At 33.6% G+C, this 60,948-nt stretch overlaps 1 pseudogene; it reads left to right on the forward strand.

Annotated features, from left to right (window-relative positions):
• Nucleotides 1–20,113: 20,113 nt before the first annotated feature.
• Nucleotides 20,114–43,653, forward strand: LOC123205420 (annotated as a pseudogene).
• Nucleotides 43,654–60,948: the final 17,295 nt, after the last annotated feature.

Raw genomic sequence — 60,948 nt, forward strand, 5'->3', positions numbered from 1 at the left:
CGCGCCCTGGTGCGTGCGTGCGTGCGCGCGCGCTGGCGCCCCCGCACCCCTTACTAAAATCACGCACCCCGTTCCCGCACCCGCACACACGCAGCGCCAGCGCGCGCCCGCACGCATGCAACGCCAGCGCGAGCGCCAGCACGCACGCAGCGCCAGCGCGCGCTCGCACACAAGCAACGCCAGCGCGCGCCCTCACCCTTTTAATATTAATATTAATATTATAATATTGATATTATATTATATATTAATATATTATATTATATTATATTATATTAATATATAATATTATATTATTATATAATATATTAATATATATTTCACACAGTGAGTTGCCGCACAGTTCCACGCACCCTTTCAGCAAATGCCGCCCCCTTTCAGAAAATGCCGCACCCTTTCAAAAATTTTTGCACCCTTTCACGCACCCGCCACGCTTGCCGCACCAGCGCTAGGGCGCCCGCACGCACGCACCCGAACGCACGCACCCGCACCCGTTACCAAATCCACGCACCCCTTGCCAAATTCACTGCAACCTGTTTTTGTAAAAAAAAAATTTAATCTATTTTATAAAAATAGATTATATTATAAATATATATTAGTTAATATATTATTTTATAAAAATAAAATTTTTATAAATTTTTCATTACAAATAATTTAAAGAGAAACTATCATTTTTTATATATCCATTATTTTTTATAGATAAAAATAAATTATTTTTTAAATATTAATCCCTTTTTTAATTTATAAATTTTATTTATTTCAGATAATTTAATCTTAATCTAATATTAATGATTTTCGTGATAGGAATCGATTAATCGGGGAAAGTCACGCGTTGAATTTGAAAAATTAGATTAGGGATATTTTTGGAATAGAAAAGATGATTTGCTTAGAAAGGTAAAACAGAGTATTTGTTGCCGAAAAAGGTTTAGGCGGAAATCCGCTTGCCTATTTTAATTAATATCCCATTTTACAGCCTAGTGGCAATAGTCAAATGTTAAATCACTTGTTTGTTTGTTTGTTTTTAATAATTTAAATTCAAAACTAGAATCCAGTCAGCTTTAATCGTTAGAATTGATTATTGAATCTACACTTTAGTAACTCAACTAAATTAAATCTTTATAGCATGAATACTACTACGCATTTCAATTTTATTCGGGTTCAGATTACTTGAACCAAATTGCACAATTCAAAGTTTGTGGGTTTGTTTCAAGGATTTTTTGACATTGTTATCCTAATTAGTTTAAATTTAAATCTAGTTTTTTCAAAACAAAACTTGGGTGGGAAATTGTTTTTTATATTACATAGTTCAAACTAAAGGCAAAAATCCATGACTTTTCAAAACAAATCTTCTTGGCAAATGAAACAAGTTTCCACAACAAATACATAAAATTCTCACCAAAAATAGAAGTGCGTTCATGGGCTAAAAGGTAACTTTTCAGAACTCCAATTCTGATCTCCACCATTTAGAATAAAGATAAATGAGTCTTGAATATACTCTTAAAATTTTAGCACAATCCGACCATGAATTGACCTTGATCAAAGTTGTTGATTAAACCTAGGCAGATTACTCTTACCCAGAAAAATCTACATTTTTTTTTTCTTTATTTGTTATTGTAAAAACCAATTTTGCCACCCGTTTGTTGCCCTAAACTTTTGGTTTTTAATCTCATTAATTGGTTGTCAAGATTACCAATTTAACCTTCCTCCAAGTGAGCAAACGAAAAAAAAATCCTTGCTTGGGCTTCACTTTTAATAAGTGAACTTTGGATCATCTTCCACATGGAAGGAAACCCAACCCAACGTAAACAACTTAAATTGAAAGAAGTGATGGCAGGATGGGCTCAAAAGACCAACACTTCATGTTAAAGGCCAAAGGACTTATTCCTACCCCAAAATTGTTGTTTTCTCAAGTTTTCATCATTTAACTTTAAAATACTCTTTTATCCACCCATAGACAGTTAAAATTAACCAAATTCTTTAGTTTTAAAATTTTATATTATTCCTTCCTAAACCCTAAAGAAAAAATAATTTCCCTATAGGTCAAGTTTTAAAAAATTATGTTTTCCCTTAGGTTCTATACTTCAATATTTGACCACTCCTTCCAACATCATCCTAATGATCTCTCTCTTCCAATAGTTTCTCTTCCTCTGATGGTCTCCTTTAGTGTCATTTCTCTCTCTGATGGCGTGCAATGCTTGTCTGGGAAGACAATCGTCTTCCCAGAAGAAGATGAGTGATCTAGGAAGAAGAAGATGACTTGTCTTCTTCTAAGAAGATGATTTCGTTGATCTCGTCTTTGTCTAAAAAGATAATCGTCTTTCTCTAAGAAGATGATCATCTTTCCTCTAAGGGAAATAATTGGAAGAAAAGAAACTATCGGGAGAGAGAGATCGCTGGCAATGGTGCCTGAGGGAATAGCCAAATATTGAAGTATAAACCCTTTTTATTCGGCTCACCAAGTAACAACAACTGAAAGGAAAAATGAGAATGTAGATCTTGCAAGCAAATGAAGAAGAGCTACAATTGTTCACTTAAATTCATTGAGAATGAAGAAAAGATTTTTAACTTTTTTTTTTGCAAGATTTTTTAGCGTGGTGGCAATACTCAAATGTTGAATTTTTTGTTTATTTGTTTGTTTATTTTTAATCATTTATATTCATTCGTTAGAACTAATTATTGAATTCATATTTTAATAACTCAACTAATTTAAGTCTTTCTAGCATGAATAATATTACACATTTCAGTTTAATTTGGGTTCAGTTTACTTGAACCAAATCACACAATTCAAGCTTGTAGGTTTGTTTCAAGGATTTTTTTAATATCTCTATTGATTATCAAATAATAAGTTCAATTTATTTTTTTGGGAAAATAATTAAAATAGACACCGAATTTGCTACCTAAACCTTTTTTGGCAAGATTTATCAAGTTTTACCTTTTTTAAGCAAATAGTATTTTTCATTCCAAAAATACCCATTCATCCTATTTCTTTCTATTAACTGCAAATTAAGCTTAATTTTTTTATAATGGATAAGATTTATAGATTAAAAATAGATTAATTTTTAATATAATAATTGATATTTATATACCTTTATACTTTTACAAAATGATGAACATAACTAAGACATATGTGTGGGTTGTGCCGGGTGAGAAAGGGTGCACATCTTTTCGAAACGATGCAAAAATGAGTGAAAGGGTGAGCATTTTTTCAAAATGGTGCATTTTTTCGAACGAATACGAAAATATGTGAAAGTGGGCAAATGAGTATGTCAAAGTGTAAAAAGGTGCATGAAAGTATGAAGAGGTGTGTGAAAATGTAAAAGGGAGTGTAAATGTCTGAAGGGGTGCGTGAAAATGTGAAAAGGTGTGTGAAAGTCTGAAGGGGTACATGAAAATATGAATGGGTGTGTCAAACTATGAGAAGGTGCATCAAACTGTGTAGGGGTGCATGAAATTGTAAAAGGGTGCGTCAACCTCTGAAGGGGTGCATGAAATCTTAAAAAGTGCGTCAACTTTTGAAGGGGTGCGTCAACGCTAAAGGGTGAGTGAAAAGGTGTGGCATGCTTGAAAGGGTGTGGCGTAACCTTATCTTGTTGGCTTTCTAATTTGATTTATTTTTCAGCCATAAGTTTGGCTACATTATTCTTTTTAACTTTGAAAACTTTGATATGCATGGCACGTGGAATATTATGGTCAACTCACAATTTATTGGTTGTATCCTTAATTATCAACTTTTTGATAAAGATCCAGGAGTTGATTGTATCATTATTCAATGGCGTAATCCTAATAATATGATAGAATTTTATCAATTATGTGTCAAGGTCAATGTTTTAACAATTGAATTGGCCCTTTAGAGGTTGGCACACCCTTTTAAGATTTCACGCACCTTTTTTACAATTTTACGCATCCCTTCAGAGTTGACGTACCCTTTTACGATTTCATGCACCTCTTTTTAGTTTGACATACCCCTTCACATTTTCGCACACCCTTTTAAACTTTCACACACCCTTGCCACATTTCGCACATTTTCGCATCTGTTTCGGAAAAACGCACCGTTTCGAGAAAACACCCCTCCTTTCACTTATTTTCGCACTATTTTAGTTATATTCATCATTTTGTAAAGGTATAAAGATATATAAATATCAATTATGACATCGAAAATTAATCTATTTTTTATCTGTAAATCTTATTTATTACAGAAAAATTAAACTTAATCTGTATACTTTGAAATATAAGAGTTTAATCTGTGAAAATTACTATAAACGAAAAGAAATAGGATAAAGGGTATTTTTTGAATGAAAAATACCATTTGCTTAAAAAGGTAAAACTTGAGAAATCTTGTCAAAAAAGGTTTAGGCAGCAAATTCGGTGTCTATTTTAATTAATTTCCCTATTTTTTTTTATATAATTCAAACTAGTTTAAATTTAAATCTAGTTTTTTAAAATTCAGAAAGTAAGAAGCTGTCATTTTAAAAAAACTCGGGTAGGAAAAAGTTTTTTCAGCCTAAATAATATAATGAAGCTCCACTTATATGTTCACCACTTATTTTGAATCTAATACATGCTTAAATTATTGATGTGAATATGTTACATAATTAATTTTTGATATTTTTTGTTACTTTATTTAGTAGATAAGAATAGTATTGCACAAGGACTCTAAATTGACCTTGAGAGAATGTGGCTGAAATGGGTCTAATAAAAAATTGTCATACTTATTACATCGTCATTAAAACATAAAATAAATTGATAATATTTAGATATATGAACATATATAAATATAATATTATATAATTGATAAAGATAAAATAATATTTAATTATATTATAACATATTTCGATATAATATTGGACATATAATACTATTGTTTAATATAATTTTTAAATTCAAGATCCAATTATTCACATTTAAAGGAAAAAAGAAAAAGGCAATTTGAAAAAATTGGTATCTCTCGGTCCAACAATATATTTGATTCGTATTTCAATATAATAATATATACATAATGTTATTAGTTGGATATTTAATATTCAAATTTAATCCAAAATTATGCAATTTATTTGTATGCTGGCATCCCAAACAAGTTATGTCATAATAGGTGCCAGCTGTCGACAATTTGTTAAAAATGTGTACAATTTCCACATGTACCTTGTGGAAGCCTTTAATTAGAGTTCTTCTTCAAACATGATTTGTCTTGTCCCACAACGTGTCACGTGTCCCTTCTTTAAACCTATAACTAACGGACTTCTTGTGTTTCATTGGATTCGGTAAATTTAATGTTAATATGCAAAATAAAATAAAAAATTAGAAAATAAAATTAAGTGGAGTGAATTTTATAGGTGTATAACCTTTACGATTTTAAGAATTTATTTATTTATTAATATTAGTTTAAAAAAGATAAACTTTCGATGAATTTAAACATCAAATGTATTTAACATGATGAAATTAAAGAGAAATTGTAATGTTTTTATTTTATTATTATTATGATTTTAAGTTATTGTGTGATTATAGTTTAAAAAAAGTTTATAGCTGATCAAGTAATTTGTATTATAATTTGAGTTTTTTTTTCCTATTATAATTTTGGCCAAAGGAGTTTTTCCCACCTAAGGTTTAGTTTATTTCTACTCTTACTCACTAAATTTAAAAAATCTAAATATCAACTCATTAATTGTTAAAATTAATAAAATCTATTAAATTTAAAGATAAAAAGGTTATTTAACCAATAATATTAAAAAATAAATTTTTTTATTATTTTTCTCATTAGTTTATAAAGATAATAATTTTCTCTCACCAAAAAGTTTGAAAAGTTATATTTTCCCCTTTAAAGTTTTAATCTTTTTTTTCTTTTTCTAGCGAGACTCTTTTCGACCCATCTTCTTTATTTGCCACCAATAACCCTAATCAAAGATAAACGAAAAGGTGATGAATCGATGGACGACCGAACACATCCACAAATCAATGAATGAAGCACAAAAAGATATCCACAGATGAATTGCAAAACTTTTTCAATGAAGGCCAATGACAAACGAATTGGCTACAATTCAATAGGATTGAGGGATGGAAGCATGATGAGAAGACGAATCAACACTTCCATCTTTGAATCAGACTAAATCATGATTGAATTATCTTCTCCTTTATCTCACGATTCGACTGGATTTAGAGAGGATAGTAAGGGAAAAAATTGCAAACCCTAGTAAGGGAAAATGTAACTTTTCAAACTTTTAAGTGGGGAGAAATTATTAGTTTTTTAAAATAAAAGAGGAAATGAGATAAAATTTTATTTTTTAATATTATTATTAAATGATGTTTTTACCTTTAGATTTAACAAATTTGGTTAACTTTAATAGTTAACAGGTGAGTATTTGAATTTTCAAAACTCAACGGATGTGAGTTTGAAAATGAATTAAACCTTTGGTGGGAATAAGTTTTTTGACAATAATTTTTTCCAATTTATTTTATGCTTTGAAATATCAAATATCTCCCTATTTTACTTTCCAAACCCTATTTTAAACATGTGATAATTCTTCAAATTTGAAAAGGAGTAAGGCCAACAAGTAAACAAAAGATTAACAAGTAGAAAAGGCCGAAGGACTAATTCACACCCCAATTATGTTGTTTTTCCAAGTTTTTATCCCTTAATTTTGAAAATCTTATTTACCTACCCATTAGCAGTTAAGTCTGTTAGTTTTAAGAGTAAAATCATCATTTCATATGTAATATTAAAAATAAACTTAAATTTTATTTTCTTTCTCCCCTAAATCCTAAAAACTAACCATTTATACCTAGACCAAGTTTTAAAAAAAAAGACATTCCCCCCTATGGTTTAGTTTTCAAATTTCGGTGCCATCACCGGTGGCCTCTCCCTCCTGAAACTTTCTCTCCCTCTGGCGATCTCTCTCCTCTCATTTGGACGTCCTACCAGCTTTGATTGAAGTTGAGAAGATAAAGCTCTTCATCTTCATAAACAAAAATGAAGCTCTTCATTTTCTTAGATGAAGACAAAGATCTCATCTTTGTCTAAGAAGACGAAGAGTTTCATCTTCTTTGCTTCAACTGACGTTAGCCGAATGTCCGGTGAGAGAAGAGAAATCGTCAAAAGGAGAAGAAGAGTTGGAAGGGAGAGGTTGTCGATGATGATGCCAAAGTTTCAAAACTAAACCCTATGGGGGGAAATGTTATTTTTTAAAATTTAGCCTAGGGGTGAAATGATTAGTTTTTAGGATTTATGAGAGAAAATGAAGATAAATTTAAGGGGTTAGAGTTTTGTTAACTTTAACTAGTCATAGATGGGTCAATGAGAATTTTAAAATTAAGAGACAAATACTTAGGAAAACAATATACTTTGTGTGGGAATAAGGCCTTTGGCCAATAGAAAAAGGGAATGAGTCCCAAGGAATAGTCTTTGTACAATATGACCAAGTCGGTATTTTGAGTGACCAATAAAGAATCAAAATAAAATTCAACATTTAATTTCAACTAAGAACATTACGATCCATTATAATCTCAAATTTATACTTTAATCACTGATCAAGATATCAAAGTGTGTTAATGCCCATTTAGTTGAGTTTATCCATTAGTTAAAAAGGTTTCTTAAAAGTCAAGAGCTTTTTTCTTTTTTTTTTTAGCAAATTTGTTTTAAATTTGTCGAAGCCCTATGTTTCACAAGAGGACATAACAATTAGACTCAAAATTATTATACTAAATAAGTCCAAATAAGTCAAAGTTTTATAAATGTAGCAGAGACTCAGGCTTAGAGTTTTTCTTTGAAAATTTTAATACTCCACTAGTTTTACTGACACTTAAAATCTTGGGAAATTAATTAAAATAAACAAAAATATTTCCGTTTATATGTTTTTAGGCCAACCATCATACTTTTTACCTTTATAAGCAAACCCATATTTTTATTACAATAATACCCCTTTCTCATATCACTTAACTAATATACTTTCGTAGTTTTCATCTTATTTTCACTATCATCTCTTTTCTCAATGCTCTTCTTCTGCCAACACTCCAACGACAACACATTTTAGCTATTTTCTTTGTCATTCATCATCATCATGTAGCAAGTAAGTTTTTTTTTAACTTTCCTTTATATAAATAGCAACCTGTATTAAAAAATTGTGAAGCTAATAACTTTTCTAGAGATAAAAAATTAAAAATTTTAATGATGATCTCTAAGTGCTTGAATCTTTTATAAATGCTTATATTATTTGTACATTTAATACTTTTGGTGCCCCTATCTAAGTAAAAATAATTATTGATGTATTTTTCTGGTAAATTGTGGGGTTTGTGCAGTTTGTGTTTACGTGATTTGAGTTTGTGTGGTTTGCATTTGCGTGGTTTGTGTTTGTGTGGTTTGCGTTTGAGTGGTTTGTATTTGTGTGGCTACTTAATTATTCAAAATTTTGTATGTGCAGGAAAAGTAGGAAAGCTAATATATTTGCTTAGATATGATGGACATTGGGTTAACAGAGCTGATAACAATTTAAAATATGTTGGTGGAGTTCAAACATTTGTATCAATTATTAAAAAAATAAATTATTTGTAGAAACAGTGTGTTCTTGTTTGTGCATTAATCAAAATTGCAATATTATAAAAATTTATTTGCAAAATCCGACTACCTACCATGATGTACTATATTTGTTAAAGGATGATTTTGATATTCAGATTATGATGAGGTTATCAAAGACACATAAAAGAGATTTTTTATTTCTTACAGTATTTACAGGGCCTACAGAAGTCAGAACTAATTGTAATAACAACGAATTGAATCGCAGTCAAGAGTTAAATCATTTGAAGCCATGGATAATGCGATTAACTCTTTGGATAACATAAATAGTGAGACATAACCAAAAAATATGCTCGAAGGTAATGGTGTTGAGGTTAGGGTATATGATGAAATAGGCAGGCAGCAAGACCCTTTGTAGGGTACACTAGAGAGATGTCATAAGATGGGTATTATTTCAATAGATAATTTCCAATCGAATGAAGTAGAATATAGTGGTTATAATGATTGGAATGATGATGTTAGCGATAACGAGGGTGATGATGGAAGTGGCAATGACAATAATGGTGATAATGAATGTGATGATGATGGTTAAAACAGAGGTGATAACTGGGGTGGTCCAAGTGGATTAGCTAGGGGAAGTTCATTTTATAACACTCCAACAATGCATGGTAGGCCCATTTCTATTAATGTACAAGTTTCAAATCCTTGTTTTGGTGGTCTAGGTCTTTACAAAGATATAGAAAATAAGGGTTTTGCATTACATTCAGCTCCACTACGAGATGGGAGAATCAAAGTGAACGATCAATTTACATGTAAACAGGTGTTAATAGATATGATGTATAAGGATGCTTTGGAAAAAAAGTTATTAGTTCAAGATGACAAGTTCAAACAAAAAAAGATGAGATATCAAATGTGCACACGCGTAATGTAAATAGAAGGTAAGAGAAGTTAAATTACAAAACACAAACATTTTTGTCTTACAAAAGTTGGAAACTCACACTTGCCCTCGAGATGTCATAATGTCGCACTATAGACAGGCAAGTAAATGGGCACTTGGAAAAATATTGCAGTTTGTATTTACCACTGCTAACCGTATCTATAGTCTGAAAGACATCACAACGGACGTTGTAGATAAGTACAAAATAGATATCTCATATACTTAAGCTTAACATACAAAGAATTGGGCGTTGAATGAGATTAAAAGTTCTCCTGAGGAGTTATTCAGATAATTACCGGTATATTATTACAATTTGGAATGAAAAAACCCCGACACTATTATACACATTGACACTGATATGGATAATTGGTTTCATTTGCTCTTTATAGCTTTATGTTGCTCAATTAGAGCATTTTGAGAATATTGTCCCCCTGTCTTTTGTATTGATGAATATTTTTTAAAAGGACGATATTGGGGTACACTGTTTGTTGTTGTGGGTAAAGATAGAAACAACCAAATTTATCTTTTGGCATTTGGTATGGGGGAAAAAGAAGAAATAATGACTTGGACCCCTTTTTTTGGAGTATTACATGGGTGTATAGATGATCATCTGGATTTGGCCGTAATTTCATATAGACACATGCTATCATTCACTTCATTTAAGAAGTGTTCCCAAATGCACACCACGGTTGGTGCAATAATAATATAAAAGGTAATGCGGGCAACATGTATAAACAAACAAAGTATATAGATGGGTTGTTTTGGAGAGCAGTGAAAGCTTATCGAATATTAGATTTTAAGGAGGCAATACACATGATTAATGATGAAAATCCATCATAGGAGCTTATTTACAGGGTACAGACTATCGACGTTAGACTCGTCCTTATTTCCCAAGTCTCTGATATAATATAATGGCTTGGCATGACACATACAAAAATTACTGATTATGATGCTACTTGAGTTTTTGCATTCCACCATGCAAAAATGTTTTTACTCTCAACGCAATATGGCAAGTTCGTATGATTTTCCTATTTTCATGCATGATGTTGATTGTACACTTATAATATTTTTTTGATCATGTAAAGGCGTCTAGTAATCAACTCACTATGTGGGTAGAGGAGAAAATAGTAGGTTATATTTTTAAATCAGCTAACATGATTGTCAAACCAATTACTGTGCATAGATATGAAGTGTACGATATAGGCCAATTGGTCACTAGAGTGAATCTATGTGCGAAGGAGTGCAGTTCTAAGAAATTTCAATTGTCATATATTTTATGTATACACGTTGTAGCCATAGCTAAGTTCCAAAATATTTATGATTGTTATCAATGGGTGAGCAAATACTATTCAACAGAATATTGGCAAACGGTATATAAAGAGAGTGTTGAACCATTCGAAGATCCTTCTAAATAGGTATATCCAAAGGATCTTCCTACGGTCCTTCTACCTCCAATGCAATATCGACTTTCAGGTTGATCATCAGAACACAGCAGGAGACCATCGCAGGGGGAGGATGTTAACCTATTTGTAGTTAGTGTCACAAGCATAGACATACTCGGATTACTTGTATGAACCCCTTATCCGAGATAAGTAGAGGACAAGGGACATCACGTGCTAGTCTTCCATAGCCTTTCAGGTATCAAATTGTTATACATTATATTTGCAATTATGGTGTTTTTAAACTATCATGTTTTATTTGTGTTGTTGCAAGTCTTCAAGGTGTACGAGGTTGGGTGAATTTGTTATCTAACATTGTTGCGAGGTGTTGAACTGTGACAAATTTAATTTATTTTTTTGTATTATAAACTTGTTAAACATTAAATAGTTATTGTACTGTATTTTAACATTTTAAAAAAATTTTAGCATAGTCTCTCCTATATTATTTCTATTATCCATATCTTCTTTCTGTTTACATTTTATCCAAAAATACACTCTAATATATATAAATATATATATTCAATCCACTTAAACTTCATTCCAAAGCATGAATAATATGAAACAATAAAATAATAACATAATAATCAACAAAATAATATACACTGACCATTCACCATGCAGCAGAAAAATTAATAAATATATATCAACCATGAAACAATATCAATCTTTGCGTCCGCGAGCAAAAATCTTAGACAAGATCATCCTGTACAAATGAATAGTGTCAAAGGTTGTATAGTCAAATGGGCGCTCAGTGGCTAAGTACCTTGTCATCATAAGTGTAAAGACTCCACAATCACTTGAGGTTGTGCCCTACTATGGAATATCGGTACATCGCACAAGCGTGAACGACTCCATGTTAGGGTCATCACCCTTAACCTCCCAGTAACTGGTAGCACTAATAATAGATAGAAGGTGTTGATAACACGCCATTATCTCAATGAACCTATCCGTGGAAGTTATGAAGTTAACTGAAGAGTCATATACAGTCAAAGTCCACGCTTTAAGGTCAATTTCACACACGCCCAATGTTGACAATCGTAATTGATAGGAATGTGTACCTGTAAAAACAATAATGAAAAGTTAGTATAAAATAATTATAATTGAAAATGTGTTATCAATTATATAATTTTGAACATATTTACTACTTTGTTAACTTTCACCCATGAGATGTATCCTATATCTCTTGCCCGATCTGACAACTATAGACTTATTCCTTCAATAGGATCTAGTAATAGTCGAGGCCATTGAAGGTTTTTATGGACAGTCGTATCTCGATCCTATAAAATACGTGGTAGATAACTATCCCAAAATGTATTAACACATGTCCAATTAGTAGTGGGGTACGAATAGCGTAACATAACTAAGTAATTATCTATATGCTAAAAATACAATAAAAACATAGATTATAATTACATTGTTTATAATAACGACACTGCATAAATATAATATATGTTGATAACTTAGTCACCTCATCCGTTAGCCATTTGTTGTCTATGCAAATCTCATCCTACCAATCAAACTTCTTGCAAAGGTCATGCAAATAAATTAATGATGTGTCATTACTGTTAACGTTATCATACCATTGCCCAAAATCGATATTCGTTCATTGTCTCATAGGATCAGTAAATGAGTTAAGTAGTGCTTGCCCCTTCTTGATAATTCTGCCCTATAATGTCTTTCAAGTACTCGATCGAGGCTTTATTGGTGTCTCTACAAGTCTACACTCAGTGACCACCTCATAATCATCACGTGGACATATATCATCATCTTGGGCCACCTCAATAATGACCTCAGTCAACTCATCCTATGTTATCATGAAAGATTATTATTATTATCATTGTTGCATTTTAAATATTAAACATATGTGTTATTTTTATTTACACTAACCTTATGTCTAGGGTAGGATAAAACATATGTTGCATCTCTACAACCTTTGTTTCAATTGATGTTTGTCTCTCTTCAAATTGTCTAAAACATTGCTCTACTATTTCCATGAACCCATGTAACATTTTCTCAAAACGAACATTTTTGGTAGTAGAAATGGATCCAGTATGTGTGGCATCAAGAGATCCTCTAGTAGACTAGCACAGGGACATTGATGATCGATATGTGGACCGATGCTTAAACCTAGTAACCAGTGGTGTAGTCCATCTAGACATGACTAGACTGTGTACAGGTGTGCTTTGACATGCATGGTAAAGAGATTGGATTGCACTACTTGATTGAATAGGGTTACAGTCATCATCAGATTCTTCTGTGTACCACATGTAATCCACAACCTCTCTATACCACACTAATTGCTTCTCCTCAATAGATGGAATCAATACAGGAGTGACAACATCCTAATAAATGTTTCAATAAATGTATCAATTTTTACGATATAACAAATTTACTTACATTTTTATGTTAAAATTAAATTAACGTACCTAAGAAGCCCCGAATATGTTATTAACAAGATCCCACCCTGGTCGCTTAAGTGACTCCCATTTCAACATGCGAAGGGTTGTATCTTTAGACTTGTAAGCTGTGAAACCCCCCAAGTTATTGAAAGTTTCATATATCCATAGTTGCATCCCATAAAAAAAAAATTTGTGAGATGAATAACATAAGCAATCCAAAAAAGTAAAAGTAATATAAATTTAATTTAATCTCATATTTATTTCTAAGGTTACCTGAAATGCAACTGTAAATCCCATTAATACATAAGTTTGCACTAAAATATCTAGATCATATGTTTGATGCTTATTCATAACTTCTTCATACCGTTTTTCCACTACTCAGCTCATTGATTCTGCTGTCAACTTTCAAACCATAGTCCCCCATGAAAATCTATTAAAACTGTCGCAATCATCTACTAACTGCAATATATGTTCTGATACCACTTTTCAATTATCTACTCTCAATAATCTATAATGTATCAGATATAATACAATTATTTTGACAACATTTTCATCATTGTTTCTCTATGCCTTAGACATTAAACTTTTATTGACATCACCATGAGTCACATATTTACCATGTAGAAAGTACTTGTTTCTAAAATTCAATGAATCTGTTGTTATGTATTCAGTTATATTCGCTTCTCTACTAAACCTCAATCTAGTAATTATAGCAAACTCAATCAGACTAAATCTACAATCGACCTCATTTAATCTAAAGCAAAACACCTTTCCCAACTCACCCTTATTCACTTGCCGAACTAATACACCATGTAATAGGGTCGAACTATATCTATGTACTTCAAGATTTTAAAAAAGTCTGAAATATGTTTGCCTAAACAATATCTTCTTCTCTGAACTTGATTTTGTTTTTATATGTTTCATCATATTTTTATGACTATGAATATTGATCGTAACTCTAAAATCATGAGCATCATTAAATTGTCTCTCCCCCACTTGAGCATTAATTGGAAATTTCTACAAAAACATATTTAAAATGAAACGTTATGAGTTTCATTCAATAAAGTTTAAATTTAAACAACTACAAAGCAAATATCACATTTTGTGAACAGTGTCATTGCACGACATTACGTAATGCGTGATTATGCAATTGCGTGATTTTGCATGATTGCATGACATTACATAATTAGCGCAGTTGGTGGGATATTACAAGGTTGGAGCTAGTGCAATAACGTGGTTGGCGTTGGAGCAGAAGTGTGGTTAACGCTTGGAGTGGATAACGTGGTTGGCGTTTGGCACGGTTGGCACTTTGCACTGTTGGTGCTTTGCATGGTTTACGCGGTTGGCTTAGTTTGCGTAGTTTACGTGATTAGCACAGTTCTTGTAAATTTTTGCGATTTTCCTCTCTTCGACGGCTACACTTTCAAGCATCTATTAACATCAAAATTACATCTCTATATACCATTCAAAACATTCATATACATAAGTCGGCAAATTTGGGGTTCCACTCTAAAAACCCTAATCGCCATGACAATTACCACAACCAACGCACATTTTCAAAAAATATTATTTCAGTTAATCAATAACACTCAACAATCAATACCCACATACCCGCAATAGATTATTTACACCCGTTTGATAAAAATAACATAAACCAAATAAATAAAATGGCAAATGGTAACTAATCTATGAAGCCATTATCGATATATTGTCGCTTCTATATGGTTTACTGATTGCCCCACACTACTTGTAGGATATTCACCGGTGATTTCTGGTTTGTATTTTTTTATTTATGATTTCAGCTTTTTCTTTTCCGTTTTTGGCAAAAGTAACTTTTGTGTTTTTAACTTTGTATTTTTAACTTATATTTTCAACATAAGGGTAAAATGAGTAAAAATTTTATTGTTTTCTTAGATAGAGTAAACCTTTGTATGTTGGCCTAAAAACGTATAAAAAGAAATATTTTTGTTTATTTTAATTAATTTCCCTAAAATCTTATGTATGTGTTTTTGTTAATAATAAAAAGCGGTAACATTTGTTTTTAACAAGAAATTAGATCATTAACAAAAAAAGAACTTCAAACCTAGCCTGTCTCAATTTCATTTTTATTCTTAAATAACTTGTTTTGATCTCATTTCTATTTTTAAATGCTCCTGAATTATTGGCAAACTATTTTATGTTTATTAAAGCAACCTAATTGTTCTTTTCAGATTTAAATGTTAAAATATCAAAAATATTATTATAATATTACAAAAATATGACCGATAATTTCTTATAGTAAACCCGTTTACATTTGTCAAACAAAGTATCTAAATAATTTTCAAGAAGCCCTGCTTTTATAAAATCTACCCTAATAATATAAAAAAATGTAGCCAAGTTATTTAAAATTCATACCATGCAAGCCCTAATTCTAGCTATTATGGCGACCATGATGTTCATATACGAGGATCAAAGGGTTCCTTCATTATATCACCTAAGCGAACACTTTGTGCGCTCGTACATGTGATGTGCCCAGCCCCATTAATAAATAAGGAGGGAAAATCTGATCTAGATTGAATTCTAGTTCTATTATGTTAGGTGTGTTTTACTTGAATTAAATGATTCCCACTTGGGTTCTTAAAGAATTGTGTCGTACATGTCGAAATTTTGTGGTGCTCGATAATATTATTAGATTAGTACTGATTTCTACCCCTGCGATGGATATCATTAATTGAAAGAATGTTATATGGCTAATGCTACTTGAGAGACATGAGGAGCAAAGAAATTGATGAGCAAATGAAGGTGATGCAACAACAAGGGCAAAAGACTGTTTTCCACTTAAGTTTTATCTTAATTTTAATATTATACTTGTGGTAAATGAAAAATCTAAACACACACTCTTCTATAAATTATTATTAAATTTTCTGTTAAATATAAGAGTAAACTGTTATTTAATAATATTATTAAAAAATATATAATTTTATTTTATTTTTCCCCTTAGATTTTAAAAATTAATATTTAACCTCTATACCTAAACTTTGAAAAATGACTTTTTCCCCTCAAATCCCTAAGTTTTTTCTTTACCTCTCTCTTCAACCACTGGTGATTGGCGCAACACATTGAATCAACGACAAGTCCTTCATTGGACGACACTCGCTGTCTAGATCTAGGCAATGAAGCATGATCCAGTGAAGATGATGTTTTGTTGTCTAGAGGTTACCCTCTCGATGACTTTGTCTTGTTCTTTCACTGTTGGTTCACTGTTCGTCGGAGAAAGTGGTTAGATTTCAGGTTTGGTATCCTAATAGAGAAAAATGAATTTTTTAAAACTTAACCAATGAGGGAAATGTTATTTTTCCAAATCAAGAGGGAAAAATAAGATATAATTTAATTATTTTAATATGATTGATAAAATGATGATTTTATTACTTAACCCTAATAGAAAATTTGTGGATGTGCTTTAACAGATTAAAAATTGAGTAGGTATTTGAGTTTTTTATTTGTCGTGAATATATATTTGTCATTTCACCAAAACTTAGGTGGGAAATTGTTCTTTTCCCCAATAACAATTGTTTGAATATATGGAATTGCAAATGGCTGCTCTGGGAAGAATGTTTCAGTAGTTAATTGCTAACATAGAGATTCACCTTAAGATGCTCGAGTCAAAGATGGAAGGTCAATTTCAAAAGTGACATTTAAGGATGAAAAGAACAAGGGAAAGATGGAGGACATGATGGTATTGATCATCGATTCAATGTACCTTAATTTAACGAAACAACTCCTAGCACTTGGATATATAAGGTAGAAAAATTCTTCAATTTTCATTCCACATTCTAAATCTAAGCTTACATATTATGGCCTTTCACATGGAGGGAGAGGCAACAACTTAATATCAATGAATGGATGCCAACGATACTTACTAGTAAGATTTTTTAGATAACTTATGGGTGCATTTTAGAGTGATTGTATTTAATGATCTGATTGGGATGATAACAAAGCTAGAGCAAGTGAAAGACGTAGCTAGGTAAATAAAGGAATTTGAAGATTTGATAATTTGATAAATTGGATAACTAGGATTGAAGAGCTTATGGTGTTGAGGGCCTTTTTTTTTTTTGGGAGGGGAAGGGGGGGGGGGGGGGGTTTCGAAGCCTTAGATATGGAGAGAATTGTTGTTGGTTCCACTAGTCAATCTAGTTGATGCAATGTTGAAGGGTAAGATGCAGGAGGAATGACTCAATAATATCAAGGGAAATGGAGGGAGGCTCTAAAACAAGAGAGCGGTTATTATATAGATATGACAATTTCGGTCTAAATTTAGGGTTTTTAACACCAACAAAGAGAGGATTCCCTGATAGAAATGGAAAAAAAGGATAACAAATATCTCATCATCAGGGATAGGGATACATATGTCCCCTCCATAACCTACCTTGCCTTGTTCTCATCCCCGTCCTCATCCTCACCTTTTATATTAATACATTTACTTAAAATACTAACATATCCTTAATGTTTACGTTTTTCAAATTTATTTATTTATTTATTATGTATATTAAAGTGATTAATATATGATATTTATAACATTTATAATAGTGGGTTGGTTTTAATTTTAGTTAATTTTATTATTTAATGTATTTATGTTGTATTTAAAAGGTATAAAGAGGGAATTTTTTCTTGCGGGAATGGGGAGGAGATTTTTTTCACATGGAAGGGATGGAAAATCATTTTCATCTTTATAATAGGGACAAAGATTGATATTCTCTGCAAGGATGGAGACATGAACAGAGATTGAGATCCTCTCTTTACCCCTCCCTGTTGCCATCCCTATTGTTATCTTGTTAGCTCTATGATTATGCCACAATCAAAGATGATTGTCAACTTTGTTGTGTCTATGGTAGGGGTTAACTAAGGTACAAAACATTGACCATCATGCAAAAGGGGTATGACAACATTGCCTATCAAACAACTAAACCAAACTGAAATGTGGGAAGACTAGGTTGCTTTTTGTCAATTATGTGAGGAATTGCACCTTAAGGACAAGATCTGTTTTGATAGAGGAAGACACTGATACATGGACAAGGATGGTTGATCCACAGGAGGCAATAGGCTTTGCAAGGAGAGATAGAAGTTGGAAAAGACTTACTCGTTGAACAACCTAGTAGATAATAGAGAATGACTAGAAAAAATTTGAATTAAAAGGAACATAAAGGGGAGGACTCATTCAACAAACAATCTAGTAGGTAGCAAATAATAGCTGGAAACATGAAATCGCTAGTGCCAACCATAATAGTTGAATTGTGTATCGTATCATATATCAAAAACCTAATTTTATGTATCGTGTATCGAAAACTTAATTTTAAGTATCGTATATTGAGTATTGAGTATCGTATCATATTGTATGATACAATTTTTAAAAAATAAAATATTAATAAAATAATAAAAATATAAATAATACATCATTATTTTAAAAATATCACAGACATCTCTAAAAATTTAAAAATTTTCACATATACTCTTTACTACATCATTATTTTCTTTAAAAAGTGTATTAATTTATATTAGTAATACGTTTATTGTATTTTATTAATTATGATATATTTCATGATATGTATTATATCGTATCATAGAATATGTATCGTATATTGTAAGATATTGATAAATATGGTGCCAACCAAAAAGTTCATGTTTTATCAACTTACCATAGCTTATGAGTAGGTTTGTAAATATATAATGCTTTCACACTCAGGGTTACAAAATTATTAGTTCATTATTGTTTAAGTTTTCTTTTGTAAAAGAGATCTGTAAATCTCATTGTATTTGGTCACAAGGGCTTTGAAAAAGATTTAAATAATTTTACCACTTCGGTACAACATTAGTTTTGGTATAGGTTGGAAGAAATTTGAAAGGACTGGTAGAACATTTAAATTTATAAGGAGGGGACATGAGATTTAAACCCATCAAATTTTCAACCAATCGCACAAGCCCACTGCCTTAAATGCATAACAAATCTCGTACTATTTTGTGACAAACGACCATCAACAAAAAGGGCACGATTGGGTTGGGTTACAAATTAAATAAATTTTTGTAAATTTCCAATATTTTAATTTTCAGTAATTTATGATTAAAGGCAGTTTTAAGTGCATTTACTTTATATTGGATTCTAGAAACATTGGATTTTGTGTGTTCAATTGGAATTGGTTGATTTAGAAAGGAATTAATCTAGTGATGAAGTTTTATGAGGGATTATGTGTTTGATTTTGTATATTCTTAAAAAGAGATTCTAATTATTTAATGAAAATAATTTTTGTTGATAATTTTTAATAAAGATTTATCATAATAAAATTCAAGACATCAATTTAAAAAAGAGATTATTAACAGTTGACAGAATTACAGTAACGGCAATAACCCACAAAGCCGTAAAAAAACAAACGACATTGGAAGGGCGAACCATGTTGACTTGACAGCATCATCAGTCAGAGCCAGCCACGTTATCATGGGTAACTCCCAAATGATTACCGCCACATGTCGGTCCAGTCCTCGATGGCTCACCTGCACAGAAGCTGGACCTGACTCAGGAGCTTCCTTCCCCCGAACTTTTGGTGACTAATTTTTAATGAAATAATAAAATATTTTTATTATTACTAAAATTATAAAATGATTTCTATTATTTGAATGTACCTCTGGATTATAAGACGCCATTTTGAAAATCCAAGTGCTGTCCTCCTTTTCACTTTGCATGTTTTGAAATAAAAAATGGAGAAATTTAAATATAATTTTAAAAATTGAAATACAAATCTCTCTCTGGCTTGTTGCTCAACAAAAACTTTCTCTTCGTCTCCCTATATTTTAATGGCGCGTGAAATCCGGACACCTTTGAAATTTAAAGTTACAATAACATAAGAGCAGCACGACGGAACTACGTCGTTGTAAGTGTTTGTTTGATTGATTAGTTTCCTTCTGTTCAGTTTTTTGAATTTGTTATGCGATTTTTTTTTGTGGTTTTCGAAAAGGAAATAAGAATACCAGGTGGCGTCCTTTTGGTGGAACGAGAAATGTGAAGTTTTGAGTTTTGTAAAATTAAAGAATTTGGTTGTGTTGGAACTAATTTGATTTTTTGCTAGAGTTACAGGAGTTTTTTTTTTTTTTTAAATGGTTTTTGTTTGAGGAATCTACATGGTGTCGTTTTAGTTGAGTGAGAAATGTGAAGTTTCTGTGAAACTGAAGGATTTATATCAATTTTTTTGGTTCAGTGATTGTGTTAGTTGTGAGTTGATTGTTTTTGATTTTTCGTATTACAGTTATTGGAGGATTATTGTTGTTTGAGGAATTAGAATAAAAATGTGAGATTTTTTTTTTCTTGAAATTGAAGGATTTAAGGCTTTATTAATTTATGTTTTATGTGGTTTTTAATCCTTTTTTGTTGCGTGTTGAATTTTTCAGTGTGTGATGTGGAAGGTGGAGTGTCTACAGGGTTTTTGAAAGCTGCTGCTTGTGTTGAAGCTTGTTTCTGATTTTAGAGTTGTTTAGGATGGTTTTGGGGGTGTTTCTTGTAAATTTGGGAGCTATTGTTAGCTTGTGATTGCTGATGGCAGAAGACGGCCCACGGTTTGGTGGGCTTTCTTCTGGTTTGGCTGTGATATTGAATGTTGAGGATGGGAAAGAGAATTTGTCTAGATCCCACTTCATATTATATTGTGATGATTTAGGCTGTCAGTCTGCGGAGCGGACTCTTGAGTATATCTTTGCCTTGCCTAACAACTCACTTGGTAGGTTGAATTGTTCAGTTGATAAGAATTTAGTCCGTTTTATCTTAAAGAAGGAGTTCTTGAAATATCAGGTGAATTCAGAAGCTTCTGTCAGCAACAGAGATGAGATAGTTGCTGATAATGGCAGTGTTCCCCAAATTGTTGGTCTTGAAGAAGTCAACATGTGTGGTGACATTAGAATTGTTAAGTCACCTTTACTTTTGGAGAGCTTAGCTATGTTTAGTAGCGTAAGAGCTAATGTTCATGTATGGAAGGGGAAATGGATGTATGAGGTGACTTTAGAGACTTATGGGATACAGTAGCTTGGATGGGTGACTGTTTCTTGTCCTTTCACTGATCATAATGGTGTAGGTGATGTAGATGATTCATATGCCTTTGATGGTAGAAGGGTTAAGAAATAGAACAAGGAAGCTGAGACATATGGCCAACCATGGGTTGCTTGTGACATCATTGGATGCTGCATAGATTTGGATTGTAATGAGATTTCTTTCTACAGAAATGGCATTTCACTTGGAGTGGCATTTTCTAGTATTCGCAAGCTGGGACCTACATCTGGCTATTATCCTGCTATCTCCCTTTCTCAAAGGGAAAGGTGTGAGTTGAACTTTGGGGCTCGTCCCTTTAGACATCCAATCAATGGCTACCTTCCCTTTCAGGAACCTCCCTCAGTAAATGCTTGTGTTATCCAATTGTTGCGGCGCTTATCAAGATTGTTAGGCATGGAACGGGTTAAGCATTCTTCAGTTGAAAAGTCAAGGAGCCTGAAGAGGTTTTTTTCAGTTGAAGAATTATTTTATCTTGTCTCTCATGGGATATGTGAAGAGTTCTTCTCTGTGTTGGAGGCAGATACAAGGAGTATAGAGTATGTTAGTTAGGGTATACTTGTGTCATTCATGATGGAGGTGTTTGAAGTACAAGTGCCACATGATTATTCCAGTTTGGATAGAATTGTGGACATCTTTCTACAGTATCAGGGTTCGCATTTGATGTTTAAGCATATATTAAATGCACTTTCGTGTGCTTGCAAAACAACATCTATTTTTCTAACAGAATACCCATATTCAAGATCGTATCCTTATCTTGCACTAATATGCCATATCTTACGGAGAGAGGAATTGATAGTGCTATGGTGGAAATCATCATATTTTGAATTCATTTTTGAAGGTTTTCTGTCAAGGAAGAGTCCAAACAGGGAAGATCTTCAGTGCATGATGCCTTCTGTTTGGTGGCCCAATTCATGTGAGGATGTGTCCTACGAAAGTGGCATGATGTTGATGACTACTACTTTATCTGAAGGGATTAGTAAGGTATGCCCTTTTCATACACAACCAAAATTTTTAACTTTGGTGTTTTAGACACCTTTTGACCATCTAAGATGTGATATTGTATTTAGGCCAAACGACTATTTCTCACCCAAGGTTTGATGTTTTCTCAAAAGTCCCCTCTTTAACTATGGAAACACCAAACACCCACCCATGGCCGGTTAGATTTAACCAAACCCTAACGGTGGTAGGGGTAAAATCATCATTTTTGCTATAATATTAAAAATAAACTAAAATAGAATCTAATTTTGCCCCCCTAAACTTTAAAAACTAAAATTTTCCCCCAGCCTAAGTTTTAAAAAATGACAGTTTCACCCTAGGGTTTGATTTTGAAATCTCCAACGACCGTTCTGGCTCCATTGCCGATGGCCTCTCCCTCCCAAAACAACCTCTCCTTCTGACGAATGTTTTCCTCCCATTTAGAGGATCGATCGGCATCGGCTTAGCCTTGGGAGATGAAGAACTTCGTCGGGGAAGAAAACATTCGTAGGAAGGAGAGGCTGCTTTGGGATGGAGAGGCCATCAGCAATGGAGCCGAAACGGTCGTTGAAGATTTCAAAACCAAACCCTAGGGTGAAACTGTCATTTTTTAAAACTTAAGCTGGGGAAAAATTTTAGTTTTTAAAGTTTAGGGGGGCAAAAGGAGATAAAATTTTCAAGCTTTAGGGTTTGGTTAAATCTAACCGGCCATGGGTGGGTGTTTGGTGTTTCCATAGTTAAAGGGGGGACTTTTGAGAAAACATCAAACCTTGGGTGGGAAATAGTCGTTTGGCCTTGTATATATTTATAATTTGATTGTGCCTTTTCTCCCTTGCATCTAATATTTGGAAGGAGTAATACTACATGCACTAACAATGGGTACAAACACTGATATGTTATCATATGATTGAGTGTTATTTTATTTTTAATTCAAAATCACCTACTCATGTGATGACATATCAGTGCGTGCACTCGTTATTTGTGCATAAAATATTATTGTAATTTGAAGATGGAAAAGATTTGTGGCAACATAGTTTGCATGAAATAACTTCTTAAAGAAGTTGAATCACCTTTCATTTGATCTCATTAAATTTAGTTTAAATTTACAAATAGTTGAAAAAGGAGTTGAATCACCCCTTTCATTTGACTTTTTGTCATAATTGACGATAAAGTATTATGTATATTTCTTTGTACATAAGGGTTCAGGACAACATGAGGTTATGTACATGGAGGACAACTTGCATGGAAAAATAGAAACCAACCTTTTCCGCATTTTTAATTTTTTCTTTCATAGGTCTGAAGTGATACAAATTTGATATAGAGATTTTGGTAAATCATTTTTTCGATATGAATGATTAGTTGTCTCTTTTTGTTCCATGCTCGAAGAGTTAGCTAGATACATCATTTTATATGTGATGTCAAACTATCAATCTTATCATATGAGATTGATTCTTTAAACCTCTTTCTCATGTTGATATTTGAACTATTTTGTTGAGTTGTATTTTGTTAATGTTAAGTTGTATTTTGTTATATTAGGAAGACTATCAAACTATATTAGGGTAGAATATATAATTTAGGGATTTGATTTGATTTATTTCCTTCTATATCTTCTCTGTAATTGTATATATTATAACATTTTTCTCTGGAATGAAATAAGAAAACAATATTCTAAATTCACATGGAACAGAGCCAATATTAGGCTTCTAAAAGTTTTTCAGTAATCTTGATTTATTTTTCGGCGAAATCCACATCATTTTTCGATGTTCTTCTTCGACCACTGTGTTCTAGTCTTTTTTCGGTGGCTGTGTCTACACCATTGTGATCGGAACAACTTTGCCGACAATCCCCTGAAAAGAGAGTTGTCATTCGTCGCCACACATGTCATCACGCGCCATTAGTTTTCTCGGTAACCTCCATTGCCAATCTGTTTCTCTGGTGAGCGTGCATCGACACTACTTCTTCCAGTTAACTCAGAAGATGTCGACAAGTCAGTCTGTGGTGACTCTATTGTCATCGGTCATTGGAATTGTTGCACGAGCCAGTTGTTTCTATCTCAGATCGCTATCTTCGGTCTATTTTTTCAGTGCGTGTTAGCCTACACCGCTGGTATAGTGAATTCAGAAGACTCCGACGAGTCAATCTGTGGTAAGCTTGCTGTCATTAGAAGCTGGAATTTGCTACATGGGTCGACCATTTTTCTGCTTGGAACTTGATCTCCGATCCACTGTTCCTGCGCATGGGGACTACACTGCCACCGTCAATCAATTCAGTAAAAGTCGATGATCGTTTCTATTGAAGACCCACCTCCATTGGTTGTTGAACACGTTGCTGGTGACATCACCAAAAAGTTCCTTCACTGTTCACACATTCAGAAGCTGTTTTTCATTATTCAACAGTCTCCTGATTAGTTTTGTGAGCCCCGGTGTTGACTCAAGGAGTCATTATGCTCTTATTTTGATGATAACAAACTAATATGTCCCTTAGCATATTAACTAATGATTTTACTTGAGTGTGAGTTTAGATTGTAAGAATTTATTTAACGCACTTGAAAGAGTTTCAAGATGAAAATGAAGACAAGGCTTAGGTGAAGAATTTTTGAAGATTTGAAGTAAAACTCAAGTTTAAGTAGATATATTTATAATTTAGAATATTCGTTTTGATTAGAATATTTATTTGCATGGGATAACTCACTTAAAAACTTATTCTCATATCTTTCACATTTTGGGCTAAAATGTCATTTTTCAAACTTATTAGGCTAAGCTAATTTTTTCACCAAAGTTTATTAACTCATTTAAAATGATGAAGTTTTGTGAACTACATTTTCATATCTTAAAGTTGGTTTTGAAAGAATTTTCAAAAATGGGTTAAATTGTCATTTTTCAAAGTTTTAGGGCTTAAAGAATTTTTGAAAATTCAAGGGGTAAAATGTAATAAAATTCGGTCGACCGAATTTGACCCACTGAATTCTTCGATGGCAGCTTCCAAATTGTCCAAAAACCATGCATTTTAGCTTTCAGAAATTCAGTTGACCAAATTTTGGTTTAAACTTTCTAATGGCTAGTGCCACGTCACATCCGGTTGACCAAATTACATCCGGTCGACCTAATTGTGCGTTTTCTGAAAAATTAAAACGGCTAATCTTTTTGCATAACGGTAACTTTTCTCATTTTCTCTTATATAAACCCAATCAAATTCATTCGAAAAGAACTTTTGCCACCAAGAACTTTTATATTTTTGAGAGCAAATTAGTTTTATCAAAACTCTTGCTCATATACTTTGTAATTTCATTTGTATTGGGTTGTACTAAGCTTAATCTTTCATATACACCCTTTGAGATCATACTTCAAATTCATACTAAAATTCATACTATAAAAGAGTGAGGTTCACTTTTGGAGAGATTAGAAAATTTTTAGTAAGAGAAATTGAGCTTTAACACTTATAAAGGTTAATAGCACCTTGGAAGCTATTTTGTTGTGAAGAAAAGCTTGGTTGAGTTTTTGGTCAACCAAGGATTAGTTGAATACTCCAAGAGCGAAAGCTTGAAGGAGTGGACGTAAGCCGGGTTGAGCCGAACCTCTATATATCGCGTGTTTGATTTTCTCTTCCCTTAAACTCATGCTTTATGTTATGTTATTTTGATTGTATTGATTATTTGAAATATTTTTGTTATTCTCATAAATTGAATTAAAAATAGGCAATATTCATTGATTTGAATAAATTGTTTTAATTCTCTAATTTGGTAAAAATCGTTTTAAATTGCTTAATTCACCTCCCTCTCTTAGGCCATTCAATCCTTCACCCGATTGCTTCGAATCTTCACTACTCTCTAGAAAGCTTCTACTATTCTTTGATTTGTGATTCAACATGTCTATTGAAAGCTCCAAACCAAGTTCTCTCTTTCCTTTTAATTCTCTTCCTGTAATAACTACAGAAAAATTAATAGGGAGCAATAATTATACTTCATGGGCTGTATCCGTTGAATTATAGTGCATGGGACAGGGTCTTGAAGACCGTCTCACTAAGAGAGCTAATGATATTACATCTGATAAAAGTATATGAACTTGGATTGATGCTTTGTTATGTAGTATGCTATGGAATACCATTGATCCTCAACTTTATTCTATTTTTAAAGCTTATCGCACATGTAATGACAAATGGACTCAAGCCAAACTCCTGTACACCAATAATATTCAACAGTTATACTTTGTTGTATCAACTTTGGTTATCTTAAAACAACAAGGCATGAGTATGTCTAAATTTCTGGGTTGGATGATATCTCTGAAGACTGTATTCAATTTGTTGTTACCTCCTAGTAAAACTGTAGCTAAAGACTTAGCCCAACGAGATAAATTTTTTATGGTTCTCACATTGATTAACATTAGTCCTAATCTTACTCATGTTCGAGATCAAATTCTTGCTAGTGTTGTCATCCCTACTCTTGATGAAGTCTTTACTCGTCTACTTCGTGTGTCTTCTCCAAGAGTTATGACTGGATCTTCTGGTACCTCTAATTTTGACTCCTCTGTCCTTGTCTTCTAGAATCAATAACTAGACGAGCATGGTGGTCGAGGAAATTGGCCAAAGTGCAGTTATTGTAACATATGAGGTCACATCAAAAACAAATGTTATAAACTTCATGGTCGTCCTCTTCGAACTGCTAATATTGTTTAGACCAGTACATCTGATTCTCTTATTAACTCCTCTGGAGTACTGTCTCCACCATCTTTGACTCTCACAGGTGTTAATCTTGAAGACTATCTCCGATATCAGATAACAAAACAATCTTCATTATCTGTTGCTTCGATTGCTCATCTGGGTAATTTAGCTATGTGTCTTACCCACTCTTCTTCTTCTGAGCCATAGTTCCTTAATTTTGGTGCCTCTGATCACATCTCCGGTAACCCTCGTCTATTCTCTTACTTAGTCTGCTTCATTAACTACTGTAATATTAGCTAATGAATCTATTGTTTCTGCAAAGGCGGTAGGTTGTGCCCATCTTCTCCCACTTTTGCCTTTGGAATCTATCTTTTATCTCCCTGACTGTCCATTTAATCTTGTTTCTATTAGCAAACTTACTCATTCCTTAAATTGTATAATTACTTTTACTAATGACTTTGTTCTTATATAAGATCGCAGTACGCGTCGGATGATTGACGCAAGACATGAGTCATAGGGCCTCTATTGACTAAGTCCACCTGATTTTGCAGCATGTGCCATCACTGAGTCTTCGATGCTCCTTCATAATTGTTTGGGACACCCTAATTTATCTAAACTACAAAAGATGGTTCCTAGTTTGTCACATTTATCGTCCTTTAATTGCGAGTCCTCTTAGCTTGGAAAACATACTCGTATATTGTTTCCAAAACATGTCAATAAACGAGTTACATCGTCCTTTCAGTTAGTCTATTTAGATGTATGGGGTCTTAATTGAGTCGTGTCTGTTTTGGGTTTTCAATATTTTGTTATATTTATCGATGATTATTCACGTTGCACTTAGTTATTTTTAATGAAAAATATATCTGAATTATTCTCTATTTTTTAATCTTTTTGTGGTGAAGTCGAAACACAATTCTTAATTACTATTCATACATTGTGTTGTGAACCTAATTACAAGGGTTTATCACCGCAGGCCCAAAGGAGATAATACAAAAGGCAACCCAAGGAGTATGGATAATGGCCCAGCTGAGAGCAAAAGGGAAGACCAAATGCAGGAGGGCAGTCTAGACAAAGCACCCAGGCAGCTGGAATTAATTGAAGCCTCTTTTATAGAATTCAGAGAAGAGCCTTCAGTGGTGGGGTCCATAGACAGTTAGGAGGCGGCACATAAAATGGGAAAAAGGAGGGAAGAGTAGGGGATGATTATGGATGTTATTTTGAGCTGCTGAGTAGAAGTGGAGAGGGCTGGCTCTCAGAACCCAGTATTCCAGAGTTTATTTTCATGTGGCTATTATTGTTATTTTGGCTGTTGCTGTTATTGTTTTGATTTTCGTTATTGTTCTTGTTAATGGATTTGTAGAGAACTTTGTGGTTGTGTTGATGAACCTTTAGTGAAGCTTGAGCAAGTTATTGTAATTTTCTATCAACATGGATATGGAGTGAAACAGTAAACTTTTATTCAATAGAAATCCTTCCAGTATAATCATATTTACATGCAAATGAGAATGACAACTTAGTTCTAATTGCTTTTTCCTTTGCTTGGCTGTGAATGAATGATTGGGAGATTGTTGAGTTGAATTGGTGCTGGAGAAAATCCTGGAACATTGAGACTGCAGAAGGAGGTTGTTTCTGGAATTCTTGCTGGAGGAGCTGTTGTGGAACTGCTGGAACCTTCAGTCTACTGGAAAGCTTGGCCATTCTTCCAGGTCTGTAACAAACTTGGTATCAGAGCTAACAAACTGGGTAATGGTAACGACAAGAATGGAAGGGAGAGTTGAGGAGTTAGAGAAGTATTGCAAGGACTTGACAGAGAAAGTGACGACGATAAACGAGAAATTGGGGCATTCGGAAACTCAGTCGACCTCACGGCTTGATAAAATAGATGAAAATCTGTATGAAATTCGACAGTTATTATCAAAAAACATGAGGGGGAAAGAAACTGAAACAGTGCCGACCCCCGGTGTCAGCCGTTCATAAGCACCATTCCTACCGGATATACGCGCCATTGTGGAAGAGAACTTTGAACAGGCCATTCCTCCACCGCCACCTCTATTTCCTAGAGCTGGAGTGGCTTACGGAGAGGCTTCCAGAAATAACTACAGGCCACACTATGGTCATGCTGATCACTGTAATCGATAAGAATACCACCACCGCAGGATAGAACTCCCTATGTTTAACGGAGAAAACCCATGGGGCTGGATAGCCAAAGCTGAACGGTATTTCCAGATGAATGGAATAGATGAAAGAGAACGTCTACCGACGGTAATACTCTATTTTGAAAGCGAGGCTTTGAGCTGGCTGCAGTTCCGGGAGCTTTAGCAGCCATTTAAAAACTGGAGAGAATTGAATGAAGAGTTGCTCATTCGCTTTGGGTCGACGTAAAATCACACGCTATATGAGCAAATCATCCTTTATTGACAGATAGGGACAGTGGCGAAGTATCGAGCGTGTTTTGAACAGCTGGTCGCCATGCTGCCTACGGTGTCTCTCGAATGGCTAAGAGGCGCTTTCATGGTAGGTTTGAAGACCCGAATCTAGGTGAAGCAGCGACTTCTAGCACCGACAGGCCTCCGTTCTCTGATACAAATGACGGTGGACGTTAAGCAACGAGATTGGGCAGCATATGATATGGGTTGGCTTCTGAGCGAAGGAGATGCAAACTGCCAACCCATATCCACTCAGTCGGATCGAAATAACGCTGGACACCTACCAGATTACTTTGGGCACCCACTAAGACCCAATCCACAAAGTCTACTTTCCTTTCCACACCCCACCTATACTTGGCCTGGCCCATGCGCACTCATATCCAGCCCACCCCGTCTTCCACCAAATTCAACCCATATTCACAACCCACACCCAGCCCAGCCCAGCCCACACAAGGATACCCAACCCAAACCAATGGCCCTAACCAAACCCAAACGCAAAATAACTCTTCTCACCCGACCCAAACCCAAACCCATTTTCCCACAAACAATATTCATTCCATGACTGCTTCGTCCGCTGTCGCACATTCAGCGACGACGACATCTCCCAACAACTACCCACCATCATCGCCCTCCAGTTCGTACCAATCGACCACATCAACGCCTCCGTTGACCACCAATGCATACACCATTCCAAACTGAAGGCCACCATTTTCTCCTTCAGCCTCACGACGATTGTCCTAGCCAGAGATTCAAGCCCGAATCGCGCAAGGACTTTGTTTCAAGTGTGGCGATAAATACAGCTCTACTCACCAGTGCCGGTTCAGACAGCTTCGGCTCATGCTTTGTGAAGGTGAAGATGTCGATTCGAACCAAGTATATGATGAAGTCACGGAAGAGCAGTAACCAAAAATGTAGGTGCTCGAGCTCTCCAGACACTCTATGGTAGGAATTAATTCTCCTAAATCAATGAAGCTGCTAGGAAAAATTTCTGGAAAGGTTGTGGTAGTCCTGGTCGATTGTGGCGCCACTCATAGTTTTCTCTCTTAGCTTCTCGTTTCTGAACTTAATCTTCCAGTTCATCGGAAGGAATTTTCAGTCACTGTCGGCAATGGGCATAGCATCAAGGGTGGTGGAATTTGCAAGCAAGTTCAGTTGCACTTGGATTCTATTCACTTCCTTCAAGATTTTCATGTATTTCAACTCGGTAATGTGGATGTAATTCTTGGGGTGGATTGGCTATCAACACTGGGAATCGTCCACAGTGATTGGCAATCTCTTACTATGTGGTTTAAATGGCATGGCCAGCAAGTGCTTCTCTAGGGGGACCCCTCGTTAACTACCAAGGAAACTTCCCTTCGTGGGTTCTATAAAAATTGGAAAAATAGTAGCCATGCCTATTGGGTGGAGCTGTCTTCTTCAGCTGTGGAGGAGGACTGCACAGTACAGCCAGAGATTTTGGATCTGTTGCAGCGTTTCCAGCACCTATTTGAAGAGCCTTCTAGTCTCCCACCTCGACGGACTCATGATCACGCTATACGGCTAGTGGAGGGTGCCATTCCTCCTAACATTCGCCCTTATCGCTATCCGCATCATCAGAAAAATGAAGTGGAAAGGCAGATACAGGACATGCTACAGGCAGGCATCATTCGCCCTAGTATCAGCCCTTTTTCCAACCCGGTTCTACTGGTTCAGAAGAAGGACGGTGGCTGGCGTTTCTGTGTTGACTACAAGGCCCTCAACAAGCTCACGGTTCCAGATAAGTTTCCTATTCTAGCTATTGATGAATTATTAGATGAGTTATCTGGAGCCACTATTTTTAGTAAATTAGACTTGAAATCGGGCTATCATCAAATTTGTATTGTTGATAATGATGTTGAGAAAACTAATTTTTGGACCTACAATGGACATTACGAATTCTTGGTAATGCCATTTGGATTGTCCAATGCATCGGCCACTTTTCAAGCCTTGATGAATACGGTTTTTCGTGACTACTTACGACGTTTTATATTAGTGTTCTTTAATGATATCTTGATTTACAGTCGAGACTTTGCAAAACACATTAAACACTTGGCTACGACATTGTCTTTACTCTCCGAACATAAATTGGTCTTGAATAGAAAAAAATGTTCTTTTACCGTCACGCAGCTTGAGTATTTGGGTCACATTATCTCAGCCTCCGGAGTCGCTACAGATCCTAAGAAAATTCAGTGTATGGTTGATTGGCCACTCCCCAGGGACATTACTGAGCTTCGAGGATTTCTGGGTCTCACGGGGTACTACTGTCGATTCGTTTGCAATTATGGGTGAATTGTCATACCCCTCACTCAACTTTTGAAAAAGAATTCCTTTATGTGGTCAGAATAAACTACACATGCCTTCGAGACTCTTAAGAAAACTATGACCTCGGTTTCAGTGTTAGCAATGTCAGATTTTACCCAATCATTTATTGTAGAGATAGATGCATTGGCTACAGGGATTGGGGCAGTTCTTATGCAAGGTGGCAGGCCAATTTCCTTCATGAGTCAAGCTTTATCACCAAGGAGTCAAGCAAAATCAATCTATGAGCGAGAGTTAATGGCAATAGTCTTGGCTTTACAAAAATGGCGGCATTATTTATTGGGTAAGCACTTCATAGTACAAACCGACCAGAAGAGCCTCAAATATTTACTAGAGCAGACAATTGTGAGTGGTGACCAACAACGTTGGGTGATGAAATTGTTAGGGTTTGATTTTGAGATACAGTATCGATCAGGGGTGGAAAACAAAGCTGTAGATGCCCTTTCCAGATTACCTACTTGCACTAGTCTAGCAGTTCTCTCTACTAGTTCATGGGTTGAGGGTGACATTGTGGCAGAGGAGGTTCGTTCTGACCAACATTATCGAGGCATCATTCAAGATTTACTTCGGGACCCGACTAGCCATGCTAATTTTGTGTTGAAACATGAGATCCTTTTTTATAAAGGTAGATTGGTGCTTGTTTCTCATTCCACTGTTCTTCCAGCTATTTTGTTTGAGTTTCATGCTTCCCCATTTGGTGGTCATTCGGGGTTTTTTCACACTTATAAACGAATTACAACGATATTCTTCTGGATTGGGATGAAAAAGTCTATTAAGGACTTTGTGGCTAGTTGTGAAGTTTGTCAAAGGAGTAAATATCAAGCTATGAGCCCCGCTAGATTGTTGCAACCCTTGCCAATCCCCGATAAAGTTTGGGATGACATTACTATGGATTTTATTAGAGGCTTACCACGAACGAGTCAAAGGGACACTATACTTGTCATAGTTGACAGATTGACCAAGTATTCTCATTTCTTGTTGCTATTGCATCCGTATATTGCAAAAGATATGGCTGAATTATTTGGAAGGGAAGTTGTTTGTCTTCATGGCTACCCTCACTCTATCGTCTCCAATCGAGACCGTCTTTTCATAAGTCATTTTTGGACCAAGTTGTTTAGTGTTATGGGGACGGTTTTGAAGTTTAGTACCGCTTATCATCCCCAAACCAATGGTCAAACGGAGGTCCTTAATCGTACCCTTGAGACTTATCTACGTTGTTTTTGTGTTCAACGGCCATGAAGTTAGACCAAATGGCTTTCTTGGGCGGAATATTGGTACAATACTTCCTTCCATAGTTCCATTGGTATGCCCCATTTTAAAGCTTTGTTGGCCTTGACCCTCCTACATTACTAAGGTGGGGTTCCATGGCATCCAAAATTGATGATATGGGTGTTTTGCTACAACAAAAAGATGTTATCTTGAATGAGCTTAAAGACCACCTACATCGTGCCCAAGAACGCATGCAACGACAAGTTAACTTGAAAAGGAGAGAAGTTTAATTTGAGGTGGGTGATAAGCCCACCTCAAAGTTTGGCTAAGCAGCCCAATGAGAAGCTAAGCCCTCGGTTTTATGGGCCTTATGACATTCTTGAGAAGATTGGAGCGGTTGCTTATCGTTTGCTCTTACCACCGGGTACCAAAATTTACCCCGTTTTCCATGTCTCTCAGCTCAAGAAGATGGTAGGGACTGAAATTCAATCCCAACCCTTGCCCACCTACCTCACGAATGATTTAGAGCTCAAATTACACTTGGAGGCCTTGTTGGAAACCCGTTATGCTAAGAATGGCAGCTTGGAAGTTCTTCTAAAATGGCAGCACCTACCCCCATGTGAAAACTCGTGGGAGGACTATTTAGAAGTCAAGGAGTAGTTTCCTTCTTTTCACCTCGAGGACAAGGTGAAACTCTTAGGGGGGGTATTGTTGGGAACCTAATTACAAGGGTTTATCACCGTAGGCCCAAAGGAGATAATACAGAAGGCAACCCAGGGAGTATGGATAATGGCCCAGCCGAGAGTAAAAGGGAAGACCAAATGCAGGAGGGCAGTCTAGACAAAGCACCCAGGCAGCTGGAATTAATTGAAGCCTCTTTTCCAGAATTCAGAGAAGAGCCTTCAGTGGTAGGGTCCATAGATAGTTAGGAGGCGGCACATAAAATGGGAAAAAGCAGGGAAGAGCAGGGGATGATTATGGATGTTATTTTGAGCTGCTGAGTTGAAGTGGAGAGGGCTGGCTCTCAGAACCCAGTATTCCAGAGTTTATTTTCATGTGGCTGTTACTGTTATTTTGGCTGTTGCTGTTATTGTTTTGATTTCCGTTATTGTTCTTGTTAATGGATTTTTAGAGAACTTTGTGGTTGTGTTGATGAACCTTTAGTGAAGCTTGAGCAAGTTATTGTAATTTTCTGTCAACATGGATATGGAGTGAAACAGTAAACTTATATTCAATAGAAATCCTTCCAATACAATCATATTTACATGCAAATGAGAATGACAACTTAGTTCTAATTGCTTTTTCCTTTGCTTGGCTGTGAATGAAAGATTGGGAGATTGTTGTGTTAAGTTGAGTTGGTGCTGAAGAAAATCCTAGAACATTGAGACTGCAGAAGGAGGCTGTTTCTGAAATTCTTGCTGGAGGAGCTGTTGTGGAATTGCTGGAACCTTCAGTCTACTAGAAAGCTTGGCCATTCTTCCAGGTCTGTAACACATTGCGCAGTGATAATGCAAATGAATACTTTTTCGCTTCATTTACTAAATTTATGACATCCAAAGGCTTTTTACATCAATCCTTCTGTGCTCATACTCCGCAGCAAAATAGAATTGTCAAACGTAAAAATTGACATCTTATTGAAATTGTTCGTACCTTACTCATACATAGTCATGCAACTTTCTGCTTATGGGTAGATGTTGTTCTCACTACTTGCTTCTTAATTAATCAAGTGTCTTCAATTTTGCAAGATCTTCAGTTTTGCACGATCAAGTACCTCACTCTATTTTATATCCTGATCAGTTGTTGTTTTCTCTTTAACCTCGTGTCTTCAGACGTACGTGTTTTGTTCATGATTTATCTCTTGGTCGAGATAAATTGCTAGCTCATTCCGTTAAATGTGTCTTCCTTAGATACTCGCGTCTCCAAAAGGGTTATTAATGTTATTCTTCTGGCATATGTCACTACTACCTTTCTGCAGACGTTACGTTTTTTGAGTCTTCTCTTTATTTTTCGTCTACCTTTCTGTAGAAGTTTCCTATCATAGAAGTTATTCTTCTTCCCTTACTAGATTCACACTTTGAGCATAACCGTTCTTCTACTAGTGTAAATCTTACACCTACTAGTCCTTCTGCAGGTGGTGGTCTTGCTTCTCCTTCAAGTGAGTCAGTCTCTCCGGACCTGGTGCACCTCTTCCTGCTCTAGAATCCTCTGTCACTACGGTCTTACCTTCTGATGATCAATTTCCCATAACCATTCGTAAGGGTATGCGCTCAACTCGTAATCCTCATCCTATCTATAATTTTCTTAGTTATCATCATTTATCTTCACGATACTATGCTTTTGTATCTACTTTATCCTCTACATCTATCTTTGCTACTATTCATGAGGCATTATTTGATCCCGGATGGCGACAAGCAATGGTGGATGAGATGTTTGCTCTACATGCTAATAATACTTGGGAACTAGTTCCATTGCCTCTTGGTCACTCAACGGTTGGGTGTAGGTGGATATATCCTATTAAAGTTGGTCCTGATGGTCAAGTTGACAAACTGAAAGCGCGATTGGTTGTTAAAGGATATGCTCAAACATATAGTCTTGATTATTATGAAACTTTCTCTCCTGTTGCTAAAATGTCTTCTGTTCGCCTATTTTTATCTATGGTTGCCATTCGCCATTAGCCTTTGCATCAGTTAGACATCAAGAATGCTTTTCTTCATGGTGAACTGCAAGAAGAGATTTATGTGGAGCAACCTCCTGGTTTTGTTGCTCAGAGGGAGTCTAGATTGATTTGTAAACTTTGTCGTTCTCTAGATGGGTTAAAACAATCTCCTCGCGCTTGGTTTGATCGGTTTAGTACTATTAATCAAGAATTCGGCATGCTACGAAGTGAATTTGATCATTCAGTGTTTTATGCACATACTCCACAGAGACAATGTATCTATCTAGTGGTCTATGTTGATGATATTGTTATTACAGGAAATGATTAGGAGAGTGTTGAACAATTAAAGAAGCATCTATTTAGTCATTTTCAAACCAAAGATTTGGGTCTACTCAAATACTTTCTTGATATAGAAGCGCTCGGTTTAAATCTGGAAATGCCATCTCTCAAAGGAAGTATGCATTGGATATTCTGAAGGAAACGAGAATGTTAGATTGTAAACCTATAGACTCTCCCATGGACCCCAATACTAAGCTCTTTCCTGGGCAGAGGGAGCCACTTGCAAATCCTGGGAGATATCGAAGACTAGTTGGGAAACTCAATTCTCTCACTATCACACGACCAGATATTTTTTTTGCTGTTAGTGTTGTAAGTCAATTTCTTCAGTCCGCATGTGATAGTCATTGGGATGCAGTTATTCGGATTTTGAGGTACATTAAGAGGGCACCTAGAAAAGGATTATTATACGAGAATAAAGGACATACTCAGATCGTTAGGTATTCAGATATTGACTGGGCAGGTTTTCCATCAAACAGACGTTCTACTTCTGGGTATTGTGTATTAATTGGAGGAAATCTAGTATCATGGAAAAGTAAAAAGCAAGATGTTGTTGTCAGATCTAGCGCAGAAGCAGAATATCGTGCTATGGCCTTAGTCACTTGTGAGCTTATCTGGTTGAAGCAGTTGATTCAAGAATTAAAGTTTATAGAAATATCACAGATGTTATTATTTTGTGATAATCAGGCTACTTTTTACATTTCCTCGAACCTTATGTTTCATGAAAAAACAAAACATATAAAAATTGATTGTCATTTGGTTCGAGAAAGGATTTTGTCAAGCTGTATCTCTACAAGTCATATCAGTTAAAATGATCAGTTAGCGGATATACTTACTAAATCTCTTCGAGATCCTCGAATTAATTTCATTTGTAACAAACTTGATACATATGATTTATATGCTCCAGCTTGAGGGGAAGTGTTGAATTGTATTTTGTTATATTAGGAAGACTATCAAACAATATTAGGATAAAATATATATTTTAGGGATTTAATTTGATTTATTTCCTTTTATATCTTCCCTGTGATTGTATATATTGTAACATTTTCTCTGAATGAAATAAGAAAACAATATTCTAAATTCACATGTTTTCTGCAATTTTTTCATTTTAAACTTGTTTTCCTCTGGAGTTTGATTAATGGTTTTTGTGGGTGAACTTTTTTCTTTTTCAAATTGGAAGAGTTTCTTATTAGTTTGCTTATTTTGAGGACTGTTTTTTCCTACATGGGTCAATGGCGCCTTTATCATCAGTTCACATATGGTTACAGAAGTCTGAAGTCTGTATATTGATTATCTATTGTTTAAGAAACCTATCTTTTGGGATGCTTTTTTGCTTCTTATGTGGGTCTCTGTTCCACTTTTGTAATCCATATCTCATTCCAATTAATATCAATTTTCATGTATCCTCTGGAATAAAGAAAGTGAATAACTAATTTGGACCAAATAAGTTGAATTATCATTATATTGGGGTTTTAGGTGTGTAAATCTTTATTTCTATCTTTGACTAGAACTATTCTTAATCATTTTTAATTAATTTGCAGATTGAAGAGAAGCATAGAGAGCTATGCCTTTTAGTCATTCAATTCATACCACCTACATCACCTCCCCAGTTTCCTGGTTCGGTGTTTAGGACATTTATGCAGAACATTTTATTGAAGAACAGAGGAGCAGATCGCGATATGCCACCTCCTGGAGTTTCAAGTAACTCTGTTCTTGTGTCTCTATATACTGTTATACTCCATTTTTTATCTGAAGGGTTCTCCATGGGGGATTTCTGTAACTGGTTGAAAACTTCTGAAAATGATGGCCACCATGTTGGTTTTCTGCACAAAGGTGGTCAACAAAGCTTTCCAGTAAGTTTGTTTCTAAAGAATGATCTTCACCGAGCTGATATTTCAAGGCTTGGGGGTTCGTTTACTCATCTGTTGAAGGCTCATCCTGCATATGATCAAGAAATTGAAGTAATCCGGTGGGAGGAAAGCTGTATGGATGATGAAGAAAGTAGAGTGACTCATTTAACTGAGCAGAAACCATGTTGTTGTTCAAATTACGATGCTGACTTTTCCAGAAGCTTTAAGTATCCAATTAGATTCACAGCTAAAGGTTCGGGGGGCAATTGCTGTCCTAATCCAGAAAGGTCTGCTCAGGTTGCTGCAGAGTGTAGTTCTGGAGGTTTGAATGATGAGATGGCGGATAAACCTAGCACCAGTGACGAATCTGAATCCGAGTTTGGTTATTGTCCAGTAAGATATACGAGGATTGTACCAAGAGAGAGTAATACGTCTACAGCTACAGTTAGAGAGGAGGAGCTTCTAGATGCTTTATTGTTGTTGTATCACATAGGTCTTGCGCCAAATTTTAAGCAGGTGAGGTGATTCTGGGGTTATTTTTTATTTTTCTTGTTATTTCATAACTGGTCTACTTTGTCTATTAAATTCTTTTATCAGTGCTAGATGGTGCCCCCTTTGTTTTGATCTTTCTGGTGACACAACTTGGGTTGATTTGAAATTTTGGAACTCTAAAATGCAGTGTGAATGCTATTATGGTAAAGCAGTTACGATGAACACATTGATAATGATTACACACCTTGTGATGAAGCATAATAAATTTTCAACAAAAAGATAAATATAGCTTATACAGGGAATAGATTTTAGTGGATTGCATTTATGTTTGACAAATTAGATCAAAATGATTTTCAATTCTGTATCACATTGCTGATGTCAAAGTCTTGTTGATAATTTCTGAACATCTAAGGAGGTGTGTGTGACTTGCTTTTGGTTTTTTTTTTTTTTTTTGGTTTACTATGTTTGAGTGATGATAATGACGCCGACTATTTGTATTATTTGCTTAAGTAACGCTACATTTCTGGACTTGAACTTAATGGGATGATTTGTTGCTTGTGATTTGGTTGGTTTGCCTCTGCAATGACTTTTATGTCTCGTTTGGTGAAACTAGTTACATGGTGATATGTATGATGTGTTGCTGCTGTCAAGTTCTGCATATCTTGACTTGGACATTATCTTGGAATAATTATTATTTATTTATTTATTTTATACCAGTTAACCTGACATGTGGGTTGTTCCACAGGTAGCAGTTTGTTTTTCTAATTGTTGTATAAGATCTCAAAGAATTTCTTTCCAATTATAGGCATCATATTACATGTCTCACAATCCCAGTCAATATCTCCCCTGGAAGAAACTGATAAACAAATAAGAGAACGGGCTTGCGGTCAGCAACGGAAGCATATGAAGGAGGCTCGTAATAACTACAGTGATGACGTTATTGATTGCGTCAGGCATTGTACCTGGTAAGACGACCATGCAAGAACTTGTTAGATTATAGTGGACTTTGTGCTTCTCTCAGTCTGTCTGTTGATTATCAAGCATTATTTCTATGCCTCACCTTATCCCTTCTTTTTGCTGAACTTGAGGAAACGACACTAACCCATATATCTTCATGTTAACATGAAGTCTGTATTCCTGAGAGATGGAATCTGTTTCTTCAACTGTAATGCATTGTCTGTTCTTTGTCATGGTATGGTGCCAATATGACTCTTTGAACTGAACTAGCTTCTGTGTATATGTGCTGGCTGAAATGAAGATAATTAGATCTTGATTAACCTGATTTGTATTTGATACATTATTAATTTGTTAAATTATGTTTTCATCTCTTTGTGTTGGGCGGCACTTCACTTGGATCTGGTCATGAAATCCAGTTTAGTGAATTTTATTAATGCTGCACAACAACATTTTGTTGCTAATCAATTTATTCCCTGTTTTGGCTATACTCTGTTCTTAGTGCCTGATGACCTAGTTGTATGCTGTTGACATATGGCAGCTGCTTCCCTAGTTCTCTGGACCAGCTACTGTGTTTTTACTGTTTTCATTGCCATTATTTTAGCATCTATGGTTAAGCATGTTTTCTGGTCAATTCTATAATTATGGTGTAACACAGATTGCATTCCATGGTGGCATTCTTGATGTGATGTTCTGTTTGTTAGGGTATTCTTGTTAAACATCTTTGTTCAAAATGGCAATTCCCTGTAATTAGAAAAAAAAAAAAAATTGTTTGAATAATACTTATCTGCATTCTCAGGTTCTGTATGTCCCTTTCTCATGCTTTTCAGGTATCGCATTTCCCTGTTTTCTCGGTGGAAGCAAAAAGGAATGTATGCAACATGCATGTGGACTGTGCAATTGCTTCTGGTTCTTAGCAAAATGGATTCAGTGTTCATATATATCCCAGAATTTTACCTTGAAGCTCTGGTAAATCATCTTTGATACATATGGACTGGTGTATCAATTGACAAAAAAGTATGCTAGAATCGTTTCTTATGAGAATATATATCAGGCATGCTTGTTTTTTCACTTATGTTGTTGGGTTGGAGCAAGTATATTATTGTTCTTACTCATCATTAGAAATCTTTTACATTTCGTCTTAGGCTCATACAGTATGTAACCTTTGTGAGTGGTTGAATTCAAACAGTGTTTCACATTGTTGACCGAATGTTGTATTAGGAAATGTATGTGCTCTGTCTTTTCTGGCATTTTTACCCTTTTTATTTATTTTCTGAAATGTTGTAAATTGCTTACTTGATGATCCTTTCAGGTTGATTGCTTTCATGTCTTACGAAAGAGTGACCCACCATTTGTGCCTTCTGCAATATTCATCAAGCAAGGACTTGCTTCATTTGTACGTCTCATCTTTTAATCTCTCTGTCGTGTTGTTTTTGTTTATCTGTTGTTTGCTTAACAGACATGATAAAAAATATGAACATTTATTTGGTTGTACTCTTACATAATTTCTGGCACTCTTACATAATCTGTTGCCAGAAATTATGTAATGGGTTGTTTGCAGGGTTGATATTTAGAGAAAAAAGTTTACATGTGCATACATTTATGGTTTGTTTTTTTCTTATATAGGTTTTGCACAATTTTTATGTGAAATTTGAGATCTACGTTCTTCCGAAACTATGATTACGATATTTATGCATTTTGAATTGGGTTGCAAACTTAGTAACTTCCATTAGATCACTCCTTTTTCTCAGTCTCTGAGGTCTTTTTTTTTTTAATTGTTTAGGTCACTTTCATAGTAACCCACTTCAACGATCCAAGAATATCCAGTGAAGATCTGAGAGATGTTCTTCTTCAATCTATATCTGTCCTGGTTCAATATAAAGAATATTTGCCAGCTTTTGAGAACAATGAGGCAGCCACTCTGAGAATGCCAAAGGCATTATTGTCAGCGTTTGAGAACCGTTCCTGGATTCCTGTAACCAACATTCTTCTGCGGTTTTGCAAAGGTTGTGGCTTTGGTTCTTCTAATCATGGAGAATCATCATCTTCATCAGTTGTTTTCCAGGTGAATTAATGAATCAATATTATGCTTCTTTTTTATTTTTTTGTCATCCTTGTAGCTTCGGATAATTGATTGTTTTCCCTCTCTAATGTATATAAACTACTTCGCGGAGCTTGTATCAACAATGAAATGCTATTCTCAGCATTTCTGAATCGATTATTTAACACTCTCAGCTGGACGATGACTGAATTCTCGGTTTCTGTTCGAGAAATGCAAGAAAAAAACCAGGTACGAATTGTCTCTTGACTTATGATACTATAAATCATTGGCCTAATTGAAGTAAATGCAAACCATGATATATGTTGTCGACGTAGAAGTGCGTATCACTGTTTGCAGGTTTCAGACTTTCAGCAAAGGAAATGCTGTGTAATCTTTGATCTCTCATGCAATCTGGCTAGGGTCCTGGAGTTCTGTACCCATGAGATCCCTCAAGCTTTCCTCTCAGGAATGGATACAAACCTCCGAAGGCTCACTGAGTTGATCGTATTCATTCTAAACCATATAACTGCAGCTGCTGATGCTGAGTTTTTTGACTTGTACGTTCCTGTTCTTTTCCCACCCTTCTTATTATTGTCTGTTTTGTCTTTATTCTCAATTAAACTTGTGATGCCTGTTATAATTATGAATCAGGGCATGTATACAAAATGTTAATTCTCGATGAAAATTTTGTTTGTACTGTGTCAGAACTGGTTATTTAATTGGTTTTTGATGTTTAGCTATTTTCTAATGCAAACCTCCAACGCATTCATATCTTATCTTAAGAGTAATTTGTACCGCAGGTCACTGAGACGGCATGGCCAATCTTCAGAGAAAGTCAACCGAGGCACCATATTAGCCCCTCTAGTTGGTATCATCTTGAGTTTGTTGGATGCTAGTGCACAGCCCGAAAGCATAAGGCAGAATGATGTCGTGGGCGTCTTTTCAAGCATGGATTGCATTGATACCATTCACTGTGGATTCCAATACTTGCTAGAGTACAACTGGGTGAGTACTGGCTAGCTTTAGTCTCTTCGGGAGTGTCTGATTTGCAAAGTTTTCTTATTCTTTAAGATGTATTCAATTTTGATTGTGTTTTATATGCTGAAGCTGTGCTTATCATTGGCGTTTCCCTGGATCTTCTAATCATTCCGATTGTTTGTTGCCATCTTACCAGGCTGGATCCTTCAGAGGAGATGCATATCTTACAAAACTGGGGCAATTAGAATGCTTTCTGAGCCTGGTCCTTCACCGGATTGAGACGCAAAAGATTGAGGGGACAGCATCTGGGACAGTCACCGATGCTGATGATGGCATTTGCTGCATCTGTTATGCAACTGTAGCTGACGCACAATTTGTGCCTTGTTGTCCTGCTATGGCTGCATAAGCCGACATCTTCTAAACTGCGTCCGTTGCTTCTTCTGCAATGCAACCGTTGTGGAGGTTGTCAAGGTTAGTGAGAAGACTGCTTAAAATGTTAGAATCATGTATATGGTCTCTATCTAAGCATATATATATATATATACTGAATATGCAAGATAGAAACCAAAACTAAATTGCGGAATATTAAACACTAACCTCCAGCCATTGCTTGACGATTTGATGCAGAATAATCCTCTGGAAATTGTTCTGAACTTTCGTCTTCCAGGTGATCTCTTTTTCTCATAGAATGGTGTATGTTTTCTGTATAGAAAAAGCTCACCCAGGGACCCTATTTATAGCCTTAAGAAGCATTCTACCATCAAGAATGCTACGTAACTTGTGGAGTTATGCATGGGAGTTACAGACCATTACACCATGAAGAAGTAACTGCATGAAGCAGTTACCATTATCCCATGAAGAAGTAACTGCTGCAGTTACCATGCATGAAGCCATGAAGAAAGCAGTTATCATGCATGAAGCCATGAAGAAAGAAAAACTAACATAAAATTCCAACAATTCATTTTAGGTTCCCAGCATTATCCTACCATCTTGGATGCCCAACTGATGAATGGTTATAGTTTGACCTTAAATATCGGAAATCTCGTCCATATTTGCTCTAGAAAACCTAAAAAATAAAAAAAACTAGAAAAAAGAAAAGGTCGCTGATAATTGAATTTACTAATCGGCATATGATATAGTGTTTTCTAGGTTTAATAGCTAGTATAAGGGGGTGGGAAAATTATATTGAGGTTGGTATTAAGGAATTTTTTGTAGGGGAAGTTGAGTGTTTTTGTAAATATGAGATGTAAATGACGAGGGAAAAAATTCTTTCGATTCTCCCCCTTTCTTTAGTCTCCCTTATCTCCCAACTGGACCGGCCATTATAAACAAGACATTTATTGAACAATAAAATTATTTACATAACTTTTTATGTATAAATAATAATGTATTATTATGTGATTAAATGTTGTTTTATTTTTAATTTTTAATTATCTAATTATGTAATAATATATTGTGATTTATGTATAAAATTGTATATATAATATTACTCTGTTGAATTGGCAACGTGAAATTTATAACTAAAAGCGCAAAACTTGTAAAATGAATCCTTGCAAATATTTGAGAGATACGAATTATAAAATGTACGAGAGAATACACTAAACAAGACAATTTTGATCAACTAAAAGATTTTTGGTCATTTAATGTAGGGAAATTAAAGTAAATGTCCCTTTTTACCCTCACTTAAATAAAAATGCCTCTTTTTTTCATTTTCTCAGTTAAAAAACTCCGTTTTCAAAGTCTCAGGTATAAATGTTCCAAAAATTAAAAAAAAAAAAACCAAAATTATGTTTCACTACTACTATATAAATTTTCACTTTTATACATTTCACATATTATTCAAACTTTTACTTTTACTTTTATTTTACTCAATATTTGATATTGTGAGTTTGTTAGAAAAAAATTCGTATTTATGAATTTGAATTTAAATAAATCAATTTGTAAGAAAAATGTATATATATGAATCTTAACTCAAAACTTAATTTTATTTGTTAAGTCAAGTTTGTATGTTATATAAAAAGGGTATTTGGATAGTTGATAATATATTAGGGGGTTAAAGAAATGATAAAAAAATATGAAGAATATTTTGATATAAAATAATGTATGAAAGTTTTAAATGAAATGTTAAAAAAATACTGGGGCATTTTGATATAAAACAACATATGAGGGTGTTAAAAAATGTTAGATAAATATAGGAGTTAAATGAAATATTAGAAAAATAATAGGGGCATTTTGATAATAAACAATGTAAGAAGGTTTTAAATTAAATGTTGAAAAAATATAGGGGTATTTTGATATAAGATAATATATGAGAGTGTTAAATGAAATATTAGATAAATATTGAGAGTTAAATGATATTAATCAATATATGAAGGTTTTAAATGAAATGTTTGATAAATATAGGGGGTTAAAGAAATATTAAAAAAATATGGGGATATTTTAATATTAAATAATATATGAAGGTTTTAAATGAAATGTGAGAAATATATAGATAATTTTTGATAAAATATAGAGGTATTTTCCTACAATACAATATTTGAAGATGTTAAATGAAATATTAGATAAATATAGAGGACATTTTGAAATTAGACAAAATATAAAGGTGCTAAATAAAATACGCAAACAATGGGAGGACATTTCGATATTATAATAATATCAAGTTCATATATATTATGAAAATATAGGGTATATTTTGATATTGTATAATATATTAGAGAGTAAAATGAAATATTAGGAAAATATAACGGTCATTTGGATATTAACCAATGTCAGTAAATGTTTATTATGGATTTTTTATGATAAATATCTAATTTTTTATGAAAATTTTTCATTGTAAGATTGACAATTAAAATGGTTAGTTATGTTATTATTCGTTTCCAGGGAGAATAGATCTAACATGATGAGAACATAATGAAGTATGTTAGAGTTTTTAAAAAGTTGGTTAAAATTTTCTTAGGAACAATACTTAAAAGATTTATCCAACTTTTGAGTGAACAGTGTGGTATTGATTCGATCTAAAACTACATTCAACTATACATGAAACAAAAAAAAATTGAGCTTGACTCCCTTGTAAAGATCAAAGGACTAGAAGAAGAAGAAGAAATTACTTTTGGCATCAGTAAAAAGGAAGGTCATGAAACATGGTGTTGGTTTCTGACAAAGCTTAAAGAATACATCAATGAAATATCAGAGTTGATAATAATCTCAGATCGATATCATATTATATACTTTGTAATGGCTAAAGTCTTTTCAAATGTACACTATAGGTGTTGTTCCCATCATTTTCTCTATAATATATGATTAAAGTATAAGTGCAACTTACAGGTACAGTGTTTATACATTTATAAATTTTTAATCCCTGTGAACATTTTATAAATTTTGATAACGAAGTGCTTATATTATTTATAAACTCATAGGTTGCGTGTTTATATTGGAAAATTGCAAAGTCATATAAAGAGACAGATTTTGAGGTGATGATAAGATCTATTGATGAGATATATCTTCAAATCGAGGTTTACTTATATGAGATAGGGTTTCACTGATGGAGTATGGCACATTTTCTAGGGCACTGGTATAACATAATGACAACTGATATTGTAGAGTAATTTAATTCCCTCGTCAAACATAATGAGGTTTGCCCATCATAATGTTCACGGAGTTCATTTAGCGCTTATTGCAACGATGGGTTTACAAGAGGAGAAACCATGCAAGTATGTATGAAGTTAATACTAATTATCTATTTGAGAATGAATTTTTACCATTATACTTGTTTATTAACAGATGTGTCAATGTGTTTTCAAATTGCAGATGAATGCCCCAATTATGTTACATCATGGATAGAAGAGAAGCTTGACAACCATGTTTTGAAGTTTGTGCACTTACAGGTTCATCCAATTACAAATGTTTTGTATCAAGTTATAAGTAGTGGTGGCTACATGGGCATTCTGGACTTTCATGAGATGTCTTGTATGTGCAAGAAGTTTTAGCTTTCATGTATTCCATGCAAGTATATAGTTGTTGTTGTAAGACATAAGGCTCACAAATGTGTATGCATGGGTTTATCATTTCTTCATCACCGATTACTATCATGCAATGTAACAAAACCTATTAATCCATTTAGAAACCAATTAGAATGGTTACCCGCCCTTGAAGAAAGAGTTATCCTGTCACTCGTTCTTGATTGTCATCAACCAAGTCATACTTTAAATAGAAATCATCGTCTTTCATAGGATGAGATTGTTACACCAAAGATTTATAATCGTTGTAATCAACCAGGACATGTTTGAACAAACTGTAAATGCCTTATACTAGTTCCAAGCTCTATGCCATTGGGTTCATCCAGAAGTCATAAAGAAAATAGTTTTTCACAACCTTCTATTTAGTATGGTTAATTTATGTATTATTTATGTTTAATTTATGTACTTATTACAAATGAGTTGTAAGTGATTTAGTTTGATTAATGTTTGATTTAAGTACTTGTTCAAATTAGACATAATCTATTTACTATGAGTAATGTTTGATTTATGTTCTTGTTGAAATGAGTATTATTTATATAATCCATTGAAAATTACATCAAAATTATTTATGTTCCATATATGTGTTTATTTTATGAACTCAGTTATTATGTTTCATCTACTGTTTGAGTTCGGATTCATACTTTATCATGTAAGTTGCAATAAAACTGAAAAAATGAGAAAAAAAACATGAAATCAAACCCTCAATCAATAAACCATAATATATACATAACAACTCAAAATTATATGAATAACTAATGATATATACAAATGTACATTTGTGATCTACACGATGCGGTGAAAATATAACTGTAAGGCCAAACGTTTATGCAAAAATGGACGATTGTGGGAAAAATCCAAGCTTCGTGAAAGCACCAGACACTTAATAAAACATAACATAAAAATACCTTGATCACTGGAACTTTCGCCTTGTTGGGGGACACCCTCTGCTTGATGCAATATTAGGTGATCCAATTGTGGTGTATGCCCAATGGTGGCCCATAAACTCGTCCCCGCCAGTAATGCTAGGATGAAAGTGGTGTAAGGTCACTTCCGTTGCGTGAGCCTATCATGCTTGCTTGTGTAAGCTGCCTTGAAGTCATATACGGGGATCGATTAATCACAAAAGTCCAAGACCCCAACGACCCAATAGGCATAGTCAAAGTTTATAAGGATGAAAACATGTAAATATTGAAAAATTATAATGGACACGTGTTGTAAATAAGTAAATTATAAGTAAATTATATTGAAAACACTATATACAATACCTTATTGACTTTTCCCTACAGTTTGTAAAGCAGACCAAACATGTATTTTGCCTTCTCCATCGTTGTGAATAGCTTAGGCCACTCGTACTCGTCTGTCGGCGTGGTACTCCAACTCTTATATGCCATCTCGATATACCCCATGTAGAAGGTATGGGCTATCATCCAACTCAATGGGACGATAACCTGCTATTCGTACCCATGCCAACGTAATAATGCCAGGAAAGAATCTTCGTGCTAAAAAGGATATAGGACATGAATTGTATTATGTTTTATGAATATATATAACATTTAATCAAAGTCCATGGATATAAACTATTTACATAGTCGGTCAGCTACTCATATAACTTTACAACTGTGTGCCAAAAAGCGCTTTTGGACTTTACTCCTATGCAATAAACCTCATGGTCGTTGGATGTTGCAGCTTCAGTGTACCATATGAGGAAAGATTCCTTATGCTCTGCTTTTCGCCCTTAGTTTGATTGGGTTTGTACATGAAGTGTAAATGAGAGAACCATTCTGAATGACCCTACCATGAGCAGTTCGCACCAACTGAAAAATAACATAAAATTGTTAATTCAATATTTTATCTTAATTAACAAATGTGATTAAATCGGTTAATATTACCTTATCAACGTATAACGGAGGAGGTTTGATAAGAGAATCCTCTATTATTGTAGAGTCAACCATCTGTAAGATAGACTGAAGAAGTAACTTAATATTATCAATGATCAATATATCTGAAAATATACAAATTATAATAGATATACCTCATCTTGATCTCCTTGTGAAATATACAACTTAATATTAAGTGATAAAATTATAATGGATGCCAACCATTAGGGCAAGCAGTTAATCATACGAAGTAACATTGTATGCATCAAAATGATACTAAAACTTGGCTTCGCCAAATCTAATAAGCATCCAAAATAGATTGTCTAAAAAATAACTCTCTGAGTAAGCGTTAGTTTGTTCCTAATTATAGTCACGGTATCCATCTTTGTCTAAAGTGACATGTGTATTCAAAATTTGTATGCCTCATGGAATTTGTACGCCCTCTCTTGGTAGTTGATTGTAAATACCTGAAAAATATATTGATTCGTTTATTACATTAATAAAAGATTAATAAAAAATAATCATTAATCAAAGATTAATCAAATAAATTGTATTATCATTAAATTAATATGGTCGACATCAACTAATTTAATTGACTTTGTTTTTCAAAATTAATAATGCCCTTAAAGTTATATTATAAAATGAATTGTTTCATATCATATAAACCATTCATGAAAACGGTTAACTTTGCTGTGAGATTACGTTTTTCTTTATTTATTTCATTTATCTTCTTAATGAGTGTTTCTAATATTTTCAAATAAACTAATTACAACCTTAGTTTTAGATTAGCATACTTGACTTTAAATGCGCTAATCTAAAAAATTTAAACTCAATCACCTATACTTGATAATTTTCAATCAGCGGCAAACATAAAATAAATTCTATTGAACTAATAAGCTTGAGTAACATTTTTATAGAAATGGATATAAGTGAGATGTAAAAAAATGGATAATTTATAAAAATTGGTGGCAGAAAAGGATTAGCGGTGCCACCAGGGGTCGGCGTCGCCGCTAACTTGTTCTTTCACTTCCCAACCTTTAACATGATAACAAACAAATTGTTCGATTTGAATTTAGCTTGAATTCAAATTAAAACAATAACTTGATCCAAATCAAATTGAAATTTACATTGAATTACTTAATTGTTAATTTACATTGAATTACTTAAATGAATTCAGATCGAATTAAATTTCATATTATACAATTATGCTTCCATTTTTATAAGAGAAACCTCACCTATCATCCTACCATTGTGTCGTAACTACCAATCCAAGAAGTTTCTTCATGCACAAGAAAACAATCTAATGATCTCTTATGTTATATTACATGATCTTTGTGGGAAAATAAGCAAATATGTATGTTTTTGCATAAAATATTTGCAAAAACATGCAAATATGTACATTCACGTGAATGAACACATGGAAGCAAACAAGCATGTAGAAAGTATTATGCATATTCTTAAGAATATATTCTCTGCAATATTCTAATCAAAGAATATATTTATGCAAAAAATATATTTTTTGCTTCTTTGCATATTTTATATTTTTTATATTTCTCACACTGAGGCCTTTCTTTAGACTGCATGCTTCACGGGTAGTTTATTGAATTATTTTTTCATATGGTGCTTTAATATTAGATTAATGTCAAACAAAATTTAGAGAGATAAGATCAAATGAGTTTAAAATTTTTTAAATTTAATCTAAAAAATTTAAACTCAAAAATTTTTAAATTCACTTAAAGTTATCTAACACATATATAAATCTTGTTCCAAATATTGATACAAAATATCTATACATATTTTCTCTCTGTAATGCATAAAAAGAATAGTGTTACTTTGTCATGTTTCTCAAGATTGGAGATAAAAGCAATTTAAGTATTCTGACATATAAAGTGATAAAAATATTTAGGGTGTGAAAAGTGTGGTATAAATGTATACTCTAGCCCAAATTAGGTTAAAAAATTCAATATCCCTAAATACTATATATAGAAAGAGAGAAAAGTAACTAAAATATTCCAACATTTAATTAGTAACTAATTAACAAAAAACAACAACTTGTTAACTCAACTTATTTCAGTCTAAATCAAACTTTAGAATTTAGATCTTCCCCTAATATCATTACCCAATGGTTAAAGGTTTTTCCTTTCAAGTTCTTCCCTATTTTATCACTAAAGGATATTATTTTTTCAATTTTTTCATTAGTAATTTTAAAAGATCGAATGACCTAAGAGGGAGAGTAAATTAGATAATCTAAAATAATTTTTATCAAATTAAAGAATTAAACTAATTTATTCAAATAAATGAATGTTACATATTTTAATACAATTTATGAGAATGACAAGAATATTTCAAATAATCAATACAATCAAGACAACATAACACTTTAAGGAATTATGTAGTAAAAAAGGAATGTTGCAGAAACTAATGATTTCAAGAACCTTATGACAAAGCGGTATAGTGAAGATAAGGAACTGAACTTTATTAGAAATTTTCAATGTGATTTGTTAACCTAATACAACACAAAAAATTGGGTTAGGGTTAGGGTTAGATCTGAATCAAATTGAATCTGTGTCAAAAGTCAACTCAACTCATTTCAGCTGGGCTCGAATTCATTTGATTTGAATTCGAGTCAAACTCAAGCTAGAAGATTCTACTCGTATTCTAAATTGAGCCAAATTTGAGTTAGAAGGTGTTTGATTTGAATTCATAGCTCAAACCAATAGTTTGAATTAGTTGCTCAGTTCAAATTTAAGGTTTAGATCAGATAAAATTTATAGTTTAAATTGATGGTTCGGTTTGGCTTAAATCGATGATTTTGTATTTATTTAAGTGAAACAATATCATTTTATCAATGAGACATGAACTCGAGCCATGTATTTAAATCATTAGTTAGAATGATAAATTCGAACTGAATCAAATCACAAATTTGAGCCATTGATTCAAGTTATGAATTTAAGTCAAATCAAGCCAAATGATTTTTTATTCGAATTGAACCCAAGCAACCTTTAATTTTTGTTCAATAAATTTGAATCGAACAATTTTTAGTTCGAGCTAAACTCAAGTTAAGGGATCTTTGGATTCGACCTGGTTTGCATTTACTCCTAGTTAGGATTGAATTTTTTTTTACACAAAATTTAATTCAAGTCAACTTGAAACAATTCAAAACTAAAATTCAACCCTAACTAAGGGTGGATACAAACCAGGAGGAGCCCAAACATCCTTACATATTTTAAAGGTTTTGATATATAAATTTTTTAGATCATTTTTAAACAAGATAAAATATAATGTTTTGTGTATTGATAATTGTAGGTTGGGATAATTTTGTAAATAAATTAAAATATTAAAAATACTTATCAGCGTGAAAAAATTAGACAATTCCATGTCATATCAATTTGAAGATAGTTTGGGTTGGAATAGAGTTAAAAAATTTTGACATTATTCTATTCAAATCGAGTTAGGATTGAAGGTCTATAACTCGAAACCAAAATTGATACAATATGAGCAAGACCTAATGACAAGATATATGTTTTGTCTAGTAAAACCAAAAAAATGATCACCATTAAAATTTCTTATAATAACAATTATTATAAATGTCATAATACATTTTAAATAATTTTCACTTTCCATAATTTTTAGTGACTTTTAAAATAAATGCCATAAAAAATATGCTACTAAATATATTTATAACATCAATTATTATAAATGTTACAATTAGTTTTTAAATTTTTTCTTTTTTTGACTTCTTATGATTTGTAGTGGTTTTTAATATAAATGTAAAAAAAAAAACAAACCACCAAATATTCCTCAATTATAATAAACGTTATAATATGTCATTAATTTTGTTGACTTCTTATCATTTTTAGTGGCTTTTGATTAAATGTCACTAAATATTTCTATAACGTCAACTATAACAAATGACATAATACATTATTAATTTTTTGACTTTCCATAATTTATAAAGGCTTTTGATTAAATACCATCAAATATTTTATAATGACATAATACATTATTCAATTTTGACTTCCTATAATTTTTGACAATTTTTTATTAAATTCTATAAAAGAAAGGTCACTAAATATTGTTTTTGTTATAATGAAAAATTAATGTATACACTAGTAGTGTTTACAATGGTTGGGTTCTTCTCTTTTTTATTTATATGTATTGCCTTTCCTCTCTCTTTTTTCTCCCCCTCTTTCCTTTTCTTTTGGCTGCTCAATCCTTCTTTCTCCTCTCTCTTTTTTGTTTATATTAAATATTTTTGAGAAAAAGCTACATTTGAAATCCCTTAAATTAAGATCTTAAATAGTGATTAATTTGAATTTAAATATTATTGACATCTTGGTTATGTAGGAAGTTAACGTCGGACAAGTGTTATGAGGATATCACATTATAAAATCCAAATAGATCTCTTTCTTGTTGTTGAGACTGTAACTGTGGTCTTGCCTTTAAGAGAATCTCCCACTTTAAGAGTTGTAGAGTCGGAGTCACTTGATTGTTATTAGATAAGATTTCCTTAAACTATGGACTTTGGGTTAGAGGACTACTTAGTCACTATCTTATAGTTATCGTATTTGGATGCATTTTGAGTGTTGACTTGAAGGAGAACTTTTTAACCACACAACAACAATCACATTCTCACCGTATCAAGATCATAACGGTGCCCATTAAATTATATAACTTCACACTTTATCTAAACAGGTATACACATATAACTTTAGTCTCTACTAGTATATTTTCAAGACAATAGTTAGGCTAAGGAAGAAACACTTATAACATTCAATCAAAACTTTTATTATATCACTTTCATATTATTCAGATAATATCACCATTAAGGATGTAGAGTCTTGATTTTTCTAATCAAATCATGATAAATATTGACTATGTGTTTATCTTCTTCTTTCTATTTATACTCTTACACTAATCTCAATGATTCAATAGGAAATTTTATATATATATATAGAAGAATTATGGAGTTGTTGAAAGAGAAAACCCCCTTGTACAAATAATACGTTTCTTCTCCTCTTCTTTGAACTTTCCATTCCTCTTTTTCTTTCTTTCTTCTTCTTCTTCTTGTTCTCTTTGTTCGTTTGTTATTTGTTTGATATTTTTAATTTTCCTTCACTAGCTGACTTTGTAACTGTCGTGATTCCACAGAGACACCCGCCACTCTGTATTTAATAACTTCCATCTCATTCTTCATTTTTTTCCTGGAAGGTTTCTCCTTTCCTATTTAATTTTTATAAGTAATAATAATGAACAAATATGTACTACTGACCTTATTATATAATAATGTCCAGTGAATAAATATATATCATATGAATCGAACTCTTATCTCCAATTTTTATGATTATTTGTATTAATGGTTGTATAATTATCATGGGATTGTATCAAAATTACAGTTGAAAATTAATATAAAAAATTTAAATCTAAATTTTAAGCTAAAAATTGTACTTAAGTAAGTTACATGATAATCATATAACATCGTCAAAAAAATATTTGACAGATATTTTGTACAGAACACATCAATCATTTTCCGTGCGGCATTGATGTATAGATAATGAACTAATATAAATGATAAGTAATTTATATGAATATTTATCAAATGATATCATTATTCATATCATAATACCATATAATATAATTGGGCAGGTTCAAATTTAAGATCACATTGCATGTGCAAGTCATTCCTTCAAAAAGTGAAACTAGGTATCAGGCTTAGAAAATGCTCTGACTGATGATGGATTTGAAATTTGAAAACGCATCTCAACAACTCTTGGACGTTTCCTGCTTGTCTAGAATCTCTTAAAAATGTAAAATTAATAACAAATGTCAGAATAAATATTTGGTGGATTACATTATCACTTTAATCTTTTGATGGGATTTGAAACAGTAATATTTGAAGGTAAAAAATATGTATATATAATTTTATTAAATATTTAATATTTTTTTGGATCAAACAAGTTATGTTGTGTATGAGAAGTTTTATTTTTATACCATATAAATCAATATTATAGAGATTGATCCCTTTTTACATGAAAGATAAATACTGTTCTAATTAGGATTCAGATAGTTCAATTTTTTTTACCTTAAATAAAACAGTAAATATGAGATTTTTACATTATGATTTAATGATAGAGATTAAAGATGGGATATTGATCTGTGTGACTTACTAATTAAAGAATTTTGATCACAGGACAAATTAATGATTAAAAATTGGTTATAATAATGATATCTTTGTGATTGACATATGATTACTTGTTGAGATTTGAAACCATTATAGAAGAACATTTTGGGAAGCTAAAAACAATTTATTTTTAAAATTTTTAATGTTAATGAGATATATTGGTAAGTACACAAACAACCAAATCTTAAATCTTAAAGGTATTGAATTGCTTTTCACTTTTTAGCATCTTTTAGATGAAAGGAAAATCATAGTGATTTATTGGTGAGGAACAAAAGGATTTACCGAATTAGATCTTGATTAGTTTTTTGGTAATAATGCTGCTGCATCATTTACAGTGGGAAATCATTATTAATAGGCCAAAAAACATATTCCTACCCAAGGTATGTTACAGTAATAAATAGACACCTGTTACGTATAGAAATATCAATTTCTCATATGTAAATTATTAAAATTAATAAAAATTGTTAATTTTATAAGTAAAATCATTATTTAACTTTTAATATTAAACAAAAAAATTTATCTTATTTTTCCTCTTAATTTATAGGAAAATTAATTAAAATAAACAAAAATCTATCCGTTTATACGTTTTTAGGCTAACCATAGTACTTTTTACTTTTATAAGCAAACCAATATTTTTATTCCAATAATACTCCCTTCTCATTTCACATAACTAATCTACTTTCGTAGTTTTCATCTTATTTCACCATCATCTCCTCTCTCAACGCTCTTCTTCTATCAACACTCCAACGACAACACATTTTATCTGTGTTCTCTCTATCATTCATTATCATCATATATCAAATAAGTTTCTTTTGCGTTTCTTTTATATAAATAGCAATCTGTATTCAGAAAACTGTAAAACTAATAACTTTTCTAGAGATAAAAAGTTAAAAACTGTAATCAACACCTCTTGTGTGGTTTTCTTTTGCTTGAATCTTTTTATAAATATTTACAGTTGTGCATTCAATAGTTTTGTTATCCAGATCTAAGTAAAATCGAAAATCGCAGTACATTTCTAGTAAATTGCGTGGCTTGCGTTTTGCGTTTGCGTTTTGTGTTTGTGTTTTGTATTTTGCGTGTTTACGTTTTGCGTTTTACGTGTTTACGTTTGCGTTTTGCATTTTACGTGTTTGCGTTTTGCGTATTTGCGTGTTTGCGTTTTGCGTGGTTACTTATCTCTTTTATATCTTTTGTGCAGAAAATATGGGTAAGCTAATATATTTGTTTGGATATGGTGGACATTGGGTTAACAGCGGTGATAATATGAAATACGTTAGTGGAGTTCAAACATTTGTATCAGTTAGTAAAAAAATAAATTTTGATGGATTTGTAGAAGTAGCGTGTTCTCGTTTGGGTATTAATCAAAATTGCAATATTGTAAAAATTTACATACAAAATCCGACCACCTATAATGATTTACCGTATTTGTTAAAGGATGATTTTGATATACGGATTATGATGAGGTTATCAAAGACACATAAAAGGGATTCGTTATTTCTTACAGTGTTTACAAGGCCTACAAAAGTCATAACTAATATGCAACAATAACAAACTGAACCACAGCCAGGAGTTCAATCATTTGAACCTATGGATGATGCTATTAACTCCTTGGATAATATATATTGTGAGACACAACCAGAAAGTATGCCTGAAGGCAATAGGGTTGAGGTTAGGATACATGATGAAATAAGAAGGCAACAAGACCCTTTGCGAGGTACACCAGATAGATGTGATAAGATGGGTACTGTTTCGACAGAAAATTTTCAATCGAACGAGGAAGAATATGGTGGTTATAATGATTAGGATAACGAGGGTGATGATATTGGTGATGACAGAAGTGGTAGTGATAATAGTGGTGATGAGGAATGTGATGATGTTGGTGATGATAATGATGAAAACAGTGGCGATAACGGGGGTGGTCATAAAGCATGAGTTGGTCCAAGTGGATTAGCTAAGGGAAGTTTATTTCATAACACTTTAACAATGCATAGCCAACCCATTCCTATTAACGTACAAGTTACAAATCATTTTTTCTGTGGTCCAGATCCTTACAGGGATGTAGAAAATGAGGGTATTGCATTACATGCAGTTCCATCACGAGATGGGAGAATCAAAGTGAATGATCAATTTACATGTAAACAGGTGTTGATTGATACAATGTATAGAGATGCTTTGGAAAAAGGCTATCAGATCAAGGTGGCTAGTTCAAACAAAAAAAGATGGGATATTAAATGTGCACACACTAAATGTAAATGGAAGGCAAGAGGATTTAAATTACAAAACATAGATATTTTTGTATTACGGAAGTTGGAAACTCATACTTGCCCTCAGGATGTCATAATGTCTCACCACAGACAAGCAGATAAATGGACACTTGGAAAAATATTGCAATCTGTGTTTACGGCTTCTAACCAAATCTATAGGCCGAAAGACATCATAACAGACGTTGCAGATAGGTATAAAATAGATATCTCCTATACTCAAGCTTAGCGTGCTAAGAATTGGACATTGAATGAGATTAGAGGTTCTCCTGAAGAGTCGTTTAGACAACTACCTATATATTGTTACAATTTGGAATGGAAAAACCTTGGCACAGTTACACACATTGACACTGATATGGATAATCAGTTTCGTTTTGTCTTTATGGCCTTAGGTTGCTCAATTAGAGCATTTCGAGAATATTGTCGTCCTATCATTGGTATTAATGGATTTTTTTTTAAAAGGACGTACATTGTTTGTTGTTGTGGGTAAAGATGAAAACAACCAAATTTATCCTTTGGCATTTGGTGTAGGAGGAAAGGAAGAAACGATGACTTGGACCCCTTTTATGAGAGCATTACATGGGTGTATAGGTGATCTTCTAGATTTTACCATCATTTCATATAGACATCGTGCTATCATTCACTCCGTGTGAGAAGTGTTCCCAAATGCACACCACAATTAGTGCAACCATTATATAAAGGGTAATATGTGAAGCAAGTATAAACAAGCAAAACATATAGATAGGTTGTTTTGGCCAGCAGCGAAAGCTTATCGGATACTAGATTTTGAGGATGCAATGTGAATGATCAATTATGAAAATCCCTCAGTAGGTGCTTATTTATAGGGTATAGACTATAGACGTTGGGCTCGTGCTTATTTCCCAGGTCTCCGATATAATATAATGACAACAAATATTGTTGAGTTGTTTAATGTCTTAGCACAACACGCACAAAAATTACCGGTTATGATGCTACTTGAGTTTTTGCGTTCTACTATATAGAAATGGTTTTACTCCCGATGCACTATGACAGGTTCATATAATTTTTCCTACTTTCGTGCATGATGTTGAAATATACACTTATAATATATTTGTAATCATGTAGAGGCTTTTACTAATCAACTCACTCTGTGGGCTGAGGAGAAAATAACAGGTCATATCCATAAGTCAGCTAACATGGTTGTCAAACTAATAAATATGCACCGATATGAAATGCACGATGTGGGCCAGTCGATCGTTATAATGGATTTATGTGCGAGGGAGTCCAGTTGTAAGAAATTTCAATTGTCACATATTTTGTGTACACATGTTGTAATCGTGGCCAGATTTCAGAATCTTTTTTATTGTTATCAATGGGTAAGTAAATACTATTCAACTGAATATTGGCAAGCAGTATATAGAAAGAGTGTTGAACCACTAGGAGATCTTTCTGAATGGTTACGTTTGAAGAATCTTTCTATGATCTAGCCACTTCCAATGTAGAGTCGAAATTCAGGTCGACCATCGGAACAAAGAAGGAGACTATCGTAGGGGGAGAAAATACGTCAACCTATTTGTAGTCGGTGTCACAAGCATAGGCATACTAGGATTACTTGTACGAACCCTTTATCCGAGGCAAGACGAGGACGAGGGACATGATGTGCTGGTCTTTCATTGTGTTTCAGGTATCAGGTTGCTATACGTTACATTTGCATTTCAGGTTTATTTAAAACTATAATATTTTATGTGCCCTGTTACAGGTGTTTAGGATGGGCTGGAGTGGGTGAATGTCTACTACTACTGTGGCAAATTCCTTTTTTTGTTTTATATTAATCACTTTGTACATTAAACGTTGAATTTTTTTTTGTTTTGTATTAATCAATGGTTATTGTATTGTAATTTAATATTTCAAAAAAAATTTGGTATAGTCTCCCTTATATTATTACCATTATCTATATCTTTTTCTTCTTCTTGTTTACATTTTATCCAAAAATACACTCCAATATATATATCAATCCAACCAAACTTCGTACCAAAGCAACATAATATGAAACAACAATAAAATACTATCATAATAATCAATCAACATAACATAATAAATATACATTGACCATTACACATGCACCCAAAAAATTAATAAATATACATAAATATGAAACAAAATCAACCAGTGTGTCCGTGAGCAAAAATCTTAGACGCGATCATCCTACACAAACGAATAGTGTTAAAGGCTGTATAGTCAAATGGCCGACCGGTACTCTATCATCATAAGTGTGAAGACTCTACAATCACTCAAGGTTTTGCCTTATTGTGGAACATCGATACATCACACAATCGTGAATGGCTCCAAGTTAAGGTCATCACCCCTAACCTCCCATTAGCTAGTGGCACTAATGATGGCCGGAAGGTGTTGATATCACCCCATCATGTCGATGAACTTATATGTGGAAGATATGAACTTAATTGAAGAGTTGTAAACGGTTAGAGTCCACGCATTGAGGTCAATTTCCCCACACGCCCAATGTTGACAATCATAATTAATAGAAATGTACACCTATAAAAGAAATAACAAAAAGTTAGTATATAACATAATTTTAATTAAAGATGTGTAACCGATTATATAATTTTGAAATTTTTAATTACTCTGTCAACTTTTGCCTATGCAACGTATCTCATATCCCTTCTTCGTTCTAATAGCTATGGACATATCCCTTCAATAGGATCTAGTAATAGTCGAGGCCATTGAAGGTTGTCACAATTAGCCACTTCTCAATCCTGTAAAATACGTGGTAGCCAACCATCCCAAAATGCATCAACACATGTCCATTTAGCATTTAGGTAGGAATAGCGTAACATCACCAAGTAATTATCCATATGTTGAAAAAACAACATAAACATAAATTATAATTACTTTGTTCATAGTAACGACAACGTACAAATATAATATAAAAATATGTTGATAACTTAGTCACCTCATCCGTTAGCCACTTGTTTTCGATGCAAATCTCGTCCCACCAGTCAAGCTTCTTGCAAGGTCCGTGCAAATAAATTAATGTTGTGTCATTACTGTCGGTGTTATCATACCATTGGTCAAAATCAATATTTGTTTGTTGGTTCCATTCCCGAGGCCGACATTGTCTCATAGGATTTGTAAAAGGGCTGAGTAGTGTCTGCCCCTTCTTGATAATTCTTTCCCATAATGTCCTTTGAGTACTCGACCGAGGTTGAAATGATGTTTCCACAGGTCTATGCTCAGTGACTACCTCATAATAATCACGTGGACAAACATCATTATCCTAAGCTACCTCAATAATGACCTCCGTTGACTCATTCTGTGTTATCATGAAAGATTATTATAATTATCATTGTTACATTTTAAATGTTAAACATATGATTTTTTTTTTATACTAACCTCATCTCCAGGGGTGGCATGAAACATACGTTGCATCTCAGACACTTTTGTTTCAATGGATGTTTGTCGCTCTTCAAATTGTCTAAAACGTTCTTCCATTGTTTCCATAAACCCACGTAGCATTTCCTCAATACGAACATATTCAGTAATAGATATGGGTGCAATATGTATAACATCGGGGGATCTTCTTATAGTTTAGCGATGGGACATTGATGTTCGATGTGTGGATCGACACTCTGATCTGGTAACTGGTGGTGAAGTCTATCAAGACATGATTGGACTATGTACAGGTGTGTTTTGACATGTGGGGTGAGGAGATTGGATTGCACCGCTAGCTTCAATAGGGATACGATCATCATCAGATTCTTCTGTGTATCCCATGTAATCCATAACCTCTCTAAACCAAACTGATTGCTTCTTCTCAACAGATGGAATCAAGACAAGAGTGACAACATCCTAACAAATATTTTAATAAATGTATCAATTTTTTATATATAACAAATTAAATTATTTTTTATTGTCAAAAATAAATTAACATACCTGAGAAGTTCCAAATATGCTGTTAACAAGATCCCACCCCAGCCGCTCAAGTGACTTTCATCTCAACATACGAGGGATCTTATCTTTGGACTTGCAAGCTACGAAATCCCCTAGGTTACTGAGAGTTTCATATATCCATATATGCATCCCATATAAAGATAAAATTTATGAATTGAATAACTTAAGCAACCCAAAAAAGTAAAAGCAAAAATAATATAAATCATATTTATTTATAAGGTTGCCTGAAATGTAACTGTAAATCCCATCAATGCATAACATTGCACTGAAATATCTGGATCGTATGTTCGATGCTCATTCATAACTTCTTCATATCGTTTCTCCATTGCTCGGCTCATTGATTCCACAATCAACTTCCAAACCATAATCCCCCATGGAAATCTATTGAAACTGTCTCAATCATCTACTAACTGCATTA

Source organism: Mangifera indica, unplaced genomic scaffold, assembly GCF_011075055.1.
Source record: "Mangifera indica cultivar Alphonso unplaced genomic scaffold, CATAS_Mindica_2.1 Un_0005, whole genome shotgun sequence".
NCBI lineage: Eukaryota > Viridiplantae > Streptophyta > Magnoliopsida > Sapindales > Anacardiaceae > Mangifera > Mangifera indica.